At 38.3% G+C, this 72,089-nt stretch overlaps 1 protein-coding gene across 8 annotated transcripts; it reads right to left on the bottom strand.

Moving 5' to 3' along the window:
* Positions 1-51,003: 51,003 nt before the first annotated feature.
* On the bottom strand, positions 51,004-68,125 carry TMCO5A (transmembrane and coiled-coil domains 5A). Of its 8 annotated transcripts, none has more exons than XM_058293883.2 (12): positions 68,032-68,125; positions 67,404-67,444; positions 66,278-66,427; positions 65,738-65,861; positions 65,278-65,328; positions 64,463-64,534; positions 61,747-61,803; positions 61,331-61,390; positions 60,836-60,900; positions 59,670-59,727; positions 57,353-57,393; positions 51,004-51,392 (listed from the first exon to the last, which is right to left on the bottom strand). In XM_058293883.2, the coding sequence occupies exons 2-12, from the start codon at positions 67,436-67,438 to the stop codon at positions 51,194-51,196; spliced, it is 912 nt and encodes a 303-aa protein (XP_058149866.1). In that variant the 5' UTR covers positions 67,439-67,444; positions 68,032-68,125; the 3' UTR covers positions 51,004-51,193. The 8 variants fall into 8 exon arrangements, with proteins under 8 accessions (XP_058149866.1, XP_058149872.1, XP_058149867.1 ...); XM_058293889.2 differs by having other exon boundaries at positions 66,278-66,373; XM_058293884.2 differs by having other exon boundaries at positions 67,404-67,448; positions 68,032-68,111.
* Between the last annotated feature and the right edge of the window lie 3,964 nt (positions 68,126-72,089).

Genomic DNA, 72,089 nt, shown 5'->3' with positions numbered 1-72,089 from the left:
TCCCTCCCTCCCTCCCTCCCTCCCTCCCTCCCTCCCTCCCTCCCTTCCTTCCTTCCTTCCTTCCTTCCTTCCTTCCTTCCTTCCTTCCTTCCTTCCTTCCTTCCTCCTTCCCTCCTCCCTCCTTCTCTCCTTCCCTCCTTCCTTCCTTCCTTCCTTTTTTCTTTCCTTTAAATTTTCTTAAATAGGGATGATGATGTGAAAATTTACATGAAACCATTTTGAAAAAATCTATAGTTCAAATTAATATAAGCTATTCCTTTCTAGTAACTTTTCATTTCTTTTTCTGTTTCCACAATGTTCACATGCATAACACCCTCCCAGCACATCTTGCTATACTTTTTAAGCAAGAAGTGGGGAAGAGAAATATATGCCTAGAGATACATTGTGACTGGGGGCTTGATTTGTTTGAAAAGCCCTTGTGGAGATTTTGATAAGAGGTTTCCCTGTCTCCTACCTCCAGAAGTTGTATCATATCTACTTCAGCTTAATTTCCTAGATAGAAACTTACCATTTTGGGGGGTTAAAAAGGGCCAGAGTTATGTTTTGTTTGGCCTGCACAGAATTGTAAAGTTTTTGAATTAGGTGTCTATATTTTGAAATCAGGAGATTTCACACAAAAACATAATAGTACTACTTTCTCTGGAAATACAGACTTTCTGGCAAAACAAAGCCCACATTCTTGAATGCCACAATTAGGCTGGAGCTAAATAGTGGCTGCTGCTTTAAAAGCAGCATGCATTTTCCAGCTGGTATCACCCATTTGTGTCCCCTGCCCCTTTTGCCATTAGTCTACTATACCTGGTCTAAACAATCACAGAACTGAGCCCAGCTTTAATTTTAGGCAAGTTAGAATTTGGTATCCCCAATTAATAGTAAAAGCCTCCTTGGGTTAAATGATTTTTCCTGCTTCATCTGGGTGGGGGTGATAGGGGAAGTGGTGCAGGACGACTGACCAGAATTGAGGTCAGCTTGCTCCTCCTAGCGAGGGGCACTTACCTAGCATGGCAGACTGCCTCTCAAATAGCATAACAGTTTCTGGAGCCCAGTGACTGGAGCCACTGGGGGTAATGGCAAAACCTTAGATGTGTGAAGTTTCTGAAGCCTCACTGCAACTCTAGCAACACCAGAACACACATAAACTCTAACGTGGTTGACCTTGAGCCAAGCCACCCAGTCCTGCTTGAACAATCGTGAACGTGGGACCGGGCCCAGCAGGGCTGCAAGCTTGGAACAGCTAGCATCCTTGACACCCTGGCACGGATCCCAGGCTTAAGAAACCCTCTGTTATTTTTGGTGTAGGATGAGGAAGGAAGGTGAGGATGGGGAAGGAGGGGGAGAAAAACAGGGGTGGAGAGGGTTGCTTTTCCTTTTCACCCAGAAATTAAGTCTTGGACTACATGTGTTTGTAGTGAGGTTTCCATTCTCTTTCTCTTTCTTTTTCCCTGGTTCTGGCATTGCTGTGTTGCCATATTGCTGAATGTTTGTTTTGGCTGCCAGAGGAAGTATTGATAAAGGAAGTAGGAGAACAAACAATTTTTTAAGCAATCAGCCTAAGAGGAACAATAAAGCAGAAGTGAAGACGGCAGGATGGGCTTAGATTCTTGGAGCCTGTTTTAACACAAGCGTAGAGCTAGGTTAACACTAGTATCCTTGAACCTTGTGGCCACTGAGGAACAGGAGCTTGTAGAATTTTAGAGCTAGAGGAGTGTGCAATGATCACTTCAGAGACATCTGTTGAGCTATGCTTTGTGACTGTGATTTCTATGCTTTGGTAGATATCTCTGGGCCTCAGTTTTCCCCCAGTACCTCCCATCCTTTCCTCCTATTATGTCAAATACTAGGGGAGCAGGCAGTTTCCCAGCTGAGAGAACTTCTTTCCTGAATTTAAGCAATCAAACTATGAACTAAGATTATGCAGGGGAACCCACAATTTGAATATCCACCAGAAATATCTGGTTATATTTTTAGGAATTTTTAAAATAAATTACAAAAAATATCCCCCTCACACACTCATTTTTCACCATTACTAACATTTTGAATAAATGTAGTACCTTTGTTACAATTGATGAAAAATAACATCATAATGGTACTATTAACTATAGTGCATAGTCTACATTAGGACTCACTGTTGGTGTTGTACAGTTCTATGTTTAATTTAAAAATTTTATTCTAATGACATATGTATAACCAAAAATTTCCTCTTTTAACCACAGTCAAATATGTAATTCAGTGGTGTTAATTACATCCATGATGTTGTGCTACCATCACCACCATCCATTACCAAAACTTTTTCTCACACCAAGGAGAAAGTCTGTACCAATTAAGAATTAACTCCCTATTCACTACTCCCTCACTGGCTCCTGGCAACTTGTATTCTGATTCTAGGAATTTGCTTATCCTTATTATTTCATATCAGTGAGATCATACAGTATTTGTCCTTTTGTGTCTGTTTTATTTAATGTAACATATCTTCAAGGTTCATCCATGCTACATCAATTGGAACTTCATTCCTTTTTATGGTTAAATAACATTCCATTGTATGTATACACCCCATTTATTTATCCATTCATCTGTTGATGGACACGTGTGTTGCTTCTAATTGTTGGCAATTGTAAATAATGCTGCTAGGAACATCCGTGTGCAAAAAAAGTTCAAATATTTTTTCAAGTCCCTGCTTTCAATTTTTTTTTGCATTTATACCAAGAGGTAGGAATGCTGAGTCCTATGGTAATTCTATACTCAATTTTTTGAGAACTACCAAATGGTCTTCCAAAGTGACTGAACCATTTTACATACCCACCAATAATGAACGAGTATTACTATTTCTCCATATGGAACATTAATAAGTTTTAAAATCAGGAAGTGTGAGTTCTCCAACTTTGTTCTTTTTTTAAGATGGTTTTGGCTATTCTGGGATCGTTACCCTTCCATATAAATTTTGCAATTGGCTTTTCCATTTATGCAAAAGGCTGCTGGAATTTTGGTTGGGATTGCATTGAATCTGAAAATCTCTTTGGGTAGAATTGACATCTTAACCATATTTAGTCTTTCCAGTCCATAAACATGGAGTGTCCTTCCATTTATTTACATGTTCTTTGACTTCTTTCAGTAAAATTTTGTAATATTCTTTGTACAAGTCCTTTACATTCTTGGTTAAATTTATTCCTGGTTATTTGATTCTTTTAGTTGCTAGTGTAAATGGAATTTTTTCTTGATTTCCTTTTCAAATTATTCATTGCCAGTACATAGAAACACCAGTGATTTTTGTATATTGATCTTATGCCCTTCCACTTTACTGAATTAGTTTATTAGTTCTGGTAGCCGTGGTGGATTTTTAAGGATTTTTTAAATAATAGGGTCTTGTTATCTACAAATAAGGAAAGCTTATTTTTTCTTTTCCAATTTCAATGCATTTTATTTCTTTTTCTTGCCTAATTGCTGTGGCTAGAAATTCCAATATAATGGTGAATAACAGTGGTGACAGTGGGTATTCTGTTCTAGATCCCAGAGGGAAAGCTTTTAATCTTTCACTAGAGTATGACATTAGCTGTGAGTTTTCATATATACCCTTAACCATGCTAAGGAAGTTTCCTTTCATTCTTGGTTTTCTATTTGTTTTTATCAAGAAATGGCACTGGATTTTGTCAAATGTCTTTTCTGTATCAATCGAGGTGATCATTGCTTTTTTTCCCCTTCCATTCTACTAGCATTAAAAAAAAAAAAAACATAATGATACTGCCGATTGTTAAAATTCCAAGTCATTGTTCCACAAAATTCTAAAAAGAATACTCTTTCATTTTGTATCTCTCTGAAGGCCAGCTAAAGTTTTCACACATTTAAGGGTTGGCACTAAGAGAGCTCTGAGGGCTTGAGAGATGAGCCCAAAGAGCTCAATTCTGAATGGTGCCATATACTAGTTACCACATGGTTGGAGAAGCCCTCTTTGCTATAGAAAATTTCTAAGAAATTGAGATACAACAAGTCAGAGGTGACTGAGATACAGTCCTTGCTGGAGACAAGGGATAGCATGTCATACATTTTTATTATTTTCCCCAAAAGGCTAAGAAGACAGATGAAAATCCTTTGTTTAAATAACAGTGGGAATTATCGTATTCTGAGCCTTGACTTAGTCTAACCCTGTTTCCTGGACTTCTGGATATGGATGTTCTGAAAATAGTGGTGTTTTTAAAGTATTTTCTGCAGCTTAGAAAAAAAACTTATTTTTTCCTCTGGAGAAGCCTTAGAAAGTTACCTAGATATTCGTTAGCAACTTTAAATGAAAAATTGTATTGCTAGCTTTGAAATCCTAGATTGCTTAAAGGGATATAACATTTTCATTTTCTTTGCTTCCATAGGTGAAAAGGGAAGAGAGCAGGCATCAATTCGAATACTAAAAGAAGTTATGGAACATACTACTGCTTTGTAAAACAGTAGCACATCTGTAGCAGTTAGGTGTGAGCAGCAGATATGTAAAGCCTTGGTTTACCTAGAATTTCACAGGATAAGGTCTTTTTATTAGGGGGTCCCTTTCCAGGGCAGATGGAAGTGCTAGGTAGGTTAGCTAAAGAAGGAGTTTATAAGTGGACAAGTCAATAAATGTGTGAAATGCATGCAGACAATTCTAAATTGGTATCAGCAGGTGTCCCTGACTGGCTAACGTTTCTGGTTCTATTAGTTCTCTGGATCCCTGCCCAAATTTTCACCTTAAAAACCATAGAGGAATGAGATTGTGATTGCTAGAGTTTATGCTTAAGAGTATCTAGAGCTTACATCCTATTATTCTGCTTAAGGAAAGGTATGGTAGTTTGGAAGAATTTACCCAGAAAAATATATTCCTAAGCTTAATCTATTCTTGTAGATGTGAACCATTGTAAATAGGAACTTTTGATGAAGTTATTTCAATTAAGGTGTGGCCCAACTGAATCAAGATAGATCTTAATATTATAACTGAATGCCTTATAGGGAAGTTCCCACCCCCCCCAAGAGAGAGTGAGAGTGAGAAAGAGTGAGAAAGAGAGGGAGAAAGAAGGAGAGTGTGTGCCACAAATATTAACAGAAACCAGAGAAGCCAGGAAAGGCCACCAAGTGCACTGCTGTGCAACAGAAAAGCCAAGGACCATGGATCACCAACAGCCAGCCTCAAAATGCCACAGTCTTCTGTGAGAAAGCTTTGCCTTAATGATGATTTGATTTTGGACTTCTCCTAACTGCAAAATTGTGAGCCAATAAATTCCCATTGTTTAAGCCAACCCATTGCATGGTATTTGATTTAGCAGCCATGAAATCAAAACAAGGGGATAACCTTAGTACTATCTCTTGATATTTTAATTTTCATATTCTAAAACAGAGAGAACTTTTGGGAAATTGCTACTTTTCTTAAACTATACTGGTATCTATCAATTTATGTTTGAATTAAGAAGGGGAAAATGGAGATCTTCACCAAGGAATATGATAATGGATCCTGACACAAGCTGGTGAAACTAAATTATTTTTGTTGGGCCATTGGGAAAACCACTTGCTATTTTGTGCCTCATTTTTGCCTTTCCATGTCTGTACTATGAAAAGCTCTTATTACAGTTTACTTTTTCTGAGATGGTCATAATTTTGAATACTTTGGTCTTTATTATGGTTACTTAGGCTAATGTGTCAGCTTATCCAGGTTATTGTGCCCAATTGCTTGGTCAAGGAAGCACTGGGCTAATTATAATTTAAGGCCATTTCATGGACTTTAAGCATCAGTGAGTTTATTGTATAGATGGCTGGTTACGTCTACAATCAACTGAGGATATTGCAGTCAGCAATGAGTGATGTCTCATCCAATCAGTTGAAGACCTTTAAAGGAGATGTGATTTCAGCATTCAGAGAGACTCCCCATCTCTATTTCAGATAGCCAGCATCTCCTGGGGAATCCAATGAGGACCTTCACTGGAGTCCCTGCCTTGCAGCCTGCCCTACAGAATTTGGACTTATGCATCCCCATGGTCATGTGAGACAATTTTATAAAATCTCGTACTATTTACAGAAATTTCCTGTCAGCTCCATTTCCCTAGAGAACCCTGACTAAGAGAGCTTAATACCAGAAGTGGTTCTTGAGAAACAGAATCTTAAAAATGGGATTTCTGAATTGGTTCTGCCTTTTGCAATTGGTTCTCTGATTAGATTCAAGGGCTTTCATGAATCTGTTTCCAGTAATCAAGAGGCCACTGACAGTTCATGGTGTGAGTTGGTAATAGAGATATGCAAAATATCCCCTCTGGGTATGATTACTCCCATGCTTATAAGAAGCTGAAACCTGGGCAGAGATCAGCAGTCATCTTGCTTCAACACATAGCAACTAACTTTGGTGAGATAACACCTTTTATGGTGCCTTGAGTTGGACTTTTCACAGCCTTGGAACTGTAAGCTTTTACCTCAAATAAACTCCCTTTATAAAAGCCAACAGATTTTTGGTACTTTGTATCGGCACCCCTTTGGCAAACGAATACACCCACAAACCATAAAGTCGGGTGCGGACAGTAGCACTCCATCGTAAAGTGGAAGTGGTATATACGAGATAGGGCTCAAGCATGTCCTGAAGTAAGTTGCATGAGGAAGTGGCCCAAATGCCCATGGTCACCACACTTGCCACATTACCTTCTCCTTTCCAGCTCACAGTTATGGCCTTTTGGGGAGTTTCTTAAAATCAGTTGACTCAGGAAGAGAAATCTCCAGCCTGGTTTAAAGATGGTTCTGCATCTTTAGGTACCACTTAAAGATGGTACCATTCAGGTACCACCTGAGAGTAGACAGCTGCAGCACTGAAGCCCCTTTCTGGGATGTCACAGTGGTGAGGGGAAATCCTCCCAGGTGAGCAGAAGTTTGAGCTGTGCACCTGGTTGTTCATTTTGCTTGGAAGGAGAAATGGCCGGAGGTGTGTTTATGCACTGACTTCAGCAGTGGAAGATTTTAAAGTGGTTATGATGGTAAGAATGGAGAGTTTGCATGGACTCAGCAAAACAGACTCTTTCTCACCAAGGCTGACTTGGCTTATAGCCACTGCTGAGTGCCTAATCTGCCAGCAGCAGAGACCCACACTTATTCTCTGATATGGCTCCTTTCCCCAAGGTAATCAGCCTACTGTCTCGTGGCAGATTGATTACATTGGACCACTTCCATCTTGGGAGGAGCAGTGGTTTGTTCTAACTGGAATAGACACATATTTCAGATATAGGTTTTCTTTCCCTACATGTAATGCCTCTTCCAAAATCACCATTTGTGCACTTACTGAATGTCTTATTCACTGCCATGGTATTCCACACAGCATTGTTTCTGAAAAAGGAACCCACTTCATAGCAAATGATTCACGAGAATGGGCACATGCACATGGAATTCACTGGTCTTACCATGTACTTCATCTTCCTGAAGAAGCTGGATTGATAGAACAGTGGATTGGGCTTTTGAAGACTCAATTATTGTCCCAACTAGGCAATGCTTTGCAGGGCTGGGGAAATATTCTCCAGGAGGCTGTGTATGCTGTAAATCAGCATCCACTAAATGGTGCTGTTTCTCCCAAAGCTAGTATTCATGTGTTCAGGAATTAATAAGTGGAAATGGGAGTGGAATCACTCATTATTATCTCTAGTGATCCACTAGGATAATTTTTGCTTCCTGACCCTGCTATCTCAAGCTCTGCTGGTCTACAAGTCTTAGTTCTAAAAGGAGGCATGATTCCACCAGGAACACAATGATTCTATTGAACTGGAAGTTAAGACTGCCATCTGACCACATTGGGATCCTCATGCCTCTGAATCAATGAGCAAAAAAGGGAATTACTGTACTGGCAGGGGTGATTGATTCTGACTCAGGAGGAAATAGGACTGTACCTACTACACAATGGAGGTAAATTTGCCTGGAATACAGGAAATCCCCCAGGGATTTTCTTCATACTACCATGCCTTGTGATTAAAGTCAATGGAAAATTGCAACAACCCAGTCCAGGCAGGACTAATAATGGCTCAGGATCTTCAGGAATGAAAATTTGTGTCACCCCATCAGGCCAAGAACCACAGCCAGCTGAGATGCTTGCTGAGGGCAAAGGGAACATGGAATTGGTAGTGGAAGAATGTAGTGTTAAATACGAACTTCAGTCACATGACCAGTGTAGCAGTTTGATATTATTGATGAATTCTGAAGAGAAAGATTGGATTATGTTTGTAAACTGGTGTTTTCCTCTGGGCATACTAGATTATATTGGATTCAGAGGTTTATTTGATTAAGTAATCAGGTAAACCTCTTGTGTCAGTAGAGCATTGAGCCCCACCTTTGGTGGTGGTGGGGGAACTCACAGATAAAAGACATGGCAAAGGACAAAGTTGTGCGTTTTTGATGTTGGAGTTTTGATGCTGGAGTTTTGATGTTGGAGTTTGATGCTGAAGCCTTAAGGTGGAGTCCCAGGAAATAAGCTCACAGAGGAAAGAGAAGTAAGTCCCAGGAAGAGAGTAATGCTGAGCCCAGGAAGAAGCAAGCCGTGGGAAGAGAGGAACCCTGAACCCAGAGAGAAGCAAGAACCTGGATGGGAGGAACCCAGGAAGCCTGAACCTTCGCAGATGTTGGCAGTCATCTTGCTCCAAGTCATGAAAATAGACTTTGGTGAGGGAAGTAACTTATGCTTTATGGCCTTGTATCTGTAAACTTCTCCCCAAATAAATACCCTTTATAAAAACCAAGCAATTTCTGGTATTTTGCATCAGCATCACTTTGGCTGACTAATACAACCACGTACAGAAATGAGGACTATAACGGTCATGAATATTTCTTCCTTGTTTTATTATGAGTGTGTTTGTGTATGTGCATAAAATAAATATCTTTGCTGTCTTCCCTATCCTTTCCCCTTATCACAATTTACAGCATAAGTTGTATTAGTTTCATGTTATAGTATTTAAGGATGGGTTACTCAAGGACTTGCACCCTATGCTGGAGGGATATCCACTTATTTAAAGTGCACAACTCAGTGGATTTTATTATATTCAGAGTTGTGCAACCATCACCATAATCTAAATTTCAAACATTTTACCATCCCCAAAAGTAACCTCATGTCTCTGATCACTCATTCCCAATTTTCAGGCTCCATCCTTAGCCCATGGTAATCTTCTTTCTGTCTTTATAGATTGGACGATTCTGGACATTTCATAAAAATGAAATCATGTGAGGTCTTTTACATCTAGCTTCTTTTAATTAGCATAATGTTTCCACGTTCATCCATGTTGTAACATGCACCAGTATTTCATTCTTTTTATGGCTGAATAATATTCCATTGTATGTTTAAACCACATTTTGTTTATTCATTCATCAATTTTTGGTTGTTTCCACCTTTTGGCTATTATGAATAATGTTGCTATGAACATTCATGCACATGATTTTGTACAGATGTGTGTTTTTATTTCTCTTAAGCATATGCCAGGGAGTAGAATTGCTGGGTAACATGGTGACTCTATTTGGACAGCTTCTTTCATCTAGAATTAGCCTAACACTTTATTGCAACATTGATTTTGAATTCAGAAATTGAGTCATTTTTATTACAACAGCCCTCAAATTATAAAGCCCGTAGAGAAATTGGATTGCTATTGTTAGAGAATTCCAGGAATTGCAGTCTGAGTGATTTCCTCAGTGGTTATGGAACCCTTGTAGATAAGACACCAGCAAAGAAGTTCTGAAAGATACACCCTAATATGACCCCCATTATTCCCACCTCCTGTTCAGACCTTTGTGTAATCTCGCCTTGAGTTGGCTGAAAACTGTGACTGGCTTCCAACAAATAGAATATGACACTGGTGATGCAATGGCACTACTGTGATAATGTATGTTATATAAGTTTCCATCTTAGAAGACTGGAGACTCTCTTGTAGGTTTGGTGAAATAAGTGGCTATTTTGGAGAAGAGCAGCAGGTTGCTTCAAGGAGATCTAGAACCTGAAGACAGCCTCCAATGAACAGCTAGCTAAACGTAGATGTCATGCAACCAAAAAGGAAATGAATTCAGCCAACAACTGTGAAGTTCTTGCAAGTGAATTTCCCTTCCCCTCCTTCCCCCCAAAACACCACCATATAAAAATGCAGCCTGGTTAATACCTTGATTCCAGCTTTACCCTGAGCAGAGTAAGCAGCTAAGCTTCTTACATCTAGAATTAGCCTAACATTTTTTTTGTCACATTGATTTTGAATTCAGAAAATTAGTCATTTTGAATATAACTGTGCTCATTTCATAAAGCTCATAGAGGAATGGGATTGTGATTGCTAGAGAACCAGGAACTGTAGTCTGAGAAGAGTACCCAGCTAAGCTGTTCCCAGACTTCTGACCCATGAAACTGAGATAAGAAATGTGTGTTATTTTATGCTATTAAGTTTGTGATAATTTGTTATATAGCACTAGTCTAGGGTTTGGCTTCACTACATTATCTGGGCTGGGTACCACTGCATTTCCTTGACAAGGCAAATATCTTGTTCATTGATAAGTATGATCACCATAAAAGGACCCAGTTGCCATATGTGTCTGGTGGCTATGGAGCAATCTACATTTGTTGCAGTTTCTAGAGTGGGAAAACAGGAAAGGATGGCAGAAGTAAGAAAGAGTTCCACTCTAACTTCTTGACTCACATGGGGCACCAATATCTCTAGAAATCCTAGTCTAAGAAGAGTCACTAATAATCAGATTTAAAGATGAAGAATAGCCTATACGATGAATGCCACTATATATTAAGGGATATAAGGGTAGAGTGTTTGCATGAAGGCAAGGCCCTGCACTGACAGAGTTTATGGAATAGTTAAAATTTGCTTAGACCCCTGGGCAGACATAAGCTCAAGCTTGATGCTACCTTTCCTTTACATGTATTTAGCCAAATAACAACCAAACACTCCCATCTTGGTGAACACCACTTCTATCTTTAGAATCTACCTAGGAAGACTCAATCTTTCTTAGCTGTTGCTGCCCCCTCTCCTGGCCGTCAACCTCCAGCAGTGCTCGCCGAGGCCTCGCGACGTAAGGACGAGCAGAGCATGATAACACACAGTAACCACTCTGGAGACGCAGGCTGGTGGCGCAGGTCCGATTTATTAGGGAAGTGCAACAGCTTATAAGGGCCAGGGTGGGGGTTGAGGGGAGTGTGGCATGCTCTGATTGGCTGGGCAGGGGAGTGTGGCATGCACTGATTGGCTGGGCATAGAGGACGATGTGGATAGGTTGTTTGCTCTTGTTGCTGGGGGAAGAAGCAGCTTTTAGGTTGGCGACCATGGGAAGGTAGCGCCGGAAGGAGCCAGCCAGCGCCGGAGGCCATTTTGGTACAGGCTGAGCCATCTTAGGCTGAAATGTGCTTCCTACAACACTTATCCATCCATTTCTATATTAAACAGCACATACACTCAGAATTTCAAAATTACAGCTCACTTAAAATCCTTTATATTTCAGTTAAAGCCTATGTTCTTTCATATTTGCCTCAAAACAGATGAGGACAGCTGATTATGTGACTCTCTTGGCTGTTTCTGACACACCCTTTTGTCTTGTTACATTTAATTCCTGATTGACTTAAGTGAGGAGATTGAGCTGAACCTTATCCTGTAGCATAGACACATCTGGAATGCTTCTTTACTTCTCTGCAATCTGAATTTAATTTCATACACTGTAATGATGACTCAATGTGCAGTAACTAATATGAAAAGCCATGCTGCTTATAATCTACAGCTGAATATCTAATCAGACTTGCCTCAGATGACTTGGAAATATTCTAGTTAGGGAAACTAAGCACTTTTAACTAATGGGAAATGAATGTCTGATACCCAGTAGAGTAGGAAGTTTCAACTGTCACTAAAATCTCCATCTTCCTATATCTCACACCTGCAAAAAACTATTTTTATAAGGATAGAAGTAACTGTTTTCTCCTTATATTTATAGCAACCCTACATCCCAGTCACAAGGAAAGAAGTAAAAGGGATGGAGTGATTTTTCTGGGTGAGGTACCTTGTAGAACAAATTCTCTAGGAGACAAGCAAAGATTACTTGGATACAGTGGGGTTAGCTCTTATCATCATTTTTCTTTGTTTTTATTTTCTATGTTGATTTAAAACATGTGATTGTACTCTGAAGAACAAATAGAACAATGAGGGATGTTTATATTTATATAGCTGATATCATTTAATTTTTATAATTGTGTTCATTTATGATTGTCAATGAAATGGTTTACTTCTCTGGGATTCTGGGAACTTGTAATGTTGTCCTCCTTCCCTGTTCCCCTTTCACCTCTCTCATTCTACCATAGAAGCTCTCAATTCTCTATTTCTTGGCCTGTACTTATTCCTTTTGGCTACTGGTGGGAATATTCTGGATAGCAAGTACTACCTTAGTCACTCTTTCTACTGGCTGGACCCTTGGCTCTCTCGAATTGGGACTATCACTCTGTAAGCCTCTTTTTGGGGAACAGTAATTTCAAATACTTTATATAAATACTATATATTTGCTAATATAGACCCAAATAGAAATTAGCTAATTTTACATTACAGCTACCAATTGTAAAATGTTTTGTGGAGCAAGGTTTTAAATAAATACGTGTGAAGTGCATACTCTGTCATGAGTTTAAAACTGAGAAAAAGCTGATTCTAAGCATTTTGCTGTTTTTCTCCTCTTCCTAAATATAGGCTGTTCTAGGTAACTTTCACAGCATAGCCTTGCCTACTCCAATTTATTCTGTGCTGCTACTTGTTGTTCCTGTGTTAAATACCACATTAGCACCTCTTTGTTACTTCCATGAGAAATACCAATGACTTAGCTTGTTTTCATCCTAATTCACCTCTGGTGTCTTTATGAGCATCAGACTGTGTTGAACTCCGTTTACCTTCTGAATTCCCATTTTAAATGTCTCTATTCAAGTGTCTCTTAAACTAAAGGTATGTAGGGAAAGTACATGCCCCATTTGTTCTTGTTTTACTAGGAGTTGCTCTTTCTCACATTCATTTAACAATCATGCCACTTTGTGCTTATTTTGTGCCAACTATTGTGCTGGGTACTGTGATTACAAAGATGATTAAAATATTCGTCTCCGATGTGAAAAACTTCCTAAGATGGAGAGAGTCATGCAAGTACATAATTATAACACGACTTAAGTACTCCAGCTGGGCTAGGAACACTGAGTCAGCCTGGAGGGAAGAGTTAGAGAAGGTGGCCTTTTAGCTGGGCCCTAACAGATGCATAGGGATTTGTCAGGTGTGTATGTATGAGGAGATGGTGACTGCAGAAATGAGTTATAGGCTGAAGAAACAGCATGAACAACAGCATGAAGACATGAAAGGACATAGCTGGTTTGGAGAATAGTGAGAGTTGGGTGTAGCTAAAGTATAAGAGGTATATATGCCTGTGTGTGTGTGAACATGAGTATTTGTGTGATGGGCTCTGGGAAATAAGTTGAGAGTCAGGGAAGTTTGGAATCAGGGAGAGAAGAATGCTGTAGTCTGGGTATGAATTCTGACTTGATCTAATAGGAATGGGGTACAGCTGGAGTTCTAAGGCAAGATGGCAACATGATAGGATGATAATACTAGTCGGGGTACACAGATGGGACTAGAGGTAGGAGAGAGGGGTCAGAGGGAGGCTGTATAAAAAGTCATATAATGTTGCCTACAAGAGGCAGCTACTTACTATGGAGTCCTTTAATAGCATCAATGTGTATGGGGTTCTTTCAACTGAGCTGTGACCTAAGCTGAGTCAAGAGAAGGGAAGTGCAGAGGAAGGGCTCAAGCTGAGAAACTTTTCAAAGGTAGAATTGTTAAGACTTTGTGTCTGATTGTGTGTGAAGGATGAGTTTGAAGAAATGAAAGTGACTCCAGAATTTTTTCCTTGGGAAACTCATTGGCTAGTGTGATTATTAAAAAAAAAAAAAAAAAAAAAAAAAAAAAAAAAAAAGAATATAGGAAAAATATAAATGTTTTAGCTGGGAGAGAGGAAAGAAAGTAGGGGGGGTATAGTAAGTACATCAGGTGTCCCAATGCATGTCTTCTTGGCCTCCATTGTTTTTGGTCATGGTTGAGTAGACATGCCAGCTTCAATTCATTTCATGTTAATAGCACCTGCCTCATGTGATTGCGCTGGGTCTTTGCTATCCCTGCTGAGGTTTGCTGAAATGTATGGTGAAGTTAACACCCCCAGGAATGGGAATGGGACCCACTTCCACTCTTTGGGCAGTCAATCCCAGGAAGTATTCTGGGATACTTTCTCAGGAGCTCTAGGTAAAATCAAGCCCTTTTGCCCAAAGTAGAACCTCAACAACATACTTTCATGTTGCCTTTTCTTCTTCGCCTGCCTCATTCTTTCCACTCCTACACTCCTGTTCACTAAGATCATCTCTCAATAAACTACTCAAATATAAGTTCTTGTTTCAGCCTCTGCTTTTGAGGTAACCTAAGTGAAGGCAGATGGGGAGGCAAAGATGGGTTTGGTTTTGAATGTGTTAAGTCTATAGTATCCAGGCTCTCCACTTATATTTTGGAGTTTTGGTGCAAGGATACAAATGGAGGCTCATACCTCATATGTCTAAACATTTAAAAAAATTATAAATCAAGCTAACACATTGTAAAATAAAATGTTATACTACTCCTCTATATAAAAATGCCTGCATATATTCGAATTTAGAATTTTGGACTCTACCTTCTTCTGTGCCAGAAAGTATCCCTGAGAAAGAGCCAGGCTGTGGCCAATGATTCATCCCCCTTCCCTTTCCACCTCTGTCTCCATCTCTGTCTCTGTGTGTGAACACCCAGCCTGCACACACAAGGTCTGATCACTTCACCAACAAAAAGCCACCCTTAAACCTAGGGAGGTGTATAACTGTGGAGCAGTTTGCCCCCAGGAAAATCAACCTGGGAGAAAGGACTGTGTAGGCTCAAAAGTGAGCTCAAGGCTATTTGGGCTAGAAATTTCAGTGTCTGGGGTACCCGGACAATGGGCTAGAAGTGGGTCATGGCTGTGGGTGGGCAGGTCCCCTTGGCTCCACATAATCTTCACCCCATGGGGAGAATCACAGTCAGAGAAGAGCCACAGTAGGGCCCTTTAGAGCATGGGGTTCAGGGGTCTGTTTCAGAGGTGTTTAGGGGTGGCATGGCCATGGGGTATCCTGGTGGAACTATCTGATAGATGCTTAGAAACCTAAGTCTGGGGCTTGGTGAAGTTGGGACTTGATTAAATATTTGGAAGTTGGCTGTAAATGGATTGTTACTGAGTGGTGGGAGTAAGTAGATGGACTAATCCAGGGTGATGAGGTAGAGTGAGCAGAGAAGAAGGTCTAAGCACAGAACCCTGGGGGCAGCTGAGGAGGCAGAGCTCAGAAGGAGGCTAAGGAGCAGCAGCCTCTTGGAGTGACTCAGAGTGCTTCATCCTGACATTTTAAAGGAATTTTGTTCTTCTGAGCTAAAAAGGCAAACATAAATTAATCCATAAAACAGAACGATAGAGTTAAAATGTTCTCTCTGTACACTACCTCAGTGTCCTAAGTATAAATCACTGGTCACATTGTGCTCACCAGACTGTCTAATACTTTGAGGACAAGGATTTATTTTAGGAACCCGGCTGTACATTGTCCACATGAAATGCAGTCTTACTTGGGGAGAAATTTAGTGCCCTTCTGGAACATTAGTATGATATTTAGACATAGGGAGATATCCCTCAAACACTTATGTTTCTAGGTGCCTATTTCCTTAACTGTAATAGGAGTAATAATATCATCATTGGCGTATTGATAATAAATAGGGAAACACTGAAAAAAATTAAATGTTTGATGTAAATATAATACTAATACTAATACTTTCCTTTTGAAGAATCTAAAATTGGATCAGTGTTCTGGAAGGGGTTTAGTGATCATTTATCTGACTCATCCATTTCCCAAACAAAGAATGAGAGGGAACAGAGAGGGAAGGGATCTTGCCCCAAAGTTTACAACTATTTAGTGGCAAAGATGGGTTTAAAGCCTAAACCTATTGATTTAGTCTACTTGCTCTAGTGTTGCAGCCCTCTGTGCACACCACTGAGTGTCTCTAGAGAGAGAAGGGAAATTCCTGTGGAAATGTTATTTAATCTCATATATAAAATAATTGGCCCAGGGGTGAAAGGCAAAGAAACTACATGTGAAAAGGCCACTGAGCATGGCATGGTTCTAGAACTGAGAGAAAACTAGTAAGTAATAGTGGTCTTATTCTAAAACACAGTAGCTTAAAACAACAAATATTTATTATCTCATAGTTTTTCAGAACTGTTTAGCTAGGTGATTCTGGCTCAGAGTTTCTCGTGGAGTTGTAGTTAAATTATCAGTCTGAGGGAAGTGGATTTGGCTCAAAGGATAGAGTGTCCGCCTACTACCTGGGAGGTCCAGGATTCAAACCAAGGGCCTCCCAACCCATGTGATGAGCTGGCCCACGTGCAGTGCTGTTGCGCAAAAGGAGTGCCATGCCACGAGGGGGTGTCCTTCACATAGGGGAGCCTCACGCATGAGAGTGCACCCCATAAGGGGAGTTACCCAGCATGAAAAAAGTGCAACCAGTCCAGGAGTGGTGCCACACACACAGAGAGCTGATGCAGCAAGATGACGCAACAAAAAGAGACACAGATTCCTGGTGCTGCTGACAATATAAGCAGACACAGAAGAACACACAGCGAATGGACACAGAGAGCAGACAACTGCGGGGATGAGGGAGGGTGGGGAAGGGGAGAGAAATAAAATTAAAATAAATTAAAATAAATGATCAACATGGGCTGCAAACTTCTTAAGGATTAACTGGGGTTGGAGAATAATTTGAGAGCAGCAAATGCAGAGGTTGGAAAAAGAATTTTGAGGTCATGATGATAATACAGATATGAATTGATAGTGACCAAAACTGGGATTGGTGAGAATTGGATTCAAGAGATATTTAGGAAGTTAAGTTGATAAAATGTGATGGTTATGCAGTTGGGAAGTGAGAAAGAGGATGTCTGGGACAACGCCCAGGGTTACGGCTTAATCTTCTGAGTTGTGGACAGTGATCAGGGCTGGCACACAGGAAGGCAGAGAGAGATACGATGAACAGCACCGAGGTAGGAGGTGTGGCGTGGATTTTCCCAAGCCAGTTACTGGGAATCAGCTACGGGGAGAGCAGGTGACCATTGATGTAGTTGACTTTGTTCTGAGTCTTCTGTAAATTAAAAAATATGTTACAAACCCCAGGAAGAAGGGAGCTTATTATTGTAAAGTAACTTGTTTTTATCATGGTAGTTAGAGGGCAGGGAATGAGACAGAGTCTAACAGTTACAAACATTTTCTCCAATCCAAGGGCAAACCAGTAATGAAGTCTTATATACCCTAGAAAGAAATGGAGTAAATCCCATGAGGTTTTATACGGTGGTGAAGGGAATGTCTATTAAACTATCTAAGATACTTTACCATAGGCATTCTACAATAGCAAGTTTGCCTCCAAAAAGAACTTATATCTTTGTTGCTGGTATAAAAAGTTTCCTTTATTTAAATGGATGCCATTTGTTCTACACTTATCTCTTAAAAAGTCTCAGTTCTGGAAGGTTGGATTAGTGAAGTAATACACTTAAAATCCCTAATTCCTGGACTATACTTCTTGGAATAATGAACCTTCAGCAGGCACCTACTGTGTGTATAGATATTATATATGCAATAACAAGTCTAATTTACACTTGGGGTCAAGAGTTAAAATTATGCCAAACATGGAAAGTCAAATAACTTTTCATTTCTCTCCACTTTATCCCAGATCGTCACTACTCCCACTGGTCCTTTTATACACTCAAGTGAGTCTGATTCATCTGCTTCTCTTTCCTCCTTGCCTCCCACAGAAACTGCTAAAATTATTTTGTGTGGAGTTATAACAGTATTTTTCTAGAATTCCAAGCTCTACCTTTATTCCCATTGAATACAGGTTTAGAGGTGTCTTCATTTTGAATCATTTTTCTAACTTTCTGGGTCTTTTTTTCCCTTGTTATGTCAAGGAAGCCCTTTGTGATGTATTCTATGATTTTATGAAAGAAGAAGTTTTTAGAGACCAGTAGAGGACTATTCACTCTTTTGTACCAGGTGAGCCTAAGACCCTTTCCAGGGAACAAAGGAAGTTTTCTTTTCTTTTTTTTTTTTTTTTACTTTTTACCTTTTTAAAGTTTTTATTTATTTCTTACATAATGATAAACTATTTTTAGAGAAGTTTTAAATTTACATTTACAGAAAAATTACACCGAAAATATAGGGAATTCCCATATATCCCACCTCCCCACGCCCACATACATAGCTTCCCCTATTATTAACATCTTACATTAGTGTGGTACATTTGTTACAATTGATGAACCAATATTGAAGCATTGCTACTAACAAAAGTCTATAGTTATATTAGGGTTTACAATTTGTGCTATACAGTTTTATAAGGTTTGACAAATGTTTGTCATGTGTACATCATTGCAGTGTCATCCAGAACAATTTCACTGCCCTAAAAATTCCCTGTGTTCCATATATTCATACTCCCCCTCCCTTCTGAACTCTGACAACCACTATCGTTATATCAATGTTACAAGTTTTTCCAAGCTGTTTGCTGTCCTGTCCTTTGTCCTATACTTTCTCCCACAGCTCCTCTGCAGACTCCATTGTCCCTTGATTGTTAATGCTTAACTTCCTTCTCTTTTGTTGGAGACACTTTATGCAAGTATAGTTATCCTGACTTTTTTTCAAATATTAGTGACTCTGAAAACAGACCCTGTGGTATATTTCTTTTCAAAATATTTCTGTTTGAGACCTTTCATAGAGAAATTAGTCTGTTGGCAAAAGTGAGTTTGCACAGACAAATACATTTGCTGAAAATTATTGAATGGAAATCAGCACCCACTAAACCAGCCACCCAAGTCAGAGGCTTGTCCTATAGTTGCCATACAATGAACCCTGAAATAGGTTGATTTAATTTAAAGCTAAATTAAACTCTTTCTAAAGTCTTTTCTGAACTCTTGAAGTCACTTGTTTAGCCCGTTACCTGTGGTCATTTGAGCTGCCTTTAAAAAATATTCAGGCAAAAACAATGCTGTTAAATACCACTTGGTTGTAATCACTACCAAAACTCAAATATCTGTTAGGGACTCTACATATGATTAAGTTTTATCATTTTCTGATGAAGCAAGTGAAGAACAGGGGGGCTAAATAACTAGATTTAGTTACTACTATGATACAGCAATGAGCTAAGCTAGATAACACAATTTTCTTAATTTGTGTATTGTGGCCATTTAAAATGCTCCAAATTTTAGCTTTCTTTCTCCTTTGATAAAAAAAATGTATCTTGAGTACCTATCATATGCAAGACACTGTGCCATTTATTAAGGAAAAATTACTTAAGAAGACTTCACTTACATGAGACTTATAAGTGTGGAGACCATGGAGATAGACACATGCCATAGAGATAGAGGCATTTACAAGGTAAGTATAGAGGATTTTGGAAAGAAGTGTTCTAACTCAGGCTTGATGAGTTATAAAAGCCTTCCTGAAGGAATGATTTTTGAAGTAAGTTTCACATTTTTTTTACTTTTTATGATTGCAAAAATAATTGATATGTATTTAAAAAATAAAACTGTTATTGGGAAGATGGAGTAGTGGTACTTTTCCCTATTCTTCCTACTATTTACAACTAAAAGTTCTGGATATTACATATATAACAAACAAAAGAAGACTCTGAAAGATGGATAGAAGTAGTTAGACAGACTTGGGACCCAAGGAATGACAGGATGGTGAATTCTCTGAGTTTTCTTTACATTCCTTTTAAGAGTTGAAGAAGATGTCAACTCAGAAACAATGACAGTTGCTGAGCAAAAAAAAGTTCAAACAAAAGCCTGCTCAGTCTACCCAAAGGACCAGGAAGACACAGCTTAACAATACAGAAACTTATTAGACAGTAACCACTCTACACTAGCCAAATAATACACAAAAACTGATCCCACACCTACCCATACAAGCAAAAGTCTAATGAGGAGCTTAAGTTTTCAGTCTTTCCAAGATGTAACAAGGAGCCACAACCCCTACTTCCCCACTTGGGTCATGTCAGAGAAGGCTGAGTAGAAAGCTAGGACTTTCATATCTCCTGAGTGTTAATGTGTCCCACTCCCCTGTAGCATCCATGGAGACCATGTTGGCAGCCAGGACTTCTATCCATCCCCACCCCCAGTAGTAATGAGACACACTACCTCTCCTTGTTGGCGTAGTGTCAGAGGAGGTCATATGGAAACTATAAAGAGGCACTCTTATCCACACAAACCAGGTAGGTATAAGTGGAGGCCTAATGGAGATCTTGAACTCCCACCCTCAATAACCAGAAGTAACAAGGAGAAATGTCATCTGGTGTCAACAAAGGACAAACAGGGAAACTGGATCTCTATTCCCATCTGAGAATAAAAAGGCAGTATCTCCTCCTTCCCTTGTGGTGTCAGAGAAAGATGGCTAAAACAAAGTTTAAATAAGATTGAGCATGTCATAACATAATACTCAAATTCAGGTTTCAGTTGAAAATCACTCATCATACTTGAATGAAAAAGAAAATCAATAGATACCATTATTGAATGTGAGACTGATATTATAATTGCCTGACAAATATTTTAAAGCAATCATGATAAAAATGCTTCAGTGAGAAATAAAGACCATACTTGAAACAAACAAAAAATTGAAAATTTCAGTGAAGAAATAGAAGATATACAGAAGAACCAAATAGAAATTTTGGAACTGAAAAACACAATAACTAAAATAAAAGCTCAGTGGTGGGCTCAAGAGAATGGAGGATACAGAGAAAAGAATCATTGAACTTTAAGATAGAACAATAGAAATTATTCAATTTGAACAAAAGAGAAAAAACCCTAAAGACTGAATAAAAATATGAACAGAGCCTTAGGTACCTGTGAGACAGTAATGGTAGATCTCATATTCATGTCATCTGAGTCCAGAAAGAGAGGAGAGGAAAAGGTGGGGAAGGCAGCTGAAAAAGTACTCAAATTATGACTGAAAACTTTTTAAATTTTACAAAAGACATAAACCTATAGATTAAAGAAATTGAGAAAATCTCAAACAGGATAAATCCAAAGAAATTCACACCATGACACATTAGAATCAAACTTCTGAATACAAAAGACAAAGTCTAAAGACAAATTCTTGAAAGCAGATGGAGAGAAATGGCACAGTACCTGTAGGTAAGAAAAGTAATTAGAATGACAGAAGATTTGTCATCAAAAAGTCTAGAAAACAGGCACAATATTTTTTAAGCGCTGAAAGAAAAGAACTATAAACCTAGAATCCCATCTACTGAAATATGAATGAAGGGGAAATCAAGAAATTCTCAGATGAAGGTAAACTAGGAATTTGTCATACCTTAAAGAATGGTTAAAGATCTTCTCTAAACAGGAAGGAAACAAAAAAAGAACCTTGGGACTTCAGAAGGGAAGAAAAAACATGGTATGCAAAAATATGGGTAAATACAATTGATTTTACTTCTCTTTCTGAGTTCTCTAAATTAATTGACAGTTAAAGCAAAAGAATATAATACTAATATGGTTCTCAATGCATATAGAGAAAATATTTGAGATAATTTTTTTATAAATAGGGGTGCATAAAGGGATATAATGGAATTAAGATTTCTATACTTCATCTGAACTGGCAAAATGATGATTACAGTCAATTGTGGTAAATTATCTATAGGTAATGTAATACCAAGAATAATCAATAAAAAAGCTATAGATAGAGCTATACTCAAAAAACCTATAGATAAATCAAAAAGGTTTATAAAAAATGTTTAAGTAAACCACAGGAAAACAGGGAAAAGAAAACAGAAACAAAAAAGGGAACAAATAGAAAACAAAAAAGAAATGACAGACTTAAGCCCTACTATAGTGATAATTATATTAAACATAAATGGTGTAAATACACCAGTTATAAACAAAGATTGAAAGTATGGGTTTAAAAACAGTATATGTTGCCTTAAGAAATGCACTTCAAATATTATATTACAGGCAGGTTGAACATGAAAGGATGAAAAAAAGATATCATGCATATATTTATATTAAGAAAGCAGTTGAAACTAGATTGGTAAAGTAGACTTTAAAACAGAAAATTATCAGAAACAAAGAGGGACATTATATAATGATAAAATGGTCAATCCACTAAAAAATACAAAGTGATCCTAAGTGTGCATATACAAAAAACAGAGCTACAAAATTGGTGAAGAAACAACTGATAGAATTGGATAGCACTGAAATGAGAAATAGACAAATCTGCAATTATGGCTGGAGACATCAACCTTTCTCTCTTAACAACTGAAGGAAGAATGGACAGAAAGTCAGCAAGAAATAGAAGACCAACACAACTGTCAGCCAATAGGATCTAACCAACATTTATAGTACAACAGCAGAATACACAGTCCTTCCATGTGCTCATGGAACAATGGCCAGATAAATCATATTCTGGGCAACAAAACAAACCCCAACAAATTTACAAGATTTGAAATTATGCAAAATATGTGCTTCAACCACAATGTAAGAAAGGTAATTTAATCCATCATATAAATTCCCAACTCAAGAACCTAGAAAAAGAAGAGCAAAGTAAACTCAAAACAAGCAGAATGAAGGAAGTAATAATGATAAGAGGAGGCATGAATAAAGTGAAAACAGAAAACAATAGAGAAAACCCATGAAATAAAGAGCTGGTTCTTTGAAACAACCAATAAAATATGACAAACATTTAGCAAGACTAACAAAGAGAAAAGAGAGAACACAAAAATGGCCAATATCAGAATTGAAACAGGGAATATTATTACATATATCAAAGGATAATAAAGGAATACTACACACAACTCTACACATATAAATGGATAACTTAGATGAATAGGACCCGATCTTTTGAAAAACAGACTATCATATCCACTCTCTGTGTAATAGATGATTTAAATAGCTCAGTAATCACTAAAAAATTGAATTCATTGTTTAATAACACTCAACTAAGGTCTTTCCATACTAGATGGTTCCACCAGAGAAAGCTACTAAATATTTAAAGATTTAAGACCAGTTCTGCATAATCTCCTCCAGATAATAGGAGGGAACACTTTGCAATTGATTTTATGAAATTAGTGTTACCCTGATAAACACAGTTCAAAACCAGATAAACACAGCTCAAAAAAGAAAACTGTAGACCAATATTCCTCATGAATATAAACAAAAAACCTTAAAAAAATTTTAATCTGTAAATTTAAGAAATAAATAAAAAGAATTATTTCTGGAAAGCATGTTCAATACCTAAAAATCATTCAGTGTAATTCATCATATTAACAAGATAAGAAAGAAAAACACATGATCATACCAGTCAATTAAAAAAAGCATTTAACGAAATTCAACACCTATTCAGAGTAAAAACTCTCAGAGAAATTGCAATATATGGAAACTTCATCAACTTGATAAAAAGCATCTACAAAAAAAATCTATAAATAACATTATACTTAATGGTGAAAAACTAAATGTTTTCCCCCTAAGACCAGGAATAAGGCAGGGATGTTCACTGTCATCACTCTTATTCAACATAATATTAGAATTTCAAGCCAGTGCATTAAGACAAGAAAAAAAAAAGCCATATCACAAGGGAAGAAATAAAATTTTCCTTATTTGCAGATGACACAATTGACTATGTTCAAGATGCTAAGGAATCTAAAAAAAACTCCCCCCCACATGTACCACAAACCCACCAAAAATCTAGAATTTACAAAGTGACTTAAAATATTTATATGTAACTTTAAAAAAGACTCACAGTACCTATTTTCTGAAAAGTATAAAATGAAGATGAAAGAAGTCAAATATGATCTAAATAAATGAAAAGAGAGATATGCCATGTTCATGAATTGGAAGACTCAACATAGTAAAAATGTCAGTTCTCCCCAAACTGATATACAGATTTAACATAATTCCTGTCATGATCCTAGCAAGATTTTATATAGATGTAGGCAAAAGTATTCTAAAATGTATGTGGAAAGGCAAATGAATTAGAATAGCTAAAATATTTTGAAAAAAAAAAAAGTGGGTGGAATTAATCTACCCATTGTCAAGTCTTTTTATATAGTTATGGTAATCAAGACTATGGTATTGGTGGAAGTATCGTCATATAAATAATTGGATCAGAAGGGAAAACATAAAAATAGACCCACATAAATATGCACAGCATATTTTTTGACAAAAGTGCAAATACTATTTAATAGAGGGTAGGTAGCCTTTTCAGCAAATGGTGCTGAAGCAACTGGACATCCATAGGTGAAAATATGATTGTTGACCTAAGTCTCATACTTTTTTGCAAAAATTAACTCAAAATGAATCACTGACTTAAATGTAAAATATAAAACTGTAAACTTTTAGGGAAAAAAGCAGTAAATATTTAAAGACTTGGGCTAAGCAAAAAGGTTTGACTGATACCAGAAGTATGAACTGTAAAAGAAAAAACTGATAAATTGGACTTCATCAAAATTTTTTAAAAAAATTGCTCTGCAAAAGATCTTTTTAAGAGAATGAAAATACAGGCTATAGACTGAAAGGAAATACTTGCAGATCATATATCCAACAAAAGGCTAGTATATAGAACAGAAAAAGAACCTCAAAATTCAGCAATAAAAAAATCCAAACAATTCAGTGAGAAAATGGACAAAGGACATGAAGAGATATTTCACTGAAGAGGATATACAGATGGCAAATAAGCACATGAAAAGATGTTTGAAATCATTAGCCATTAGGGAAATGCAAATTAAAACCACAATGAGATCTCATTACACATCTTTTGAAATGGCTGAAATAAAAAGTGACAACAACAAATGCTGGTGTGGACATGGATAAACTGGATCACTCATACATTGCTGATGAGAATATAAAAATTGTACAGCCGCTGTGGAAAATTTTGTAGTTTTTTTAAAAAAAACCAAACAACTACTACTATATGACCCAGCAATTGCACTCCTGAGTATTTATCTCAGAGAAAAGAAGACATATAGTCACACAAATATTTGTTCATGAATTTTCATGGTGACTTTGTTCATAAAACCTCAAACTGGAAACAATCCAGATGCTCTTCAACAGGTGAATTGTTGACAATCTATGGAATACTACTCAGCAATAAAAATTGTTGCTGTATCTAGAAACAATGGATGAATCTCCTTAGAAGTAGGTTTAATGAAACAAACCAATTCTAAAGACTATATACAGTATGTTTCCACTTATATAACATTCTTGAAATGACAAAATTATGGAAATTCAAATCACATTAGTGGTTGCTTGAGGAGGATGAGGAGGTGGGCAGAGAGGGAAGTAGGTATGGCTGTTAAGACGGCAACATAAGGGACCCTTGTGGGGATGGAACTGTTCTGTATCTTGATGGTATCAGTGTAAATATCCTGGCTCTGATATTTTACTACAGTTTTGCAAAAGGTCCCCATTGGAAGAAACTGGATAAAGGGTACATGACATATCTTTGTACTTTTTCTTGAAACTATAGTTGTGAGTATACAATTAGCAAAAAATCAAAAGTTTAATTAAAAATTTAAAATAATTTTCAAGATTGAGCTAGCCAAGAGATTAATTGAATTGGAACAAGGTCAACAAAGTTGGAGTGCATTGTGTGTGTTATACTGGGAATGAGGTTAGAGTGGTCAGTCAAGATCAAATTATGAAAGACTGTGGTTTTAAAATTTTTAAAAATTATCAAAAGTCTTTAAATATTTTAAGCAGGAGAGTAACCACTATCATATTTTTGTTTTACAATGAAATTGCCACAGTTTGAAGAATGATTGGAAGCAGGAAGTCCAATCAGAAGCTTTGATAGGGGCAGGCAGACTGGGGGTGGGATGGAAAGATGTGGGATTAAAACTTTAGAGGTATTGGTGAGGCATAAGAATAGAGATATTGAGAGTAGTAAGCAGTAAGAAAACTGTCAAGGTGGGAGATCCAATTAAGGCGTTGACATTGGAGTTTAAGATTAAGAGGTGGAGTAGAAAATGGTGAAGAATTGGATTTGGACATAGGAGTAAATTTCTGAAATAATGTGGAGATCCAAGGAAGTAGGATGCCAGGATGCCAGATGGGTTGTTTACATGGTCATTAGGTTCTCCTAGAATCTAGAATGATGTCAGAACTAGAGAAGAAAGGAAGATAAGTACAAGGCAGGCAACCAAGTCTATAAATACAGATAGAAACTAGAATGTCCATAATGACAATGACAGGAGAAAGAGTGGGAGGTGTTTTTACACAAAGGTCAAGGCAGTAATATAGAGCAAGAGAAATGTGATGTGTGTCCTTCCTTTATCATGGGCAGTGAGACAATGAGCAGTCTAGGATTGAGAGGTAGACACAAGCAGGTAGGAGTGTTCTGGGAAAAGGCAGAATATCAGGGACAGCTTACAATGAATGGGCATCATAGAAGGTAACATGACAAGGGCTGATGGGTTTGTCAATAGTGGGAGGATGAAAGATGAATTTTGGGGAAAGAGACACAGAATAGAAGAGTAGAGAAAAGGACATATAACCAGAGGAGCTTGCATTTTAGGTAGTGGCAAGACGGACAGTCAGTTAAAGGCCTTGGTGAATGAACTGGTCTCAAGATTATGACTGGAATTCTGCCATCAAATGGCTTTTAGACTGGCATGGCATTAGACCCTGGTGCCATCTGAAACAGGATCACATTTGTTGTTTTTGTCCTGGTCAGTGGTCTGTAGCCTTCACAAAGCAGCTGCTTTCTGTTTCAACAAGGCCCAATCCAAAGGAAGGGAAGTGCAGTTAGGTCAGCACAAGGTTAGAAGGGATTTCTGACATTGGCGAAACTCGGGCTTTGGTAGACAAGGCTGACATGGTTAGGTTTAGGCAGGCTTATCCCCAACATTTGTGGGACCTGGGGCAAAAGTACAAATAGAGGACCCTGGCCTGTGGTTAACCTGCCTTCTCTTCCCACCCCTGACTCTGCTCTGCACGGAGGAGTCTGGCAGAATCCCCAACACACATAGACAAGCTTTGTTCACTAAATCCTGACAGCTAACTCTTGGCTGCTCCTCAGGCCCAGGGGAGAGGATACTATTGGCCTGTGCTTGCTCAGGAGGCCTTTCCTGGGAAAGAGACTAGGCAGGCCCTGGAAATGACCTGAGGGCTACTGGGCAGGGAATTCTGAGGTTCTGGGAACCTAGGCTACAGTCTGAAAAGGGGAATCTGGGCACTAGATTGGCATGCCCTTATGAACTCCTTGTTCTGTGGAAAGGGACATGAAGGTCAGAGCAAGTCCAACTAAATGAAAGGCATTGGGAGGGGCTGAAGTAGTAGGCCTAAGGGTAGTACTGGGTTCAAGTCAAGAGGAAATGACACTCCTGGGGTTTTTTGGCCTGAGTGAAGCTCAGCATCTGGTAAAAATCAGAGGCACAATTAAGATCATTCTTCCCTCTTCTACCTCTTTTCTCCTCTCCAATTTACTGTAGTTAGTGAATGGTACATTCCTGCAGACATTTGCAAATATTGTTCAAAATTTTCTTTTTTACCTGAGTATATTATGGATATGCTTATCAGTTGGGATACATAGATACACCATTTTAAATAGTAGTGTAGTTTTTTATTAATGGAGTTACCATTATTATTTAACTAGTTGCTTCTAATTAAAGGTGTTTATTCCCTATTACAAACAACATTGTAATTCACTTATTCATTCAATAATAAATACTGAGCACATTTTGTGCGCCAGGAATTGCTCTGGATTGTTGATACAGTAGTGAACAACAACAACAAATGGAAGTTACATATTAGTTGGGGGGAGTCAGGCCATAAAAAGTTAAATTATATAAAATGTCAGATAAGGACAGGTGATATGAAGAAAAATAAAGCAGGGAAGGAGAGGAGAAGTGTTGCAATTTTATATAACATGGTAAAAAAAAAAAACCTTCTAGAGAAGATGAGGTCTCAGTGAAGAAATGAAGGAGATGAGGGAGAGAGGCATATGGGTGTCTGGGGAGAACGTATTTCAAGAAGAGGGATAGGGAGTGATTATCTTTATGTCCTTGTGTTAGTATTCCAAAGGATAGATTTCAAGATGTGTTATAGGCAGCTAAAATTTTAAATTTAAGTTTTAAACTGCCAAATTGCCTTCCAAAAATCCTGAACTAATTTATACCTCCATCAACTACGTCTTAGAGTAACTCCTGTCCAAACCCTTGCCAAACTCCTAGAAGACAGTTATTATAGTGGTAAAATATTTGAGAAGACTCTTAGGATGAGAGATGTGCTTCTAAAGGTATCTGCTTTAGATAAAATGGATGGTCTCTGAACTGCTTTCTGAGGAGATTCTATTTAACTAACTGAAAGGCTTTGTTTTGCTGAGGGTGGTACAAAAACTTAGAGCCAAAACTGAAATTCTGAAGATGAGAGAGTGGATTTAGAGAGTCTGGAGTTGTTGGAGAGTAGAAAGAAATAAAAGTAGGAGAGATGAAGAGGCTGGCTGCCAGAGAGGTATGTTGGGGGATGAGTGATGTCTACTGGGAATTTTCTTTAAGATTTTTGCTGTATACCCTCTTTCCCATCTCATTGTGAAATAGACAGAAAAAGACTTTGTTATTCCAATATGTTACAGAGCTGCAACTTGCTTACACCTCTTCAGTGTGGTTGACACGTGACAAATGATATTCTCCAGCTGGTATCCCAGTTATATATGGGTTATATTGGATATTAATATTTTAAAATTTGACAGTGTGGTAGTCAAATATGATTATTGATGAGTTTCAAAATCTTTTCTTACATATGTTGTATGTTTGTATTTCTAACATGAGTTGCATGTTCATAACCACTGTTCATTTCCTATTAATATATTTCTATTGCCTGATCATTTTTTATTGATTTGTAGCCACTTTTTATATATTTTGGAAACACTTCCATTATGTACATCACAAGTATTTCATTTTAGCTTCTTGCTGTTTCTTGTAGTATGAAAGTTTTAAAATTTTGTGTTGTGAAATCTATCAACCTTTAACTGGTTTGTGGGTTTTGACTGAACTTCCAAAGGCCTTTTCTAACCCAATTTTATAGTATATAATATATATTAAGTATGTATAAATATTATATGTAAGAAAATGTTATATTGAATTTTTCTTGTTATCTGGAATCTTGGGAAATGTACTGAGAATAATAAATGATAAATACCCTCACATTCTGAAGAGAGATGGGAGTAATCTATATTGTCTCTGACTCTTTTATAATATTTCTTCAACTCAGGAAAATTTTCTTCCATTATTTCTTTGATTATTACTTTCTATCCATTTTCTCTACTTTTCTCCCTTCCTGATATCAAATTAATATATGTTGGATCTTTTAGATCTGTCCTCCACATCTCCTAATCTTATTTTATAATTTCTATTTACTTTTTTTCTGCAAATTTTTAGCAGCATTCTATAACTTGTTCTTACAAACCATGAATTTTTGATTCATCTTTTTTTATTCTATTTTCTGTTTCATCAAATTTTTTCTTTCTATTCATATTTAAATTTTAAAAATATACTTGCTTTCCAATTATTTTACTTTTACAAGCTACATTTCTTCATTTTACTAAAAGAATACTATCTTAATTCTCTCTGAGGCCAATATTTTTAATACATAGCTTTAAGTTCTATTCCCTGCTTTAACTCTTTTTCCTTTGAAGTCAATTTTTTGGCTTAATTATCTTGATGCCTTTCTCTCATCCTGTTGGTTTTATTCTTTGTTGTTTATAAATATTTATAAATAAAGACTTGAGTTGATCAACATTGGTATCAAGTGTGAGTTTCTTCTGAATTTGTATAGGTTATTGTTTGACATCCTGAAAAATGTTTCTCTCCTATTTAGATGGCTGCCCACATTGCTGTCTGGATACCCTCTACCCAGCTGCAGTGAGTAGGTGGGCATTTCCTGAAATATGTGGTTTCCTCCAGGATGTTTCAGTGGTGAACAGGTTGACAGGATGGGAACCCCTTAATTGAGGAAGTATGAACTGCTTATGCTGGAGACAGAATGCTTTGAAGTTCTTTCCACTTTGCTGAAAGTTTTTTCATTTCCTCTTTTTTTTTTGTTCTTCTGATCTGAATTTATATAAGGCCACAACCACTTTTCTGGTCCCTCTATGGCAGTCAGGGTCCCATTTCTTAATTTCTGCCAACGTTATCCAGGAGGGAATGTTATGGCCAGCTTTGAGTGGGCGCAGAGTTGGACCTTGGGCCAGCTCCTGCCACCCTTCAATCACCCCACTTACCACTCTGTGAACCACTCCTGCTTCTCTGAGCCTTGAGCTCACCCTCCATTACTACTCCTTCTTTACTTGAACTAGCAGGGGTTTCAGCAATTATTTTGAAAATATATTAGATTCTATTAATATAGAGTTTTATAATATCCAGAGATTTCTCAAAGTTTCTAATCTTGTGATAGAAACTTTCCCTGTTTTCTCTTGTGTTGTATATTTATTACTATTTTCAATTATCTTCTTTCATGTCAATTAGATTTTAGTGGAAAGCAGAGATAAAAACATGAACTCAATCCAGGTCCCTAGCCATCAAAACATAGCCTTACAGACTTCTCTCTTTCTCTCTCTCTTTCTCTCTGTCCCTCTCTCCCTGTCTCCCGCCTGCTTCTTCTCTATATAATCCAATATGCACGGTCTACTCCTTGAAAGTTTAAGTAGTAAAAAAATAATAAAAGCCTATCTTTAGAATCTGTCAAGAACAGCAACAAATTTGATTCCATTCTCCTACAAGCAGTTGGTATTTGAATTAGCACAAAGTTTTTGGTGGAGTTAAAGCAGAGGGTAGAAGGTAGAGTGGGCAGAAAAGGAGGTTTGCGGGTGATATTTCCAAAAATTTAAAGCTGAAAATCCTGGTGATTTCCATCTTTATTTAGACCTTATGGTACACCTTTCCTTTGCTCGGGCTAGAAGCCTACTTGATCAGTCCTCATTACTGTAGCCCTGGAAGTTGCCGTTGGTGTTTTTTTGAGTTTCCTGAAGTGACTCCAGTATTGACTGAGGTCTGAGCAGAGCCTGCACTTCTTTACCCCTTAATATTGTACTGGCCCAGCACCCTTCAAATCATCCATCCTCTACTATTACTGGATTCTCTGTCTCAGGTAGGTTAAGTCACTCTCTAGTCACCCAGGGTGACTCAAAGGTGACTCCTCCCTGCCTAGGGACCTTGGTATAGTGGCTATGCTGACTTAGGTTTTCTATTACTCTTAAGTGGCAGCATATTCTTATAGGTCTTCTCAATTTTCCATTCTTTATTGTTCTTGGGTATGGGTTAATATGAATTCCTTTCCCTTTGCTCTCGAATTCTATTTTAACATTCTGGTGTCTAATTGAAAATTGCCTTTGCTTTTAGAATTGTTAAATGCCCTAGAGGTGATTATGCATCCCACTTTTTTTTACTGCCTTATAGTGAGAGGCACAAGAAGAGATTACAAAACTTGGAGGAGAGAGGGAAACACAGTAAGCAATTCAGGCTCGTTTGGTAGGGCTGTGCGTGTGGTGTCTGAGTGTATGTGTGTGTTCTAAATGGCTATTTTCATTTTCCCCCATTAACCCTGTAATCCCCCTAATTCTGGGAAGACAACTCCTATAAATACAGAAAGGTAGTAAGGGTCATTAATGGATAGTCATTATGTCTAGTACATTCTTAAGCGAAAGTATCTTCTATTTGATTGTTTAATAAAAAGGAATTAGAAGGAGAGTGGGAGTTGACTAAACAAAAGGTTTCATGGGAAGATTAAGAATAAGGAAGCTCCTCTCAATTGAGAGGTGGACTGGGCATCACCATCCCAGGCTCCTCAGGACGGAGGAATAAAATATGAATAGAGTGGACTTACTGGTATTCTACTATAGAATTATTGTGACTCTAGCAATGGAAAAAACTATATCATTGATGTGGAGACAGTGGCCACAGGAGTTATTGAAGGCAGGGAGAGGGGAAAAAAGTGTGATATGGGGGCATTTTTGGGACTCGGAGTTGTCTTGAATGATGTTGCTGGGACAGATGCAGGGCGTTAAATATCCTGCCATAACCCACTGAAAAGACTGGGAGAGAGTGTAAACTACAATGTAAACTATAATCCATGCTGTGTAGCAGTGCTCCAAAATGTATTCATCAATTGAAATGAATGTACCACACTAATGACTAATGAAAGAAGTTGTTGATGTGGGTAAAGGGGGGGGGGCGGTGAGGAGTGGGGCATATGGGAACCTCCTATATTTTTTAATGTAACATTTTGTGTGATCTATGTATCTTTTAACAATAAATAAAAAATATATTAAAAAAAGAGTAGAGGAGCTAAAGTTGAACCACGGGTCTCTAGTGACTCATTATGGCTTCTTGAAAATTGGGGTCAAGGTAGGTAAGTTTTGAGACCCTTTTGTATAAGAAAATATACATGAAGCCAAACCCAGGTAGTATCCAAAATACTTTAATTTTGGAAGGATTGTGCATTAAATAGAATAATGACCCCTCAAAATTACCCATGACTTAATCTCAAGAACCTATGACTGTCTCACCTTACATGGCAAAAGAAACTTGGCATATGTGATTAACTAAAGGATCTTGAGATGTGGAGATTATTCTGGATTATTTGAGTAAACCTGATGTGCTCACAAGGGTCCTTGTAAGAGTGGTACAAGAGGGCCAAAGCCAGAGAAAAGATGTGAGGATGGAAGCAGAAGTCAGAGAGAAGAGAATGATACCTGCTGGCTTTGAAGACAGAGAAAGGGGCCATGAGCCCAGGAATGTACATGGCTTCTAGAAGCTGGGGAAGGAAATGACTTCTCCTCTGGAGCCTCCAGAATAAATTCAGATCAACCAATCCGTTTTAGATTTCTGACTCCAGAACTCCAGATTTCTGACTTTGTCACTTTTAAGTGACAAAGTTTGTGATTGTTTTTTACAGCAGCAATAATACAATTGTCATTCTTAAGAATTTGGTATCTGACAAAATAAAATAAAAAATTATTGTTTATTAGTGTGAATTCTAGGAATATTGATACATGTGTTTAGTTCATTTGCTATTTTCAGTTATTGTGTGTTGAAGTAATAGACCTATCAAACTCAAACTGTTTCATGTAATGGACTAAGAAAAGTATATGGAGACACTAAGGCCTTGCACGGGGAATCACATGTCTCTAAGAGGTCCCAGGGTGTTAGCAAGTTAGCAAAGCTGCAATTAGAGCTCATGCTTCATCACTGTTGAAGAGAATGCTACAGTTATTGATCTGTAACTTCTTAGCTCCAAATTCACCTTTTATTTTTGTGCTTTATAGAAGAGATGCATCTTGTAAACACTTCTCCTTTACCATTTGACTCTATGCTAAGTTTTGTCAGGAAAGGACAGTAGGCAAAATGTCTTCTTCCTGGTTGGGATGTGTATTTTCCCCACTTCTTGCTCCTGTCAGGCTTGACTGGTCTGCTGTGGGACATCCACTGGAGCTCATTGCCAGCAGGTTTCAGTGGTACCACCTATAGGCAGTTTCCTGGAAAGTTCTCCTAGAGCATCAGTTAGATTCCCAATGAGCCTAGTAGCATCCTCTGTGGACAGGTTTTTGGTGAGTTCTGTGAGTGCTTTGCACAGTCCCCTGGTGAATTCAGTGCCATCCCCACTGGCAGCTTTCCAGTGAGTTTCATCACCCTACCGAGGGTTCCCTAACCCTCCAGCCTAGGCCTGCTAACTGTGGATCTGCTGTGGCCTAGAATACCTAATGATTGCTCTGCTGTCCAATTGGCTTCCATCCAATTGGCTGCAACCACAGTCCCTCTGTTATAACTATCAAAATTTTTTGCATATTGCCTCAGCATCCGTCTTATTTGGCTTAGCCACTTGCTTAAACACTGCCTTTTGGCCTAGTTAATAAGCAGCTGTCCAGCTCTGGGGCATAAACTCCCCCAGAGCCCAAACCCACATCTGTGACTGCTACCCACACCACCCACACCCAAAACACAACTGGTCCCAAATGAGAAGCTAACCATCCCCAGGGCCCTCAGACCCCCAGTCCCTTTTCCTTTTCGTTAGCGTATGCTTTAAACTGACCAATCCTCAACTCCTGTGAGAAATCTACTAGCCTTCATCCCTAGACCACAATAAAGGCACAAGCCCATAAGTCCCTTTCTCTCTGCTTCTGTGCCCCCCACCTGCTTGTTCAGCCACCCGAGCCAATCCTGCTTTCTCTGCCCCCTTCCCCTTTCTGGGACCTGTAAATAATTAAATCATTTTTTTCCTCACTCATTATGGCCTCAGGTCCCCACTGTATTGCTCTAAAAAAATCCAATGTAATCTATTTAGAACATCTCAAATGAGGCCTGAATCCCAGCCTTGAGGGGGAGGTCCCCTTCCAAATTTGTTCCTTGCTTGATTTCTCTCACTTGGTCCTCAGGTATTCTTTAGATTTCTCTTTTCTCTCCTCTTGGCAGCTAATACCCTGTAAAAAGTTCATTACTAGTTACAAATAATTATTTGTCTTAAACTTCCCTGCTCAAGTTACTGCATGGTTTCTGTCTCTTGACTGGCCCTTGACTGATATTAGGATATGAATCCAAGGCATGGGGCTAAATTCAAACATTAACTTCACTTCCCATCAGAATGTTCATTATGATTTTATGTTTCTTTGGGCTGCTATTTCTGTTCTAGTATAAATTTTGATACTGTTTACAAACATTTCCTGAGTTCCTTAATAACCAGAGTAAATAAAATCAGTGACGTAATAAGCAAAACACAAACACACTCACACATGCACATATATGCATGCACACCTCCTCTCACATACAAAACCACTACATTGAAAGATGAGAAAAGAGTAGCTAGTATCAACTCTGACCTTAACTAGTCCCAAGAATATCAAAGAGAAATTTCTCTGGGCTTTTCTTACAATTTTAAGATATTGTGGCAGTTTGAGATTATTTATGAATCCCAGAAAGAGAAAGATTGTGCTTGTAAACTAATCTATTCCTCTGGGTGTGATACCCTTCAATTGCAAATTCAGCTGAGATGTCTTTGATTAGATTACCTGTTTTAAGATTAAGCTTTTTGCATGACTCAGGTTGAGTCCTTGTTCCGTTGCTGGGATTGACATAAACAGACACTCACTCAAGAAGACACACAGAGGGGAGAACTTTGTCATTTTGATCCTGCCATGTGACAGGAAGGAGAAGGCTCAAACAGCTAAAGCCCCCTGGAAAGATGGGCCATTTGCCTCGTGGTTTACAGCTGACATTGGGAAGAAAGCCGAGACTGATTTAGGAAGCCTTGAGAGACAAGCCCTATGCCAGCTTGCAGCTGAGATCTGGAAGAAGCTGGCTCGTGGAGCCTCAAGAGGCAGAGGAAGCCCAGAGGGGAAGACTGAAACCAGCAGAGATTGCCCACAGTCTTGCTTCAACATGTGACAGCCAACTTTGGTGAGAAAGTATCTCTTATGGTACCTTGAGCTGGGCTTTCTATGTCCTTGGAACTGTAAGATTTTATCCCAAATAAATACCCTTTATAAAAGCCAACCAATTTCTGGTTCTTGCATTGGCACCCCTTTGGCAGATGAATACAGAAATCTTCAGTTCAATTTCTATGATCCTCGATCTAAGTGGTGTGAATGATCAAACAGCAAAATGTTAGTGAAACAAAAGGAAAGTTTTGAAGTATAGTCACTGAAGATGCGGGTGACTGTGAGACAGAGTGAGTAATCATTGAGAACTAAAAGAGAGGTTCTGGGCTAGAAGTTGCTCTCCTTGTGCCAAATGCAGTGAAATTTAGAAAAATTCTCTCACCAAAGTGGTGGCAAGAAGAAGAAGCCTTTCCCTAGAATTACAAAGCAAACATATTTGTTCAGAATGGCAAGAACCACCTAGAAACTCATGGAAACAGATGTAAATCAATAGAAATATGGTTGATAATTTCTTTACTTTAAAATCTGAGCTTTGACCATTTGCAAATTGAAAGACTGATATTTTTGTTTTTTTTATTAACACCTTGCATTGTGTAATCACCAGACCAATATAAATCATCTCAACTTAGTATTTAAGAAAAAAAAAAAGGATGATGATGTGCCAGGGCAGCTATCAAATAAAAAGACTCTTGACTGTGCAGATAATTACTTTGGGTAGTCGATGGTATTGGACCTAGTGACAGACATCTAAGAGAACACCACAGAAGTGATGAAATATCACTTCTGAGATTAGGTTAAAAAAAGATGTTGCCTTCTCTCTGCACTCTCTCCTGTTCTCTTTCTGTACAGCTCTGACGAATTCACTTTCCACGTACTGAGCTGCCCCATGGACAGGCCCATGTGGCAAGGAATGAAGGGCGGCCTCTGGCTGACATCAGGTGAGGCCCTCAGTTCAGCAGCCTATGTAGAACTAAGTCCTGCCCAGGCCAGGTGAGGGAACTTGGATTCTCCTGCCGTCTAGTCTTAAGATGAGACCACAGCTCCAGCAGAAAGCTTTACTGAAGTCTGGTGAGAGACCTTGAAGCAGAGACACCTAACTAAGTTGTACCAATATTTCTGACCTACAGAAACAGATTTAAATGTTTGTTGTTTTAAACCACTAAGTTTTGTTTTACAGCAATAGATAATCAATATATACATATAACAATAGCACTTTCATTTGCTATGCCTGCTGTAACAAATTACCACAAACTCAGTGTCTGAAAACAACAGAAATTTATTCTCTCACTGTTCTGGAGATGAGAAGTCTACAGTCACTATCACTGGGCCAAAATCAAGGTGTCAAGAGGGCCACACTGCATCCAGGGGCTCTAGGGAAAAATCTGTTCCTATTTCACTTTCTGGTGGCTGCCAGCATTCCTTGACTTGTGGCCACATCATTCCAAACTTCAGTGCCAGAATCTTCAAATCTATCTCTGCTCCATCTTCATGTCATCTTCCCCTTGGTGTGAGTGTCAAGTTTCCCCATGCCTCCCTCCCATAAAGATACATGTGATTCCATTTAGGTTCCATCCTGTAAATCCAGATAACTTCCCCATCTCAAGATCCTTAATCACATCTGCCAAGACACTTGTTTCATATAATGTAACATATACAGGTTTAAGAATTAGCTTGTGAATATCTCTCTGGGGACCAATTTTCAGCCCATCACAAGTAGCTAGCATTCTTAAGCTCTGTGTTCCAGATACCATAGTAAACACTTTCTTTTTTAATTTCCATGTATTTTATTTTACATATATCTCATTTAAATGTATTATCATTCATCATTTATAAGTGAAGAAGGTGAGCCTAGAGAGCGTAAGTAATTTGATTCAAGTCACAAAATAGTAAGTGGTAGAGCCAGGGTAAACCCAGGCAGTCTGACCTTAGAGCTTGTATACCTCTAAATGCTATGCTATATTGCCTCCCTACAGGTTCATGTGATGAAGTTATGAATTAGAAAAGGGTATATGTATTTCATTGCATATTATGAATTCATTTAGTTCTCACTAACAGTATGCTTTTGTTACCTTTATAATTCCCAAGTAAAAGAATCCTTTCAGTTATTTTTAAAGAGAGCCATAACTAACCTATACTCTTTTGTGCAAGGGTCTCTAGGAGAACTGATTACTTTGAGCGGTTAGAGGTAATTCTTCATAATCAGTTTTGGATGGATTTATTTTGCTCTCCCGGGAAATGAATGAATGTAATGAAAAGGTGATTCTTATGTTGATCAAAGTTCAAAAGGAGAATGTATGTAATGGATTCCCTTCTGCTTAGCATTTGTTAAGCTAGTCCTTTAACAATTTGTAGATTTTCTATGTATTGTTTGGTAGTCTAAAAATTCAGATCACGCAGAAACTGTAGATTTCAGCTTTAGACTTATGTTGTCTTTTCCAAATATTTCTTCATGGGGTCAGTTCCCAAACTTAAGGAATTAGTGGTATTGGAGGCCTAAGAGTTATTTCTTGAGCTTTTGTTTTTATTGCTACAGCATTAGTGATGGCATGAGTGTAACTTCCCCCAAGTGACATGCCTGAGCAGGTATGCAAATGGTTAAAGGAAGCTGGAGAGGGGACTCGGATGGCAGATGGTGACTCCTTGTAATAGTTCCAACTACACTTTGAACATTCTGTCCCTCCTCTGACATGCATCACTTCAAATGGCTACCTCATTTGGAGGTGAATTGTTCTTTGCTGTTTTTTTTTTTCATGCTGGAGTTGACCTCATGCCTGGCATTGTATGAAATGTAGTGGCCTAGTTTCTGTCCCAAAGATGACAGAAGCTTATTGTTGTTTAGTGTATGCTTTGCCATATTGATTTTAGAAAATAAAACATGAAGAAATCTTCTAATTTTACTGAGATTTCCCAGTAGCTGACACACTCTCTCTTGCTTTATAGAAAGGATAGAGTCTTCATGGGTAAAGACATTCTAGAGTCAAAGAAGTTGGGAAACTTCATGGAAGAAAGAGTTTTGAGGCCAAAGGAGTTTAGAAAATGTTGACTCCTCCTGACTCCCCATGCTCTAACTAACTTGTTGATGCCCACACTTGATCACTTCAGCCCATCTCTGAATTTAGCTGTAGTAGAAGTTTCTGGCATACTGATTGCCTCCCACCTTCAGCTGCTCTGTCTTTGCCTGAGGGCTCTCTTCAGCACCCTGGAAGCTTCTGGGCTGCTTGCGGGCACAACCTCGAGGTGTGGGAGCATTAACACCCTTGGAGCAATCCTCCGTTATTAAGGGAGGTTGGACTTAATAAATGCCTAAGCCTCCCCACCCTCTTTAGAACAATTCTGAAGCCACATCATAGTTGCTCAGTTTTTTCCAGCAGGATTGAGTATTGAGCCCATTTCCCACAGTGGTAACTTGCTCAAGCTGCACGGCTTTTTTCACTTCCTTATCTCAATTTTCCCTCTCTCATTTGTGCTACCTATGATCACCTCTGATAAATTACCTCCACTTAAGTCCTTCTCTGAGAGTCTGCTTTTCTGGGGAACCCATCTCTTGGATAGTCCTAATGCATATTAGATTTGAGAAATCCTGTGGTAAAGAAATGCATTTAGTACTTTTTCCTAAATTGATCTTACTAAGTATTTTTTATTACTTTAGCATTTTGTGCATCTACTGTTCTTCAGAATATGGTTTCTAATCATTTTGGTTCCTGGAGATAACTGAGATAGAAGTATTTCTTAATAGTATCCCATGAAAGAAGCTCAGAGATTCCTTTCATAGCCCATTTCTGTCTTTCAGTATACTTGGTGAAAAATCTCAAGGTCACAGGTCTGAAAAGGATCTTAGAATGTAGTTAGCTCATTTTATCAATAGAGACACTAAGGCCTAGAAAGATGAACTGTCGTCTGGTCCAGTCACCTGGGACTGCGTGGAGACTGTACAGACAACATTCTTTGGATCAATGGTTGGCAAACTACAGCCTGCAGGCAATTTCGGGTCTGCTGCCCGTTTTATTTGCTTTTTATTTTGCCACCTCATTTTGAACAACCTGAAAGCTAAGAAGTTTTTACATTTTTAAGTGGTTGAAAAATAATCAAAAGAAGAAGAATATTTTGTGACAATTTCATTGTCTATGAATACAATTTTATTGGAATACAGCTTTGCCCATTCATTGACGTGGTGTCTATGGCTGCTTTTATGCTATGATAGAGTTGAACAGTTGTGACAGAGACCCTATGGGCCACAAAGCCTAAAGTATTTATTCTGTGGCTCTCTACAGAAAATGTCTGACAGCTTCTGCTTCAGATTCACAAGATTTGATGAAGGAAATTGACTCGTCTGCAGAGTCAATATAAGGGTAGCAGAAAGCTCACAGAGTAGGAAGTAATGCACAGGAATTCTGTTCCTTCCAGTTCTGCAAAAAAGTTTCATGAACCTGGACAAATGATTTGGCATCTTTAAATATCAATTTCCTCATTTATAAAATGAAAGAATTGGATTGAAGTCTTTCTTAAAGCTCCTTATGCACAAATAAATTTACGTCTTTGTGACTGCCCCAAGTTTAATGTATAATTCTAGAACATGGCTTGTATCTGATGTTCAGCCTAACCAAACTTCCTTTACTGAAGCTCAGTTCCATCTCTCCTCATTCTTTGGCTGTGAGAAGGCACACACACCACCTACATTGCTGCCACACAGGGAACCTTTGCCTATTTCTAAAGTTCACATGACTTGTTAGTAAGTCTGTGGTTTGCCTCCTCATAAATCGAAAGCTGCGATTCAGGAATGCTTTCTCATCATACATTTCTGCAGTTGTCTTTTTTCCTTACACTGCCCTGAATTCCTAGAACCCCTCATACTTTCTACTTAGACCACTATGGGCTGTGCTACCTTTCTCTAGGTGTTTCCCTTCACTCTGCCATGCATGGCAACATTCTTTACAGAAGGTTGTCTGTCTTTTGGCATCTCCCACACTGTTGACAGCCATCTTCCTTTTAAGGATTCTCACTTGGTGTCCCTCAGGGATCAAGGCAGATTAGGGCCTACAGGGGCCCAGTGGTGTCACAGATGGGTAAAGGAGACCTGCTATAATATAATAAGAGCAATGGGGATGTGGTGAACAAATGGCCGTTTACTCTGTTGACTTAGCTGTTAATTCTCATTTTTGACCAATTATTGTCCAGTGTTGTCTAGTAGTGACATAGCCTTTTTTTTTTTAAAAGAAAAGTCCATAATCTAGACTTTTAGATGACATCTCCAGAATTTTAATTATTTGCAGCAACTGTGAATTAAAACAAACAAACATACAAGCACTTAATGAGTCAAATAAAATGCATCTGTGGATTTGATTGGACCTGTGAGCCATCCCTTTGCTATGTCTAATCTGTGATAAATCTTTCCAGATTCATTCTTATTTGTACCCCAAGTCATTCCTTGGTCCCAGAACTTGTGACTATCTAATTCTTGGCTTTTGTTGGCACTTAGTTGTCCCATATAACATCTTCTAGCTCCTTACTATTCTGAGGTTAAATTAGCCAATCTATTGGACTCATTCATTCTAATGGAACATTTTTTATGGATCTTTCCTTCCTCCTCAGTTAAGATGTATATTTTAAAAATGAAGTTCTAGGGCTAATATTCTTAGCTCTTGTCTAAAATTTGGAATTTTTAAAGATGTTAAAGGGACAAAAGTCCATGGCAGGACAGAGGGGGATATTTTGGCAAAATGGTAAGAGGCAGCTTGTGCTATCTCCTTTATCACAGATGTCAGAAGCTGTGCATGTCTAGGGCCAGGCCTGAGAACACTTTGGACCTTGACCACTGTTTGTGCTTATCACTGTCATCAGTATCAGCATCAGGTAGAGGCTGACAGAGTGAATCATTAAAGAACTTTGGTTGGGTGCTCATTTCTAAAGTTGAGAATGCTTTTTGGTGTTGACAGATACCCTATTTTTAAAAATCGTTTGTTTATATACCTGATAATTGATTTTATTTGGCATCTTCTATGTTACCTAAGCACTATTTGGCATATTTAATCAGAATTCTCTGAGCTTTTGAAGCATATAAATGGAAAGATTTAGATTTCACAAAAAGAGGCAGCTGGTGAGACTTGGTCATATGACAGGTGGAGAGCAGTTTGCTTGGTTCAGAAGCCAAAACAGACTTCCTAGTCTTCTCTGCCCAGTGGCCTGGAAGGTAGCCTGTTGAACCCAGCCTTCTTTTATTCAGAGACATGAGCGAGCAGCAATGTCTGCTGCTCCACCCCCTTTGACTCCTGGCAGCACTTAAAGCACCCAGTAAAGAAGCTTAGATAGCTAGAGTGCCAGCCCTTCCCCAGGCTGCCCCAGCTCCCTCTCAGGCATAATAAGGCTTGGTGCCAGGATCGCACACATCCAACAGCCACGTGTGAGTCAGTTTTGCCCCAGGGTCAGTAAAGATTGAATCTGTGAACCGTAATTTGGTTACTTTTATTCCCCCTGGCCAGTGGAGTTGGGGCTGGGGAGTAGAACTACCCCATCTGAACCTGTTTATTTGCAGAATTATTGTATAGTCCTCCTAGACCAGTGATGCCTTGAACACAGCCTGCAGCTTTGTCATTAATGAAAGGAAAGTGCACTGTTTTCATTTCCTTCCTGGAAGATTGAAAGAAGGGCAATTTTTGGGGGGCTAGCACCACCGTGCGGATAACACAGATACAGGCTTTTCTTCTGATTGCGTAACAGGCCAGCTTTGTGCCTCTGGAAATTTTGGTATCTTCTCATCTCTTCCTTATATCTTTTGTGAGTCATCACAGTGCCGCCTGTGATAAAAATAATTTTTGCAACAATGTCATAACACTGCTGTGCTTCCAAGGATCTTGTGTTTCTACAAAATGACTGATGACCTGCAGAAAGATTCAGGCAGGAAAACGACAACAAAAGATTCACAGAGCAGTTTTGTATCAGGCAGGGCATAAATTAGATATCTCATTTGGGATTAGCCACTGGGTTCTCAAGTAGAAGTTGTCAATTTGGACTCTGTGAGAAGTGCCAGGGCCTGTTACTGAGGATCTTCTGACCTTTATTACCCAAGGGATGCAGGCTGAGTCAGAGCAAAGGAAAGAAATGAAATCTGGTTGTAGGGTGCAGAAGAATTTAACCAAACCACGCAGTTCACATCCTGTGAGGTGGGAAAGTGGGGTAGAGGGTAGAGCTTTTGTTTTTGTTTGCTCACTTTTTCAAGAGAACAACGGGGAAAGAAGACAATGATGCAGGGAAACTCTCTTGACTGTGGCTTTGAGTCCTAAAAGCATGGTGGAAGGGTGGCTGGCAAAGGTACAAAAAAGATTTTTACCTTTATAGTGGCCTTTGCTGTGTAGCTGGCACCAAACTCCCTGGAGAGGGGTGAGCCCTGTTTCTCCCCTTCTGTGCTATTGGTTCCTGGTTTCCAAATTGGCTGGTATGTGGGTGTTGGGGGAGGGCTCTGATAGGGAAGGTAGGGAAAGAGGTAGCTTATAAAGATCTACCACCATTTAACTCCTCTCAGGCTATTGTCCCAGTCTTATTCTTTCCTTTGTCCCATCCTCCAACCCCAAAGAGAAAAGGTTTTTACCAGCAATTAATACAGAAGCTATAATTATAAAAATTGGGGGGAATCAAAACCAAACCAAAACAAGAACAAATGAGGATGTGCTAACATCTCCTCTCTTTGATGAGCTACTCAAGTGATAGGAAAATACATAGAGCCATCTTTATCCTACCCCCACCCCCAGTTGCCTTTACATAGCCCCTTTACTCTTTCCCATAACTAGCATGACTTCCACAGTTGCAGACATTGGTGTATCTAGAATTTCAGATTGAAAGAGCTTTTCATGGAGATGTGGTTGAATATGGGCTAATGCTAATTTGGAGGAAGTTTTAGGGACATGTCGTGGAGCTCTTCTCTGTAGCAGTGTGTCAGGAATCTGAGTGGGCCAGCTGACATGCAAAGTGCAGATTTAGGCTTGCAGAAGATTCTCAAGCAGCAGGAATGAGTCTGGATGAAATAAAATGTAATTATGATGATTGTCAAGTCCTTAGTACCCTTTTGCATCAGTCCTTTTAACTGTCCCCTGCATCACTACTTGAAGGTGGGACATCGTGTAAAAAGTCATGGAAACTCCAGAACTCCAGCTCAGGGAAAATCTTTGGGTCTTGTTTTCATCCTAGACACTGGAACATCTTGTCATATTTCTGCCCTCCTTGCTGCAGACCCTCTTAGCAAGGTCTTGAATTGCCCTTTTTATTGTACCCAGTTTTAATTTGGATACCTGGATCTTGCCAGTTCATGGAGGCCTGGGACCTCTTGTGCCCTTGTCTCTGGGGCCACTCCTCTTTCAGTGCAGGCATCCCTCATGTGTTGCTTCTTCTACCTTTTATCCTGGCCAAAGGGATGCTGGCAGTGGGTCCTTTGTTCTCTACAGGAAGACTGGGCAGGGATGAGGGGAAAAATCGAGGGAGGGTATATATGTCTAAATTCTGCTCGAGTTAGGTTTGAGTCTCCAATTCCACAATATTTGACCTTGTTTAGCTTCTTTTGGAAGATCTTGAAGCATATTTCATATTTAGGAAAGGTTTTACTGGGGACTATACTGCTGGCTTTGAAGCAGAGACAGATAATGACTAAGTTGGTTGATATGAACATTTCCACATTAATTAAATTTTTTCTTTCAGTATGTTCTTTGTGCAAGACTGTTTAAAAGAACTTTTGAGAGACTGAACTAACTGTCCATCAAAATCTTTTATAACCATGAGTTTCTATGATTCTGTGAAGTCTGCCTTCTAGTTCTAATTATTTGTGTAACCCAAGGTAAGTGGCTAAATTTCTCTGGGACTCAATTTTCTTGGTTGTTTTGTCAAGCTCCAAAATTCTACAAATCTTGGAAGCTGAAGGATGATAAAGCTACATTCTCTTTGCAATTGGACAATTGATTCCTTGAATAGAAAGGACTCTAGCCAAGATATCTTCATTTATTTATTTTTTAAAGATATCTTAAATCTAGAGAATACGATAAAATTTGGATTAACTTTGGAAAGGCTGAAATGATAGAGAAAAATTGAATTTCAAGATATTTTAAACATAGATACAATCTGAAGAATATAAATCCATCTTAGAGAAGATATCAGGGCAACTGAGTAGAGGCCATATTTCAATTAATAGATAAGAATGAGCAAGGCAAAACTTTAGTCTACCCACATCTGAATAAACATGGATTCTGAATTAAAAGGACCCAAGTTAATATGGGTCAATATTTTGACTTGAATTTGTTTTCATGGTTCTCTGTGATGTCTCTAGAGGTAATACAGTCAACTTACTTGATTATTTTCTTTAAAAGAGAATGAGATGGAATTCAAATTTTTAAAACATATTTTCTTAGCATGGTAGAGTACAATATTTCCTATACACATTCCCTACAACACCAATAGAAACTTAAGAATATTATATGCTTTGGACAAAAGAAGAGAGTAAAAAATTGTCTTATACAATAATTGTTCTAGGAACTTATATAATCTTGGTACATTCGCACTGAAAAATTTTACAATGGGGCATAAAATTCAGTAAGAAAAAAATGGGAAAAAATCATTCTAATTTTAGGAAAAAAAATAATCCTCCCCCACAACCCCTCAATTAGAAGCTTGCAGAATTCCTCCAAAATCTAGTTGTCAGTAGGAGCCACCTCACCTTTTGATGCTTGCTAAGCTTGGCTTGCCCCCTACCCACATCCCATTTGTAGTTTTCCTTAAGATTTCTGCAAATCATTTCTCCTAGTTACTTCCCCATTCTGTGATTTATGTTTTTTTAAAAATCTGACCCAGCATCAACTTAAGCTTGGAACATAACTCCTTTTCTCTTAAAATTTACTTGTAAGAGCTAACTCAGTGTGGTAGTGTTTATTGGAGATTGAAGTAATTGGGTGGGAGGACATGTTGTAGAACCATTTAGAAAATATTTTCAATCGAATGTTAGCTTTTCTGGTGCTCTGTCCCTCAGCCATTTCTACCGATTTGGACTTCAGTATCCCATTGTGTTGCTCAGCTTTCACTCTTGCTTCCTCTTTCCCTCCCAGATGTGATAAAATTCCTTCTATTTTTTATGAAGACCATTTCAGCTGTAGCACTTATCAGGGCTCCAAATTCACACTTTCCATAACCCAAGATTAATGTGCTTTGATAACAAAAGGTTCATGTATTCTGGGTATCACTACCCTTTCTCTGAGGTCTGGTAGTTTCTGCAGGGGAGAAAATATGGTTTATTTCCCCAGAGGTGGAATTATGACATTTACCTTAGGAGAAAAAAGAGAGGGCTGTTACTTTTGATTTTAAATAACAATTGCAACCAATCCTGCGTTATATTAGCGTCCCATAGCAGAGAGTTGGGATTTGCTAGTTTAATAGGAAGGACATTCTGAAAAAGGACATAGAAGAGTGGATTCTTATCCTGATCCTGTCACTAGTTGCATGATCTTGGGAAAATACTTCACAGGACCTGAATGAGGAGTCCCTAAATTCCCAGCCAATTCTGAGTCTCTGATTTATCTGGGAGTCTCTCTGGTGTCTTCCATAAATGCAGCCAGGGCTGAGATTTCTCCCTTCACAAATAGGTGAATGTCTCACCACTGGGCTCTGCCCCAACCCGTCTCTGAGCAGCTGGCGGCCAGCACCTGCTGTCACAAACAATAGATGCTTTGCTGGCCAGACTTTGGGGCCAGTCACAGGCACAGACACAGATCCTGTTTCTTTTAACTCAGAGCCTCAGGTGGATTTTTAAGAGCCTTGTTTCCTTTTTTGTAAAATGGACATCCTCTCCACCTTGGAAGGTTGTGAGGTTTTAATAAAATAATGTACATGAAGTCCTTTGTAAAGTGACTGACACTTAAGTGTGCAATCATGGCCTTATGATTATTAACACCATGTCTGTCTTCCCTCCTCCCTCTTTCCCTCCCCCTTCCTTCCTTCCTGCCTTCCTTCCTGCCTTCTTATGTTGAGGAAGGGGAAGACAGTTATTAAAGAGCCATGAGGAGAGAGGGCTTTGAAGAGAAAAAGTAAACGAGGGAGAATTTGATGCCATTTCTGTAGTATGGCTAGCAACAAGAATTTGTTTCCCCTGTCCCTGTGACTCTTAGTATAGATTTTACTTTATACAGCATTGTGGAGCTAGATCTGTTTTGGGGATTTATCAAAGAATGGAGTTCTGCTTCAAGGTGGGCAGAGGTATAAGAAAGACACTGTGCAAAGAAATCCTTCCACTCAGGACACATATTCTGAAGATTTGACGCAGATTGTAACTGTCCGCCTGGCCTGAGCCCTTGGCTGGGTACTCATATGCTTTATTGTCTACGCTCTTGATGCTCAAACTTGGCTCTGGCCTATGAATTTGTGAGAAATGGAACAGGTTTGCCACTATCATGTACCTTCCTCCATCTGGTCTGCAGATAGCAGGGATATAACTATAATAACATGTTTAAAAGACTAGCTTCTACAAGAGCCTGGGGATTCCATGGAACAGTGCCCTCTCCTGCTCATGACGGAACCATGCAGCTGTGGTTAAATTAGGGAGTGCCCACCAGTAGCCAAAGCCAGCTGTTCATTTGTCTGCAATGATCAAGACATTGTTTGCAAGGCCAGCTGCTGGCACCAATAGCCAGTCTCAGCTGAAAATACTCAGCAAGAGAAGAAAGACAACCCAGTCACCAGCAGGCTCCCTACCCTACACTTGTTTCCAGACAGGCTCTGATCCCATACTGAATGTCAGGATTCCCTGCCCAGACTTTTTGCTGCAAACACAAAAGAACTGCTATTAGTTTTGTTCTTTATCAGAAAGATTTTTTAATCATTGAAGCTTGTCTTTAAAAATCTCTTTCTCAGTATTTTGAAATTAATTTTAAACCACTATAAGGAAGTACAGTTAATAGCTATGATAAAATAAAAATACATAAAGAAACAATTCATTGTCAACTGCACAGATAAAGGATCAACATGATTTTCAGGTATTTAAAAATAAAACTATCTAAAATACCAGACTCTCCTTCTATAGCAGTAATGCTACATGATGAAAAATATTTTTGCTGGCTCTTTCTACCTTCTAAGTACATGTTTGTTCTATGTATTCTCACACTCAGCTACTGTATTTTGGGTTTGTGCCCCAAAGAAACAGCCAGTGTTTACTGACAGATTATTTTAAACGAAAATAGATGTTCTGTGAATTTTTAGCTGGCATTAGGGATTTGAGTCCTCTAAAACGACTTTTGGTCTGTTTCTCAGCATTATTCTACTTAACAATTAGTTACAGCAGAGAAGATAAAGTGATGAATAATGAAATATGCATGAAAGGAAAAATGTTTAAAGTTTTCTTAAAGTAAATGACTATAAAACCACAATATATGACAGTATACAAACTGGGTAAATAATTATGACATTATAATAATTATGACATAATAAATGTGACAGTATATGAACTAGGTAAATAACAATATATGACTCTTTCTTCCATGACTGAGTTTGAAATTCATGAATTCAGAGAATGTGGAATTCTTGCTTTGCATTGTATTGGGCAGCTGGTAAAATGAGAGCCTACCACACCTTAACTTTATTTTTGTGTGTTAAGTAAGGTTTATTGTTAGCTTTATTGCCTATCATCTCTAAGATGCAACTTTATTGTGCCTTTGCAAATGGGACACATTTCTTTAAAAAACTGATCAAAATTTTCCATATAGCTCTCTATAATAGATTACAGTGCAACACTATTCTTGTTACAGTTACAGAATTACTGAAGAACCCAAGAGCACAGGGTAAACAAAAGAAATACAATCCTGAGCCATCTGAACAAGATGATTTAATGAACCCTTTAGTTTAAGTTTAGAAAAGATGGAGAGAAAAGACATCCATGCACACTGCAGTCAGGAGCAACACACCTTAACTTTTACTTCTGCTAAAAATGAAATCCAGTTTAATGCAGCTTAAACTGCCCAGTGGGAACAAGCTATGCAGAGCCCACTGAATCTCAGAATTGCACTTCCATTAAGTTGTGGGAAGAAAAGACACATAAAACGCAGATCTTTACTGGCCTTGGTTATTTCCATTTAGTGTGCTGGGTAAATAACTCAGAGCTATTGGTATTGTCAGACTATGTATATTTGTACATTACTTTGGTAATTGTCAAGAGAGGGTATGGTTTTCTCTGATGCCTGGGGTTAAGAATTTACAGATTCCAGATGATTTAACAGACTGAGAGATTTGTGCAGTCTTTTAGTGCTTTAGATACCTCTATTTAAAACATTCATCTAGGTTAGAAGAAGCTTTTAGTCCTTCATTAAAGAATGGTTTATTTAGTGCTTGGCATGCCATTCTCCCTCTCAGCTAGAGTAATCCATGGATCTGATGTCACCTCTTATTGGATGAAGACATGGGAACTCACTCTCTATTTTTACATTATAGGACACTCATCTTCTATGCATGTAATACATGTCTCTCCTCAAGGACAGAGATTATATCTTCTTTGTTTTTATATCCCCAGCACTAGCAAAGTATTAGGGATTTAATACATATTTCTTTATCTTCCTTTCCCTTCTCTCCTCAAATCATGAGCAATATGAACTCATCATTACAAGCAATAATTATTTTGTACTGTGAATGTATAGAGACACTGCCTGAACAAGACTAGTTGATACCAGCTTAGAATACCCAGCTTTGGCCATAGAAAAGAACGGCAGCTCTAACACTGCCTTATAGTAAACTCATGTTTATTTTCTCCAAGGAGCAGAAGTGTCAGAAAAATGCCTGGAAAGTTCCTGGAAGGGAGAGTGTACACCCTGGAAGCATTGAGAGCAGCTTCCCTTGAGGGATGGTAGTAGCTCAGGGTATCATCATGCCCTTTGTATTTTAAGGGAGGAATCTTCAGAAAAAGAGACTCCTGACTTCTAGAGGGGTATGTTTTCAGGGAGCAGACTGACTCTCTGAAAGTGAAGGGTCTCCCAGGGTAGGCAAGGGTGAGGGTAGCAGAAACTAGAATCGATCTTGAACTTCCAAGAAGTTGACCCTGGAGCAGAGAGCGAGGTATGCAAATGCATGGGGTAGTGTACCTTGAGCTCTTTTGCTTGAACCCCAAGCATGGGGCACCCTTTGCTGAGACAGGATTCACCTGCCTCAGCCTAAAACACAGATTAAATAGGATCTTGGACTATGTATAAAATAACCATGCATATGTCTTGGCTTGCTGAAACAGTTGTTTGATTTCTCTTGTCCTGGCATAGTTATTAACAGTGCTGCTTTCTACTATCCAGGGTGTCTCAATTTGGATAAGAGATTATTTGATCACGCTGTGCAGATCCAGTTCTCAACAGTGACACCATGTGGCCTTGAGAAACAATAGCAGTGGACCAATGAGTCTCAAGTTCCTTTCCTGCTGGTGTGGAAGCCAAAATGATCTCTCCCTTCCTGCTCTTGGACTTCTGAGCTGATGGGTTCCTGACAGGTTAGAAGGGAGTTTAATACATCCTGCTAGTAAGACACATGGGGACTTCAGCAATTAAGAGAAAAAATAAGAGGCTTGGCCATATATAGGTTAACCCTGGTGTGTGAGGCAGTTTATTCCAGTTATACGCTATTTATTTTAGACCTCTTGCTTATTTTAGCACAAGAGGCCTAATTGTTTACCCAGTTCATATACTGAGCTTTTTGCAGTAGTTTTCCAGCATCTCAATCTGTGATCCAGAGAAGTTATTATTGCTGGGAAGAAGATACATGAAGTGACCTACAGTTTTAAGAGTTTGTTTTATTGCCACAGTTTGATGTTTATGTAGGAGGCTGAAACTAGCGAATAAGAGTACATCTGCTTTTGCCTACCCAGCTTCCCTTTCCCCTTCTTTGGGAACTACACCTCCTTTCCTGTGGGAAACTCATTCCATGTAGATTAGGTGGGGGCTGACTCCCTTATCACTTTCTGCACCCATCACCTCCCCTAACCCTCACAAAGGGTGGAACATATGACTCATTCTTGACCAGAGTACCCTGCCCTTTAGTCACAATGACTGTAGAACAGGCCTAGGTAATTGACCCTAGTTAGGCCTGTTTTGTCCTTCTCTGGACTTTACTGCTGGAGCTATTAGAAAGGACTGGTTCATTCTGCTGAGGTTGCTAATATGTAGTATGGGACTCTTGGACTTTAGGTTGCCATCTTGCCACTTTAGGAGAATGCTTATCCAAAGAGAGGAGAAAGAGTGATAGAACCCTGATGACATCGTTTTTAGACCTGCATAAAGTCATGTCTGAACCCCCAAATTGATTCATGGTCTTTTAGTTTCATGAGGCAATACTTTTTGTTTGTTTGTTTGTTTGTTTTAAGTTGACTTAGGCTAAGGGCACTTGCAACTAAAGAGTTCTAAAATAAATAATAATCAACCTTCTGCGTTGCAGGGATCCAGTCTCTTACATTTTTTATGATTCACTAGAATAGTTTAACAACTCTAGCTTTGCTTAGCATCAATGAAATTATTCCAGAAGTAGCCATGGCTTCCTTTGTTTACTGTCTGGAACTATTCAGCTTACACAAATAGCCACAGAAACCTGTTGACACAGCTTTTTACTGGGCAAGGTTAATCTTGGAAAGACAAAATGGAAAGGGAAATTAATCTGGTAGGCAAACCTTAAGGGAAAAACTCTGAAGAAAATCTTTTCTGTCCACAAGTTCCACTATCATCTAGTGTACAGGCTTACATACCACATGCCTTCAGTTGCTCAGGTATTTTTTGGGAATCAGTGAGGTAACATGTCCTCTGTCTCAAGTGTGAGAGATGGAAAGAGGAAGCATCTTAGTTTCCACAAGATGCCCCTGTTCAGTATCCTGGGCAGTAGGTTGATAAGGAGATCTGGATTTATATAACTTATATGGAAAAACATGTAACCCAGGAGTCTGATGAAAAAAAAGATGATAAAAAAGAGATATCGAAAAAACCTGAAAAGAGAAAGTCAAGAAACTGGTAAGCAGAAATTAGGAAACTTGGGGACAAAATGTCATGCCTAAATGCAGGTCTGGCTCCCTGATATTCAAATGTCTCATTGTTGTGTTTGTTCCCAACAAACACTTAAAAAGGTCAACACAGTGGCCTGCAAGTTACTCTCTCTTCCATCACCTGTTTTATTTTCTTTGTAGTGTTTATTGCTATGTGAAATGACATTATATCTTTATTTTTGTTTCATAGTTACTGTCAATTTTTCCCCTCCAACTAGAATATAAGCACTGAAGAGCAGAGTCCTTGTCTTGGTTATCACTCTATGTGATTATTTAGCTCTAGAAAATAATGCCAGTTTCTTTTCCAAAGTGGTTGCAATAAATAATATTGCCAAGCACGGTATATGTTTCTATGAATCAACATTCTCTCCAACACTCAATATTATCATCTTTAAAATTTTGACAGCCAAATGGATGTGAAAAAATATCTCATTGCAGTCTTGATTTGCATTTTTTTGATGACATCTGTTCAGTTTTATTTGTCTTTTGTGTTTCCTCTTGCCCATTAATTTTTTAGTTTGTTTTTGGCATTTTCTTCCTTGTTTATAGTTCTTTATGTTTTTTATATCAATTTTTTTCCATTCTGTGTATTGTTGGTATCTTCCCCCCCCCCATCTTTATAATTTCAACTTTCTCTAAGGTGTTAAAGAAAAAGTCCTTAATTTTAATAAGATCGAATTTACCAACCTTTTTCTTTCATAGAATCAATGCTTTTCTACCCAAAGGCCTAAAAGATATGCCTATTTTTTTTTTACTAAGAGGTTATAGTGGTTCCAAATATGTCCATAAATTATTTGCTACTCTCTCTTGTTCAAGAGACAAGCTTAATTCCCTCCCTTTGGAGTGTGAAATGGACTTAATGACTTGCTTCAAAGGAACAGAATATGATGGAAGTGACAGTGTGTGACTTCCTAGACAAGATCATAAAAGGCACTGCAGCTTCCTCCTTACTCTCTGGAAAAGCCAACTGTCATGTCTTGAGGACACTCAGGCAGCCCTGTTGAGAGGTCCATGTGGCAAAGAACTGAAATCTTCTGCCAACAGCCAGCAAAAGTTTTCCAGATGTGTGAATGAATTACCTTGGAAATGAATTCTCCAGCCCCAACCAAGCTTTCTAAAGACTGTAGCTTGGGCCAACATCTTTATTGCATTTTCATGACAGACAATGAGCCAACCAGAACCACCCAGCTAAGCAGATCATGGATTCCCTGACTCACAAAATCTGAAATAATAAATATTTGTTGTTTAAGCCACAGAGTTTTGGGATAATTGGTTATGCAGTGATAGATAACTAATGCAAAGTTTTGAAGTTTTGTTTTTCACATTTAAAATGCATCTGGGCTTACTTTTTGAAGATAGTGAATAGTATGGACCAGTCATTTCTCATATGGATAACCATTTTCTTCCTCACTCAATTTACTGAACAGTTCTTCCTTTCCTCTTTAACATGCAAACTCTGTCATGTATCAAAGTTCTATGTGTGCATTGCTTCAGGGGTCTTTGTTCTATTCTGTTGGTCAGTTTTTCTATTTCTGTGCCACTGCCACACTATCATAATTACTATAGCTTCCTAGCAAGTCCTTATATATGGAAGCACATGTTCCCCACACCCTGCTCTCCCTTAAAATTGTCCAGGACATTCTTGATATTTTCCTCTTTGATATTCAGCAAATATTGGAATCCTTTTTTTCCATTCCCTGAAAAACCTTTTGGAAGTTTGATTGGATATGAATTGAATCTTTTAATCATTTGGGAACAACTGGGAACTCCATTATATTAAAGCTTCCTAGCCTTAATCATTTATGTCATTTTCAATATTTCTTAATTTCTTAATACATTTCTATAAATTTCCCTATGATGGTCTTGATTTCATCTTTAACTAATTAATTAGTTAGCCATTGTGGTTTCAATATAAGCTTTATTATTAACTTCTAAATTAATTTTTTGGTCATGATCTGTGTAACATCTATGAATTAAAAATTGGTAGACTTGGTAGACTATTTTATGGCCTATAAACATCAGTTTATATTCCATGTGTGCTTCCAAAAATATATATTCTTAATTATTGGATGCAGAACTCTATATATGTCCATTTGGTCAGCTTGTAAATTGTACTCTTCAGAGGATCTATACCTTTTCTGATTTTTTTCTTTTGGTGTCCTTAACCTATCAATAATCAAAAGTAACATGTTGAAATCTCTCATGGTGGTGAATTTATCAATTTAGACCTTACATTTCCGTCAATTTTTGCTTCATATATCTTGAATTGCAAATCTTCTTTGTATATTGTAACTTTTATCTTTATGTAGTGACCTTCTCAATCACTACTGATAACTTTTTGTCTTAAAGTCTACTTTTTCTGATATTAATCTAAACTATATCAGTATTCTTTTAATTAGCAATTGCCTTATTTGCCTTTTAATTCTTCTGCTCAACCTTTGTATGTCATTATATTTTAGGTTTACCTCTTGTAAAGAGTAAATAGGTAGATTTAAAAACACAATATTTAATATGTTATTATTTATCTTTGATAAATTTAGGACATTTACATTTGTCATAATTTTTATATATTAGAATCTGTTTCTTTCATCTTAATTATTAGAGTTTGTATCACTTTCTTTCTAATCCTTATATTTTGTGACCCAACATCTATAACTAAAACTCTTCCTCCAGTTTAGCACCCTTCACATCCCTTAGTCCCTCTCCCTTATCCACCCCTAATCTAACATTATATTGATAATTCTTGAAGTTTTAATTTTATGATATTACAGATATATATTCTCTTAAAACTTTAGTTCTTTCAACAAAATCTACCAAGGTACTTTATCTCCTTTAGTTCACATACCTCTAAGCAGTATCTTATGCTAGATTTTCCCTTTTAACTGCTTTATCCAAAGTTGTTTTTAGTGAAGGTCTTTGTGTGACACACCTTCTGAGGCCTGTTTACCTGAAAATAATTTTATTCCTGTACATTTGAATGGTTGCTTGATAGATATAAAATTCCAACTTCTACATTCTTTTCCCTAAGTACTCTCCCTCCCCATCCCCCCTTGTCTGCTCTCTGTATCCATTCGCCATGTGTTCTTCTGTGTCTGCTTGTGTTCTCAGTGGCACTGGGAAACTGCGTCTCTTTTTTGTTGCGTCATCGTGCTGCATCAGCTCTCTGTGTGTGTGGCGCCACTCCTGGGTGGGCTGCGCTTTTTTTCACACAGGGCAGCTCTCCTTGTGGGGCACACTCCTTGCATATGGGGCTCCCCTATGGTGGGTCATCCCTGTGTGGCATGGCACTCCTTGCATGTGGCAGCACTGCACACGGACCAGTTTACCACATGGGTCAGGAGGCCCTGGGTATCGAATCCTGGACCTTCCATATGGTAAATGGGCACACTATTAGTTGAGCCATGTCTGCTTCCCTCCATAAGTACTTCTGAAATGCTACTTCATTTATCTTTTCTCATCATGTGTTATTGTTGAGAAAGCTTTGTCAATCTGTGTAATACGCTCTTTTCCTCAAGAAACTTTTAGAATTTTCTGTCTTGGCTATTCTTTAATTTCACTATATCTATATGTGAGTTTTTCTTTGTCTTTCCTTTTTATTACACTGTAGACTCAGTTTGAGTTATTCTCTTTTTTTAAATTTCAAAATGTATATCTTCATTATTTCTTCAAATATTTCCTCTTCACCATTTTTATTTCTCTTTCTTTCTTAAACTTTTCTTGTATGGATGCTACTTTTTACTCTTATCTTACATATGTTTTTATCTTCTGTTTTATTTTTTTCTCTTTCTTTGTCTTTTCTTTCTTTATTTTGGGAGATATCCTCAGTATAGTCTTCCATTTGCTAAATTTTTCTCTACTGTGTCTATTATGTTATTTATGTGATATTATGCTATTTATTTCAACAATTTTATTTTTCATATTGATATATGTTCTTGGTTCTTTTTAGTAATTTTTTTTTGTTCTAGTTTCATATTACTAATTTCCTAATACTTTTTGCTATGTTTATTAGGCTAATTTTAAATCTTTCTCTGTTGGAATGTAACCCAGTTTGTTATTTTACTCTTGAAATGGTTCTGCTTTTCCAGTGCCTTATTATTTTGTTCTGTAAACCTAGCTTAGACTTGGTTGTGCAATCCAGACACCAATTCCCACCAGCCCCAGGGAGCTCAAGGACTGGGGATTGGATGAGCTCAGGTATCACAAAACCATATTCAATCACTTCTTACCCACAAAGCTTTACATTATATTCCCCATAAAGAAGTAACATTAAAAATGTGAGATTTCTTAGCTTAGATAATTAATTATGAGTGAGAAAGGTATTGAGGTTGTTTTTCTTGTTTTGCTTGTTTTCCTACAAGCACATGTCCTTTGAGGTGTCTTTATTTTAGTTCTGAAGATAATTAGACAACAGTAGGGAGGCAGGTTCTGTTTATCCCTGGGTAATAGTATTGGTGGTGGTCATGTGGGGATCGGAGCAGGTGACCATGAGAAAACTTCTGTCATTTCTTCTCCTATGATACCTTTACCAGCCTCTGCTGGATATCTCCTGTCCAAGGACAAATCGACTATCCACCTCTATCCACCAGTCAAACACAGTCCCTCCCCCCTAGGTTTTTACAGATTTTTCTCTGGGATTGATCTTGGTGTCAGGAGCCAGAATTCATTCTAATGCAACATCTTAGTCAGCATTAGAATCAGAGCCTTTAACAAACTTCTTCCCATTACTACTTTCTCTGAACCTGCATACAATATCCATAAGAAGGCTCTGAGGTAGGACAATATTCCCATTGAAAATCTTAGGAATAACTTAGCTTTCTTGCCTCCCAAGTCGTCAGTGTCCCAGCTAAATGTTGGAGCAGAACAAGGGGAAAAACATTTGTACTCTGACATGCTAGACTTGAAGGATGTCTTTTGTCAGATTTCTTTCAGGATACCAGTTCTCTTTAAGGCAGAATATTCTTATCCTAGGAAGTCCACACAGGCTATTCCATGCTGGACATTGGTGTTAAAGTATAAGACAGCAACCTAGAAAGTCTGGGGGATTGGAGGGGTAGGATTCTCCTAGCTGTTTCAGTAATGTTGTTATTTCGGGAAATTAATATATATAATACTTTATTTGATTTAGTATGCATGGATATTGTCCTTTAGCAAATTTTTCAAACAATTGGAGCTGACCTTTAAGCACCAATAATTTTACCTTAACCATTTTGATGGAATTCTTTCTAAATCATATTTCATACCACTTTGAATATATGTTTCTCTATGCCTTCTTCATAGATTATATTGAACATAATTTGACCTTTTCTTGAAAATGTAGGGGCTTCATGAATACCAATTTTACTTTACTATTACAGTGATTCCCTCAGGACCAATATCCACTCAGGTGTTTGAATGTTGAGTTCTTATTCAGTTCAACAAGTATTTTTCAGCAATTATTATGTGTTGGATACTGTTAGGTATGATCTCCTTTTCACAACCATTTTCTTTCTATTCTGTCTTCTTTTAGAAATTAGTGTCTAATTCCTAACAGTCCTCTCCCCATTTCCAATCTACTGATTCTATTGGGAAGTCAGATGCACTAAGCTAATTTAAGTTGTAAAAGGGTAAGTAAGGGAGAGCTGGGAGAAAAGGGAGTAAGTGTAAGGTTTGCCACATCTCTGTTGGGTGCTCAGATTCCTGTTTCTGACTGCTACTAGAATTTTGGTTCTAATATTGGAAATTTGAATCATTGATTATCTTTAGACAAATAAGTCATAAATGTAGGCATTGGTAATACTAGTTTACTGGTTTGTGTGTGTTTGTATGTATACAAGGTTCTCTTTGTCTAGACTTTCCTGCTTGCCAAGATGGCTTAGTAGAACTCTAAGCTTTCTAGGAATTTTACTTGAAGATATTTTGCTTACCTTTTACAGAAAAGTGTTGTCTTCTTTTGGATAGACTTATTCTGGAACAGGAATAAAGGACAAATAAGCAATTTCTGGAAGCTACCGTCACTGTCAAATAATATTCAGTGAACCATTAGTTATCTGTTATACCTAGATAACACAGCACGTGTTCTTTTCATATGCATAAGCACATGTAATTTTCAATGGTGAAAGTATTTGATGCATATATCATTAAATTTTTTTACATATTGATATTAATAAACTAAGGCACAGAAAGGTTAAGCATGTTGTCCAAGGTTATATAGCTAGTAAATAGCAGACCAAGCTGGGAACCCAGGGCCCTGACTCCAAATTCTGAGCTCTTCAACTATACCCCTCTGCCTTCTACTCAGCAGTGACACTTAGAGAAGCTTACAGATTATAGTGGCCATGCAATCATATTCTAAGAGATGTTTTAAAAACTATAAAAATATAAAAACGAGGATGTATCCTGGATTTCTGTGGCATCTCTCTTCCACCATATTTTCTCAGTTATTTCACTTTCCTTTTAACTTCCTTGTCATATGGAAAAGAAGAGGATTATGATATTTTACAACAGTAGAAATGAGGCTAAGAGAAGTGGAAATAGAAAGAAAATTTCTGGATTACAAATTTCGTTCTATAGTTTGAGTGAAAACAAGTGACATGCCAGCTGGTCAGGTGCTCAGGCCGCTACTCTATACAGATTGCTAAGACATCACTAAGCCATTGATCCATCATGGGAGTTGTGATGAGATGAAGAATATCTCACTTTTTCTCAGATAGGTGGTTGGAAGGAGTACTTCAATGAGCCACTGGGATTAGATGGTGAGACATATCAGGAAGCATTACATATTTCCTTCTAGAGAGGTGAGTCCAATTAATTTCAATTTCAGAGGTTTTGTTTTTCTGAGTGAAATATGCAAGGTTAGGGCCAGAAAGATTTGCTTAGGGCAGTCCAACCATGATGACCATGGTCTGATGCATATCAAACATCTGGATAACCCCAAAACAAGGGTCAATTACGAATATTTGCTTTTAATGAAGAGATAACTTCTCTTTTCTGAGATTATTAAAACCATTTATCTTGACCACATAAAATGTCATCAATCTTGCTGCTAAAGTCAATCAAAATTACAAAATCACAGTCCAAGAAAAGTTTATCTTTTAGTCCTGTCTGCTTGCTGCCACAAGATGCCAAAGCAGGCAAAGGGCCCGAGGCTCTACCTCCAATGGTCTTGTATCCTCCACACCTTTGCATCGGTGTTGATGACAGCATGAAGTTAAATATGAATGAACATTGAAGCTGTATCATAAAGAGCAATGGCTTCCTATGTTTTAACACATGGATCAACTCTGTTTGCTTCATGAGAGATCCCTAGTGCTGTGCTGTGAAAGATTTGGTACCATGTCTAATATCTTTAGGACAGAGTGTTACGATTGTGGACAATGGGAGGAGTGGTGTGTGGGCCATGTACTGACCTCTTTTCTTTAACATGTACCCTCAGTTAATGTTCCTTCTTGCTTCCAGTTTGAATTCTTGTGTGTCTTAAGCTAGTTTCTTTGAGAATATGTCATTGGTATGGCTATGAGAGAGGGAAGTCAGTCATTCCCTTTAGCATCCTTATTTATTTATTTATTTAAAAGAAATTGTAGATTACATAAATGTTTACATAAAAAATATAGAGAATTCTCATATGCCCCAACCTCTCCCCTCACACATTTTCCCACATTAACAATACCCTTCATTAATGTGGTACATTTGTCAAAATTGATGAACACATATTGATGCATTGCCACTAACTGTGAATTATAGTTTACACTCTGTCCCGTGCAATTTTGTAAGTTATGACAAAATACATAATGGCCTATATTCATCATTACAACATCATGAAGGACAATTCCAATGTCCAAAAAATGCCCCCAATATTACACCTATTTTTCCCTCTCCTTCCCTTCAGAACCTCCAGTGACCACTGCCTCCACATTAATGATAAAAGTTTTTCCATCACTAGAATAACAATTAGTCCATAGAAGAATATTAGTAAGTCTATTTTAGTACATTCTTCATTCCCCAATTTTGAGAATTTGTGGATGGTGATGCCTACTCTGCCTCTATTTAAGAGGGGGCTTAGATCCCAATTAAAATTGTTTTTGTTTACTTGTTTAGAGTTTAAATGTTTTGGAATTATAGTTGGTACTATTCTTGGAAAATCTACATGAGAAGATTGGGTTTATGTTTGTTGGCTTAGTTTTTTTGAAACCCCCTTGAAAGGCAACGGCATTAAGACAAGCTGAAGTCAAATGAAGCACTTACCTCATTATTTTGGCTGTTACACTTTTGTCTTGAAGAGTTCATGCTCAAGACTTTCGATCTAAGGGGAGAAGTACCAAGACAGAAATTGAATAAGGTACACTCAAATATTCCTATCTCATATAGTAGTTATTTAAAATCACCTTTATATTCTAAAGCTGTGCTGTCCTATATGATTGCTACTGCCTCTGTGTAGCTATTTTAAATTTAAATTAATTAAAATAAAAAATTCAGCTTCTCAGTCATACTAGCCATTTTCAAGTACTTAATAGTCACATGTACCTAGTAGCTACAATATTGTGCAGCACAGAAAGTTTTATTGAATGGCCCTGTTCTACAGTCTGATCTGTCATTACTTAATCCTCAGCAAGGATCTTGAAGTTGTCTTTTTGGAGCAAGGACCTCCAAGTCCTAGGCCCCAGGTCACCACATAGTCTCATGTGTACTTGGCTTTTATAGAGGCTGTATGCAGTTTTGGTTTCTGGCTCTTGATCCCGAGATACCAAAATATTTAATAAATAAAAATTACTACTTGCTTGAGTTGATTTAAATTACAGAGAAGGCCAAGAAATGGAAGAAAGGTTTTTTGGCTTTGATTTCTCATCATTTAGACTCTTTTGATAAAATAAGGAAATTTTTCTTTTGGGCTTTTTTCTTATTTATCTTTGCTAATTTTTAATGTTCATCATTCAAACTGTACAGGCCTAACCTTATCATGTGATAGCTACAGTGTTTGTCTAGAGATTAGCTTCATGTCTATCCAGTATGGCTCAGTCTCTGTATTTGGGGAAGTGAGGATAGCATTAGTTTTAAGGCCTTTCTTTTCTTTGAAATATAAGAAAAACCCTACTTACTAATGTACCTGAATAATAACCATTTTTAAAGCACTCATTACTGCCCTTACTATAAACCCAAATAACTGATGTGATAAAATTATGAGGGGGAGATGCATTTATGCCTTCTCTTAAGAAGGATGAGAGAAGGACCTGAAAGGTAAAGTCCATGTGGTCCAGCTGCAGTCAAACAGATCATTCACAAAGGGTACTAGTTACGTAGTATTAGACCTCATTCAATTCCAAACAGGAATTGGTCTGAGAAATTTGCTCTGACTCAGGCTGTGTTGGAGTTACCACTAAAACCAGGATGTTCCTTTGTTTGCCAAAGCTCACACTTCTCTCTCAAGGAACCGAGTCTCTAGTTCTTCTTCTATTTTCTTCAAAGTTTCCTGGTACTTCTTTAAAGAGAAATAAAGGAAACCACAGTTACTAATTAGAGGATTTATGCTTTTTATAATCATCATTAGCACTTATTTTACATTGTAATGTCATATTTGATATACCCCGAATAGTCTATATTCACTGCACCCCTACCTGCCACTATTCCTGACCTCTAAGCTTCACCATTGGGTGATTGGGGATTATAGATGGGAAAAGGGTCAGAGTTACTCATTATTAAATTAAGAGCACGAAGCTTAGGAGTCCAGGGTAGTAATCACCAGGGAGTCAAAGGAAAATAGAGTGATTCTAGTGGTAGGCTGTTGAAGTCCCTTCACAGTGGCACCTCAGAGTTACACTTATTCTAGATAGCATTCTTAGAAACATCTGGTTCCATTTCATTTGGTTCCTTAATGGGCCATTTGCCATCATTTTATCCAGAAGTCATACCTTTATGCAGAGGGCCTGATCTTCACAGAGCTGGATCACAAATGCGTAGTCTTCCATGACCTGGGAAGCCAAAATTCAGTCTTTTTTGAGGACAAAGAAACCTTATCATATGTTACAGTCCAAATGTGAATTATTTGGGAGCAGTTGGGAGAGGAATAGATACAAATATGTAAAAGAGTAGAGATTATAGAATGTTTTCTGTAAAAAAATGTTAAATAGAAGATAACCTAGGTACATATGTTTATTTTCCTTTTCTGCATTCCCGAGTCCGTGCCCCCCGCCCCTGCCACATAATGGTCCTAGACTTGAGCCCCTGTTATAGCACCACCAGTTGAGAAATGTGTTAGATTGACTGACTGAGGGTGAAGTTTCCCTTCCTTTGGGAGAAGTAACATTAAAGAAATTACTGTCCTAACCTTAACCAGCTCCTTTTCTTGGTCTGCACAGGAAGCTTCCAGCTGTTCTAATTTAACCTATGGAAAGTAAAAATGATGGGTAATTTAGCAAGGTGAAAACGTTATAAAATTCCATTCTGGGATGTATTCCCAAGGTTATCTTACAGGCCATTAAAGTATGTCAGAGCCATATTTCTGATTCTTTGTGATGGTTGCAAACTTTCTTGGCGAGCCTGCTCTCTTGTATCCCCAATGCATATCAGGTTCTGCCTCCACCCCAAACTTTTCTTCCTAGCTTCTTTCTCGTACTTAAGTTAATTCTGTTGGTGTTATCATCAGAGTGTTGAAAAACTTCGCTCTCCCTTTTTCTATATATATTCAGTCACTGTCCAAAGCTTTTTACCCACTCCTCCTTCTTTCCTTTCTTTCCTTAAATATTTATTGAAACATCCATCACTGTGCTGGGTAATGGGGATACAGTGGTGACTAGGACAGGCTTTCTGCCCTCATAGAGCTGACACTGTAGGTGGGGACATAATAAGTCAAGGTGATAATGATAGTGATAATTGCTTTGAAGGAAATAAAAAGAAGGTAATGTAATGGAAAGTGAATGATTGTGAAGTTTTTGTCAGGGCTATTTTAAGTGGTTAGGGAAGAGGTGATATGCGAATTGAAATTGAAATGATAAATAATAGCCAAATGAAGATCTGGAATGAAAACATTCCAGGCAGATGTTAGAGCAAGGGCCTAGAATGTGAAGTAACACAGATATATTGTATATGAAGAAATTGTGCGGCTGGAGGAAAGGGAAGACTGGTAGGAAGGAGATGAGGTAGGGAGAGGTGAACCGAGCTAGGTTAAATAGGGTCTTGTAGTTTCTGGAAAGAAGTTTTGTTCTTTATTCTAATTGCTGGGAGAAGCTGGGGAGGACTTTGAAGAAGCAGAGAAACAGCTCGATTTGTGTTTTTAAAAACAGTATTCTTTATGTGTGGGAATGGATTGTTGGGGGAGATTGGTTAAGAGGTTACAGCAGTTGTCCAGGTGAAAATTTATGGTGGCTTGAAAAAGGGTAGTAGTAATAGCAGAAGTAGTCAGAGAGAAATGGATGCATTTAGGACATATTCTGAATGTAGAGCAGATATGACCACATCCTTCTTTCCCTTTTCAACATTATTGTTCTCACTTTCATCTAGTTTCCTTTATCTCCCATCTGGACTCTTCTAACAGTTTCTTTCCTCTGTAGGACCAGGCAGCAAAATGTGCTAAGTGTGTTTCAAGCCAATGGTCTGAGTCACAAGCAGACATTCCATTAAGCAACTGATCTGATCACCAGTATGCCAGAGAAATAGAAGCAAAGGAGAATTTGCAGGTTTCCTAGGATTAGAGACACCATCTGAAAATTCTACAAAACAGGTAGGCAAAAGGGAAATGTTTGAAGAGTTAATAATACTGTAGATCTCTTTAAGGCTGGGCTTACTGCTTCCATAAAAATGAATAATGGTCTCTATCTCTAAAGTCTATCAGCTCAGCGCACCTGAGCTAGCCAGCACAGTCAGACTTAAAGTGTCACCACTAGATTCTGACCAGGTTTCCCACCAGGAAAAGCTATTCTAAGCAGCAGAAGGACTCCTGGAAGAAAATAGGTCTCCTGACCACTGCAATCATAGACCAGATTCCTTCTAATTTTAGCCATAATTTCTTCCCAATGTGAACTCAGTCTCCAAATTTCTTTCTTTCTAGTTAAGTTTTCTGAATGAGCATGGCTAAGTGAGTTTATTTGGTGTCCTTGGACTTCCTTCATTGTGGTCATTAACCCTAAATTGGCCAGCAGAAGACAGGGAAGCAGTTCTCTATTCTTTCATTTTCTATTTCTATTTCCAGTGTGTCCTTGTCCTCAGAAGTTGCATGCACACAATAAAACAAATTAGACAGGTGAGGAAAAAGACGTAATGCTACAGAATGTGCCAAGTTAGAGTTCTGGCTACACTTTGAATGAAAAAAATTTTTTTTAATTCTTCTTGCTTCTTTTTATAAATTTAAAAAAATTTTTTAATTTGTTTTTTTTCTTCTTGCTTCTTTGATCAGATGGAGTGTAGTTGACCCCAGATTCTTAGCTCTGGAACACAATTTGAGAAGTGCTAAGAACAATGTGATGTGCTTAGTGGGTAGAAATCACTGAATAGTTGACTAATTGAACAAATCTTTTCCTGGGTTGGAATCAAGGACTAATTACATAGAACACAGTAGGCTTACAAATCCTTTCCACCTTTTTGAATGCATAAATATACCTCAACCAGACTTTCAGACAATCACTTTAAAACTACGTAGCTTTTTAAGGTTTCAGCCATCCAGAAAAGGAAAAAATATCAATATACACAATCTCTTTGAATTCTCAAACTGAGACTGGGAGAAACTGATTATATTGTCCAACTTCACATACCAAATTAAGTTTTGGGGCCAGAATTTAAACTAGAGACTTCAACTACCTCTGGTATTACATTTACAGTTGTATACTGCTCTTCCTGGTGGAAGAAAGAACAAAATATATGGTGTGAAAGTCCTTCTAAGGGCAGAGGAGAATCTAGCCCTCAGTGGCCAAAGCCTGACAAAGGCTAAAACTAAACTACAACAGGTTTTTGTTTGTTTGTTTGTTTGTTTTACAACATTTGACAATCATTTCTTACTTGCAAGCTTGGTCACAGAGCCCAAACCCTTTCAGGACTGCTTTTTCATTTACCTTTGACTCTTCTTGGGTTCCGTTTAGCTTGCCTTGTTCACACTTGGTTATCTTATGTGGTTTCCTTGTAAGCTACAATTTCAAATATAAAATACATCTCAAAAATACATCAAATAAAAACTACAGAAGACAAAAATGACTAAAATAAATAAATAAATAAATAAATAAATAAATAAATATTATGAAAGACAAAGTTAGTCTGTGGTATGTGGGGCCAGTATCTATGACCTTGAAAAGACCTGCCCATAGATGGTCCCTTGGTGGCTACCCAGTGCCCTGTGGAATCATCTTTATTCTACCCTCATTTTCTCATTAGTTTTGGCACCAAAGCTAGGGTCAACTTAAGCAGAGGAAATTCCCTGAGCCCCTAATCCATGCTGGGTTATTCAGGGTTGCAGGTCATTGATTAGAGAGTAGAGTCATAGGAAACCTACTGTTTATTAAGGAGGGATTGAGGTAGAGGAAATGCCCTGATAGGGAAAAGGGAATGCTTAGGAATTAAATGTTCTTTTTAAATCTTTTTTTGAAAATAAAACTGACTTCTCACCACAAAGGTCCTAGTCAATCATTTCCACAGAGAATCTGTGGAATCCATTTTCTTATGACAGAATGAAGGCCTTGTGGGATCACTTATTGGAAATACCCCATTCAATCCTTTTGCCTCACAGTTTCAGGGAAAAAGTATGGCATTTAGGCAAGGAGCCTAAACCAAGGACAGGCCTCTCTGATGCATAGATTCCTCTGGGATTTCCTTCCCTCCCTAGCCTTTGTCTGATGAATAAGACTGCTCCGGGAACACAAGATTCCCACCCCACCTTTCTTTGAAGTTCTGCTATATTCTGGAGTAGAGTCTCATTCTTCCTTTCCTATGGAGAGAGAAAAGTGTACTGTAAGTCTGTATCTGCACACCACCATCTGTCCTCATGCTGTTGACTGTTGTCCATCTCATCTCAGTGATATTTTCCTGACATACTGTCAAGTGAGGTGCCTGTGGTTTGTTCTATCTAATCTATCTATCTATCTATCTATCTATCTATCTATCAATCTATCATCTACGACAAATTATCAGAGATAGAGATATCCATATGCTGGGTTCCCAGTATTAAATTTTACCAAAGAAACCCTGCCTTCCATGCATCCTCTTCCATGCATGGACACATTCCGTCAGGACTTCTGAGTTAACCATGCTTTGCATGTAAAAAGGGGAGACTGGCTTATCTGACAGTTGATAAGGAATGAAACCTATTAAATGACTCTTCCCAGCTTTTGCCTTACAATTCTGGCTGTTTCTTCTTCCAACTCCTGCAAGGCTCTTTCTCTTTCAATTGTGGTACAGTTCTCCTTCTCCCACTCCTCATCTTCTCCCAGGTCTCCTGTCTGAATGATCTCACTTTCCAGCCTAGATCACACAAGGACATTCATGTGAGGACACATGTTTGGCAGTTTCAGAATCAATAAGATACATAGATCAGTTCTGAGGGTATTTCAGCAACAATGAACATGAATTGCAATTTAGAAACTAGCCTTTCCTGAATCAATATAAACAGAATCATTTGGAGGTAGGAAAGGTAAGATCCACCTGATTCACAAGCCACACATCCTAATATTGTCTCAACTCAGGTAATTATCAGTCAGTCCTTTTAGAAATCTATTTGAAACTTGTTAGGTTTGTGGTCTGAGCCACAGAGAAATGCCTAAGGAGGAGGAAACTTTGTTATACAAGCTGTAGGTCTCTAGAACAAATCCAGTTTAATCTCTTTTCCTCCATCCCTTCCTTTAGATTGGGAACTTCCTTCATGGATGCTCAATACTCACCTCTGAATCTCATCTTCTTTTTCTTGGATTTTGAAAAGAAGATCCTGATTTGCTTCATCTATTCTCTGCATATCTCTCTCAAGGTCCATGTTCAAGCTGTTAATGTTTTTCTTTGACTGTGCCAATCTTAAGATTTCCATTTTCTCTGACCTATAGATAGCTCCCAAATAAACTCATTAATTATCTAAGATCAATAATGGTTGGGCCAAAGGTGATTTCTAGTAGACATGTAATTCATGAAACTGGGAGCACACCTTTCCTTTTTCATACTTAAGAAATTGTATTTCTAATCATGCTCCACAACTAGTTCTGTAATTCTCAAAAAAGAAGGCATTCTCCTTCACTGTACCCCAAATAGTGTGCCTTCACACAAGTTCATGAAAAGCTTTGCTTTCTTAAATAGTCTCTTGCATTGGAGTGAATTGTTTCCCTTGGCAATCTTTTCTCAGATAAACCGTTCACAAAACCCCATGTCATACATTCTTATTGAGTACTTTTATCTAGTACCAGGGATATCACTTATGATTGAGCCTAGTTTTGTGCATAGCCACAGAGGTTTCTATATGTACCATAGGACTTCAGTCTTTCCCTCCTTCCTCCCACCTCAAAATGTCTCCTCTACTTTTCTATTACAAAGTTTGAGATCCTACCATGAGAGTCATTCCAATGAGTACATTCAGAAATACTCCAGGCATTCACTCTCAAGAATGCAAAGTAACTTGAAGTAACTTGAAGTAACTGTGAAGGAAGTCATGATAACTCTAGAGTATTCCATTAATGGCATCTGCCACAGGGAGGCCTCCAAATAGTTTCCTTTTTCTTGTTTATATAATTCATCGGTTTTTCTTTGAAATAAATAAGCAGGAGTAAAGTAGTGAGGTAAAGGGGCTGTGCTGTTGGAAGGAACAAGGGATAATTTTGGAAAATAAAGTCCTACCTTGGAAGGGCTGGCCTGGGTTCTCACTTCAGGAGGGCATGGAGTGTTCTTCAGGTGGGATGCAGTAGGGGATGGATGAATGAGAATGGAAGGGGACAGGGAGACTGGAAGATGAGGGAAGGCATCAAAAGCAGACCTGCTTCACACCTGGGTCCCCGGATGTGGCTTTGTGAAATCATGATTACTTACTCATAATCTCGCTGATCTTCCTTGTGTTTTTCCATTGTAGACTCCCTAAAATGCCAGCAGAGATGTATCTAATGAATTGGGGAAGTAGGTCCCTTCATGAAGCACAAAGTAACTAGCCAAGTGTCCCAAAAAATAGGGATCAGATTAAGGTGATTATTTCCCTCCCCCCAAATCCTAAATTCTGGCCATAACAAAACCCAGGCCTCTGATTCTTTTGCCCCTACTCTGATTATGCCTTAGTAAGGATACAGCGAGGATACAGGGATAATACTAAAAAATTCAATGTTTCCTGCTAGCAGATATATTCAGAAATTGTTTACCACATGAAGCCCTTTGGAAATTTATACACGACATTAGGAAGAAAGAGAGGATGTCAACTGTTCTTTAGTCTGTTTGCTCTAGGCCCAGTTGCTTTCCTTAAGGCCCTCTGGGCATGGATATATGTGCACAGCTGCCCTGACAAGCAATCTTTCTGCTCTCTAGCCTGGATTGTATAAGAATCAGATATTAAGATGATATTAATATATTTAGTATTAAATAGGGCTCAGAATAATCAAGTCAAAGTAAATTATACGGCTTTTTCTACCCCTTAGTTTCCCCCTCTCCCCATTTCTTCAACAAACTCTACCTCCCTTCTGATGTGCGTGGTCTTTCTGATCCTGCCCTAGTCAATTAGCTTCTGAAGGGTCTGTCCTTTCCTCAGAGGAACCATCCAATAGAATCTCAGAACCTTCTGAGGGTTCATGACACTGCTATTGACATAGGATAGGTGGGGCAGCATGTCACAGTGGGGTGGGTGACAGCAGTTTCTTATCCTTTGTGCAGAGTTCAGAGCCTTGATGAGTGTGCTGGTTTCAGGGCCAAGTGTGTCCTTTGGAGTTAGCAGAGTCAATGGACCTGATTTTGGGGAAGTATGGAGGAATGGAGGTCCCTGTCTTTCATTTCTCAGGTAGATAGAATTCCCTTTCTACTCAAGTGTGACTAATATGGGAACTTTGGGTCCCATGGCCAGAAGTCTGATCCCATCGTGCAGCCAATTACCTTCTCATTCATTTATCACTGATAGAGCACGTACATGTGCCAGGCACTGTTCTAAGCCCTGGAGAGACAGAAGTGTCTGTTTTTGGCAAAACAGTCAAAAGCCCCAGCCATCATGGAGTTTACATTCTAATGTAGCAAAATTGACAAAATAAATAAATGTATGTATTTTATTTTGTGTGATAAAAGAGGAGAATTTATGAAGAAAAATAAACGGGTGTAAAGCAAAGTGAGATTCCACTACATACCTATTATAATGGCTATAATCCAAAACACTGACAACACCAAATACTGGTGAGGATGTGGAAGAACAGGAACTCTACATCATTTCTGGTGGGAATGCAAAATTAGACAGCCACTTTTGAAGACAGTCTGGCAGTTCTTGCACAGCTAAACATAGGCTTACCATATGATCCAGCAATCACACTCCTAGGTATTTACCCAAATGAGTTGAAAACTTCTGTCCACACAAAAATCCACCCACAAATGTTTATAGCAGCTTTATTCATAGTTGCTAAAAATTGGAAACAACTAAGATGTCCTTCAAAAGGTGAATGTATGTGGTACATCCATATAATGGAGTATTATTCAGTGATACAAAGCAATGAACTATAAAGCTACAAAAAAGGCATGTAGGAACCTTAAATTCATATTGTTAAATGAAAGAAGCCAGACTGAAAAAAGCTACCTATTGTATGATTCCAACTATATGACATTCTGGAAAAGGCAAAACTATGGAAATGGCAAAAAAGATCAATGATTACCAGGGGTTCAGAGGGAGGAAGGGAGGGATGAAGAGGTGGAGCACAGGGAATTTTTAGGACAGTGAAACTCTTTGGTATAATACTGCAATGGTAGATACAAAATAATATGCGTTTGTCAAAACCCACAGAACTGTACAACACCCAGAAGGAACCCTAATGTTAACTATAGGCTTTAGTTAATAAATTTGCATCAATATTGTTAAATCAATTGTATCACACTAATGAAAAATATTAATAATAGGAGAAACTGTGTGTGGGTAGAAAGTATGGGTAGAAAGGGTATATGAGAACTCTATACTTTCTGTTCAATTTTTCTGTAAACCTAAAACTTTTCTAAAAATTGTCTATTAAAAAAAAAAAAAAGAAACATGTAGAAAGGGGAAGGGAGAATAGAAAGTGGTTGGGGTAGCCGGGGACTGTTGCAGGGGGAAAAGCTGAGCAGTCCTATACAAGGGGTGGGTATGTGTCAAGAGGAATGGAGAACAAGAAAATGCCTTGGGTCACGTTAAGGAGGTCACAGAATCCTCAGACCTCAAGGTCCATGGTCAACAGCAATGGAGGCCAGCCTGACATCTGAAAGACCTGGCAGGAATTGTCACGTTGCCAAAGCAAGTTCAGAGCCCATGGGGCCAGCTGCACACCGAAGGAGCACCAAGAGGATGCATGAAGACCTACATTTCCTCCTGCAAGACCTCAAGGGTGCACAGCTTTTCCCTGTACCTGCCATCATCCTGGGAAAGAAGAGGGATAAAATCCTTGCAAAATTACCTGAAAGATTTTTAAGTTGGAAAAGCCATGCTATCTTGAATTGACTCAAATGAATCTTTTCTAACAACTTTGGGTATATGAGCTGGAGGGGAAGATAAGATCAGCTGAGGAATATAGACTATATTTCTGCACACTTGAGTGTGGAAATTTTGACCAGATTCTCTACAATCTGTAACTTTGTGTGTGTTGTCACGGAAGCCTGTGAAGTTTTGGATCTCTACTAATAAGGACCACATTGAGTTGATTTGTGGGCCAGAGTGACTTCTTAACATACTGTAGTTTCTAACAAACTATTTGTAAAATTAATGGCCTCTGATGACCCCCATTACCATCTCCCTTCTTCCTGAAAGAAGGCATTTCATTGCTTTATGAAGCTGTACACAGAAGAGTAATTAAGTAACAATTCAGGCCAATGGCCTCTCCCAGGAATTAATGATAGAGAGAGTTCATTAACCCCAGCTGGTTATAGCTTCTTCAGGAAATGCCCTGGACCAAGGTTATCTAGTTCTTAATGGATTGAATAGGGACTTTAACTGGGATAAAAATAAAGCTCTCTCTCCTTCCTGTGGAGCTTTTCTCCTTGAGGGGCTACCAAAGGCAAGCTGATAGGAGTGACAGGACCACAAGCTGAGGCCTTCAGTGGGATGAGGACAACAGATTGTTATCAGTGGGAATTGCTAAATCAAGGTAAAAACAGGGCCTTGGGGACAAATTAAAACCTTCCTGCTCTTCTGGAGGTTTGATTAATACCCAGTGCAGATTTAGAGCAGCTGTTTTCACCACCTTAACTTTCCTCTGCCATGCCCTGGCCTGTGCAGAAGCAACTCCAAGAGATATTTCACGGTTTGCTCCATTGCTGCCAGGAACACTGCTGCCTTTGTGGAGAAGTCTGTTGTGAAAACACTTGCTCTTTTTCTAGTCAGGTTATTCAGGCTTTTGCCCTTTTGCCACTTGGGGGCTAGTCTAGTACATGAACCCTGAATGCGAACCGCTAAACACGGGCCCTTCCAGCTGTCTCTGAGGTATGGAGAGGGTTTTTTGTTTTTTTTTTTTTCCTCACCCACTTCCCCTCACATCACTTTGGCAAGGGCTCCTTGGATATTTTGATAAGTGATCCTTATCAAAATGAGTTCTAAGGCTCATCTCCAGGCAAGGCTCTAGAACCTAATATCATTGTTCTTCAAATACAGAATCAAGGATGCTGTTTTCCCAGGGTTCTTATTTATACTTAGAGACTATTTTTGTACAAACCTCAGGCTCTGTCTTAGTTTGCTAGGACTACCATAACAAAGCAGCAGAAACCTGGTGGCTTAAAACAGCGGATATTTATTGTCTCACATTTCTGGACAAAGAAGTCTGAAATCAAGGTATCGGCAGGGCCACACACTGAAACCTGTAGGGGAGAAGGCTTCCTAGCTTCTTCCAGCTTCTGCTGTTTGCTGGGAATCCTTGGCATTTCTTGGCTTGTCAGCACATCTGCCTCTGTCCTCACATGGCCTCCTCCCTGGTTTCTGCTTTTTCTCTCTTATAAGAACAACAGTTCTGTGTATTAAAGATCCACCCTATTCCAGTATTTTCACTTCACTAATTCCATCTGAAATGACCCTATCTCCAAATGAGGTCACATTCATGGGACTGGGGGTGACAACTTGAACATGTCTTTTTGGAGGTAACAGTTTAACAATTCAACTCATAATAGGCTTATAAAATCCCCTGAATTTCCTTTCAGAATACTTCTTCCCCAGCACCTACTCATAGCTTTCTCTAAAGTGGAGACTTGAACAAAACTGAAATGTGAAGCAAACAAAATGATAATGTACTCATTAGTTACTATTGTCAGTTGGCTCAGGTATTAATTTTTTTACTTAATCATATATGAGTTCAAAAATTGGGTTTTAATAAAAGTTAACATCTAATAAATGATGGTAGTTTGAACTGGCACAAGGTTGATGTATTTTCTTTTAAAACCAAATATTTTAATTGCATTACATCATTGCTATTATAATAACAATAAAGAACTAAAAGGGAAAATTCATCAAGGATCTCACTTCACACCAAAAAACCATATTTTAACATACTATATTTTATTCCTTATATATTATCATCCCACCTATAA

Source organism: Dasypus novemcinctus, chromosome 3 (genome assembly GCF_030445035.2).
Source record: "Dasypus novemcinctus isolate mDasNov1 chromosome 3, mDasNov1.1.hap2, whole genome shotgun sequence".
Lineage (NCBI taxonomy): Eukaryota > Metazoa > Chordata > Mammalia > Cingulata > Dasypodidae > Dasypus > Dasypus novemcinctus.
This window is presented reverse-complemented; position numbering and strand designations above follow the sequence as displayed.

Bases quoted from the DNA above. Each gene is read 5' to 3' on its own strand.
- TMCO5A (XM_058293883.2), bottom strand. From the start codon at position 67,438: ATGGAAAAACACAAGGAAGATCAGCGAGATTATGA. The intron at 65,862-66,277 runs GTGAGTATTGAG...TGTGTGATCTAG, and splicing joins AAAGAAGATGAGATTCAGAG to GCTGGAAAGTGAGATCATTC. The intron at 59,728-60,835 runs GTGAGCTTTGGC...TTCTCCCCTTAG, and splicing joins CGGTTCCTTGAGAGAGAAGT to ATCGAAAGTCTTGAGCATGA.